Raw genomic sequence first — 72,089 nt, 5'->3', positions numbered from 1 at the left:
AATGTAGACATCGTGTCAAAACTATAACAGCCATTGTAAGTTTCAATATATTCATTTTGCATTATCTATTTTTAAAATATTATTGCGAGAACGGCCAGCTCTTTATCTTAATCTTACTTAAAATACAGATGTGACGTCATCCTTTGATTTTGGCGTACCAGGGCGTACCAGGGCGTACCATTATTTCCAATAATGTACCGGCAACTTTCCAATCGTACATTATCTATACTAGATGTAATATTGGACTCGCGTGACGTATTTCATTGAAAATCACGTGCGGGATGGTGTCTGTATTTTAAGTTGTTTAATGGTGTGAGCTAAAGACATTGCGTAATATATTGAAACAACACTCGGCTAACGCCTCGTGCATATCAATATAATTATTACTTAATGTCTCGCTCTCGACCATTAAACCATACATAATGCCCCTTTAATAGATCGACAATATCAAGGTTGAACAAATATTACGTTAATACGTTAAAATAAAACATTAGATACTCTCCTGGGATCGATGATTGTGGATAATTGGATAAAATACAAACATATCGATATCAAATTCGTAAGACCATAACATGCGTTAGGATTCTCGATGAAAAAGTACTTTTGGTCTGACATTCATAATAAATATGCGTTTCGAAGTGAATTCTTGTCTTATGGTTTTGGCAATTTAAGCATGTTTCTTGGCAAAGGCCCCGACTGACACAAGCTCTGTGTCATACCCCCGTCAGACCGGGCTGGCGCCGTTACTGCGCGGGTACTGCGACGGAAAATGGCCCCCAGAGCGCGTCAAGATCGCTATAAGCGTGGTAAAAGCGTGGTGGAAACGCCAGATATCGTCGCAAATGTTCGCCGATTCAGGGCGTTTGTTTTGAGCATGTTCAAAACAAACGCCAAGGTTCTGCGATCTGCCCTGGAAAGGTGTGAAAACGCGATTTTTTTTTTTCAAGTTTGTAATATTTTGAGACATTTTCGCACATTGCGTTCACGTTTGCCGGCGATCTTGTGCATTTTCTGGTCGAAGGACGCGACCCCGGTCTGACGGGTACATAACTGCATGTGTACAGGTGGTCACAGAGACCGTGAGGACAGATCTCGGTTTAGACTGTCAGCACATTAGGAAGACCTTTAGATAAATTGACGATGATGCAATCCAAATTTATTTCTACGTGAGAATTACCAGGTGGTGGTTGGTGCCCCCTAAATCACTTTAAACACGATTCTCATAATCTTAATATCAAGGTTGCAGTGATCTAGTGTAGAGTACAATCACGCCATTCTAGATCAGGTGAGTTTATTCCTGGTAACACGTGTCTATGTTGTCTGATCGATGTAATGTTAGAAATATAGTAGGCATTAATAGACGCAGAGTAGGCGTCATGTGACGTGGATTGCAACATATGATGCAGCGCGGTCGTTAAAGAGAGAGAGAGAAGAGAGAGGAGAGAGAGAGAGAGAGATGGGGTTTAACGTCCACTCGACACAAACTAGGCCATTTTGGTACTAACACATGGTTCAATTTTCTTTCAATAATTCGCTTGATAGTAGGGGTTCTTAGCAATGGGAGGAAAACGGAGGACCCGGAGAAAACCCACGAGGTTGGACAGGCGACCCTACTCCTTGTCACATACAACCGGGGAATCAAAACCAAGCCAGTTGACTCAATGACAGACCTTATGATACAGCACCAACCCGCCAACATATGATGCAGTGTGGTCGTTAAAGGAATAATGAAGACGGACAGACGGAAATTTTGCCCGCCAGGTCGTGGGATTGTGGGAGCTGAATCTTTTACCGAACCGATTACCATCGACTGCCGGATTTCTCGACATTCAACAATTCGTTGGACAGTGGCAATTGATTCAATCAGTTACGTTGTTGGAAGGCCCTATTCTGAGTACGAAACGTACCGACTACGAAACTGTTTCGATACGAAATTACATGTGTTAGAGTTGTCCTATTAGTCCTACGCTTTATCCAGGAGGTGCTTTTGATAGTTATGATTCATGATAAATATTGAATAGGGGTCTTCAGTAGTGGGGGTGGGGGAATCAGGGGACACGCAGAAAACCCACCAGGTTGGACAGACGACCCCACTCTTTGTCACGTACAGTCTTTGGATCGAAACCGTGTCATTTAACTCAATAACAAGGTTATGATCTACAGGGCACACGTTACCCCCCCCCCCTCTCCATCCCCCCGCCTCTCCCCACCCCACTCTTAACCCAGCCCATTTCATCCCATAGACACACACGATTTCATGAGGACACAACAGGATACATTTTAACCAAACATAGACAGACCAAAATTAAAACCAAAACAGCAGAACTAATAAAATAAAAATAAAAAATACCCATTGACCCCACCGACTGTACTGTTATTTTTCCCATTTCAGTAGCTGATATATTAAAACCAATTATTGAAACTAGGGATGACCTTTATCGTTTATTCTCATATAACCATCGTACAATATCCACATTCCTGTTATATATTAATTCACATATAACCATCGTACTATATACACATTCCTGTTATATATTACATGTAATTCACAACAAGAAAAAACAAAACATAATATTAGAGCCTATGCCATACATTATGAGTTATTTGATATCATGGCCTAATTATGTGACCTGTTATTCATACAAATTATCTCTTCGGATGGTGCAGTAAAAAAACAAAGTCGATCAGTGTACAAGCATAATTATGTGACCTGCTATTCATAAAAAAAATTATCTCTTCGGATGGTGCAATAAAAAAACAAAGTCGATCCGTGTACAAGCATATAGACACATACCTATTATGTTAATTTATAATCTAAAAAAACATCAATTTAGAGCTTATGCCATACGATGTCTACACGTAAATGAGTTATTTGATTGCCCGTTTGGAATGTGACCTGCGTGGCGACATAAAAGATTAGTCGTTCGGATGGGACGAAAACTAAAGTTCAGGATTGTATACACATTGATAGGAAGAAACTCGACGTAAGTAACTAACGTACGAAAATTAAATGGTAGCGTGTCTCTGATGTTCAGAATGGAAAGTTGGTTGCCCTGACAACGTTCTTCCACATAGAATTCCACACGTGAGGTGGCTTGGGATGGTATCGTGGTTTAGAGTGTCACGCTTTGAGTTCTAGCTGGCCGGTCATCTTTGGCTTGCGATCGTGGATTCGACGATACCTTGGTTGAAGATAAGAGCGCCTTCCCAACCTCGTGGGTTTACTACGGGTACTCCGATTTCCTTCCACGGGAAAGACCTCTGCCCGTTCGCTAAGATAATAAGAATCAGACAACTTGTCTGCGATATGACCCTCGGTGGAAGCGGTCGTTAAACACTAATAAAAGAAGAAGAATAATATTTGTTTCGGGAATACCGAAGTAATGAATGTGTTAGCGAGCCATTTACCCCCATTTCATTTCATTACGTAAAACGTGGAATTAAGTCAAATTCTCTAAACCAATAACCGTAATAATTGACATACCTTGTTGGCAGATGTAAATACGAGCGTTAGATGGCCGAATGGTTGTATCGTATGGTCTGTCATTGAGTCAGCTGGCGTGGTTTCGATTTCCCGGTTGTACGTGACAAGAAGTAGGGTTGCCTGTCCAACCTCGTGGGTTTTCTCAGGATCCCCCGGTTTCCCCCCACTGCTAAAGACCCCTACGCGCAAGCGAATTATTGAAATAAAATCGAACCATATGTTAGTTCCGAAATGAACCAGTTTGTGTCGAGTGGACGTTACCCCCCCCCCCTCTCTCTCTCTCTCTCAGATGTAAATAATATGTAATATGTTCTTGGCCTGGATTAGAGACCAATCCTAGAATTAATTCATGATTGTTTGGTTCGACCCAATTATTGTCATAATATGTATTTATCGTAGCCTAGTTGAAACATAATCTATGACCTTTACCACGGCCTTTATTTATTTACCTATGTACTGTATACCTATATTGTATTTGGAATGTAACCTATATATTTATATGTAGTCCACCGATGTTCGGTCTGATTCCATCCAGATGTCAAATAAGCACATGTTCCATCAAATAAACCGAAATGAGAGAGGGAGAGAAATGGGGTTTAACGTCCAAGCGACACAAACTAGGTTATTTCTGGACTAACATATGGTTTTTAATTTCAATAATTCGCGTGCACGTAGGGGTCTTTAGCAGTGGGAGGAAACCGGAGGACATGGAGAAAACCCACGAGGTTGGACAGACGTCCCTACTCCTTGTCACGTATAACCTGGGATTCGAAACCACAAAAACCGAAATGAAATAGGGTTTAATGCACGCTTGTCGTGACAAAATTTATAATGGGGGATAGGGTGGAGGCAAATATCTTTGAATTAATGAACACCGGATTCGACGGCTCTGTAGCGTCCTAATGAAGACGAGTAATCGCCAGGCTACGTGCTTTGAGGGGGATTTTGCCCGGACAGTGGCGTTTCCACCTATACTCCATGCCGAATTTCAACTGCCAAGGGTTCATGGTAACCTAACCCTAAATAACGCCAGGTTTAACGACAGGACATAAAATGAAATGAAATGGGGTTTAACGTCCTACTGTTCTTGTCCAACTGGGCTAATGAAGACGGACATACGCCCTACAGTGTGTTATGAGAGAAATTTTGTCCGGGAAGCGGCACTATATGGCCTACTCTTATATCGAATTCCAACTGTCAATGGATCTTTTAAGTGAACGCCAATGTGTATACGGGACCACGGGCTTTTTGTCTCATCCGAACGACTAGACAGCTGTGCTTTTCAGGCCCTCCATTCTACACCACTGACAAGGGGAAAACACACCGGGAAATCTAGCAGAAAGCAAGACGGGTGTAATATATTGTGTGCATCACTTCCCATTGTTTATTGCACAAAATTGGTACACTCGTGACAGACATAGATTGGTAACTAAATAAAGGGGTGTGTCAGAAAATACACTTTAACATACATTGGTATCGATAAAGTAAATGCCATCGTAACTAAGACATGTGATATATAGATAATAAGCTATGTCATTGAATCAAGTGGTGTTGTACCCATCCCATACTTGAAGGCCTACGCGACCAGGAGTAAGTTCGCCTGTCGAACCTCGTGGGTTTTCTAGAGTCCTCCGGTTTCCCACCCACTGCTAGAAACACCTATGCGCAAGCGAATTATTGAAATGAAATTGAACCATATATTAGTCGCGAAATGACTTGGTTTGTGTCGAGTGGACATTAAACCAAATTTTTGTCTCACCATCGTCACTACCTTGACTATAATCGTGACCCTTTACGACCTTACTATCAAAACGATAAACATAATATTATGACGCACACAAGGTCATTTACGGTCGGGGGTCAACATAACCCCTAGAAAGGTTACCAATGTTTTGAACGACAATAATTAGGTTATTTGGCGGGAATCCAAACACTTTGTTCGGCTTTAGTCGTGTATGAAAGGTACGAACTTCCCGCCATTTCATAAACACGACAGACTACAATACGTAGCTCATTCGATTTATAAAGGATTTACCGATCAGCTTATTGCAGCTAATCCGTTAATATGTATTAAAGATATTGATCAACTCAGTAAGGAGTAAGGCCATAACAGGTTCGGCTGTTGTTAATAAACGTAACACAAAAGTCTGAGATTCAATACGTTATTTATTACGGGTCATTAATTGGATAAATGAAATACAAATACCTAGTGCCAAAACACACCCAAAGGTACTAAAATCTACGGCTGCGCGAAAGTATCACTAAAATTTACGGCTGACCGAAAGTATCCAAAAATTTCCTAAATGCTTTTTTCAATAACCAAACTTTTTATTCATATTATAATTTGCTTTTGTATTTCTTGTTTATTTACATATTTCTGTTAAAGTAGCTAAGTCTCTAACTCAATATCATCCAAAGTCTTCGACATTGAAAACACAAATTATTTGTCAATTTAAATCAACATTGATGTTGTGATCTTACCGGGAAAAGATGGGCTTCTGATATCCAATATTTAAGACAAAATAAACATTTTACCACTTTAAGAATCGTGTACCATAATGCGCTTCATATCTGTAGAGCATGCGCAATAAGTACTATCGGTGAAGACTGGAAAAACCAGACGCTAGAGATTGCCATTCGATTGAGACTTCTGGCGTATTTCGTCGAACATAACTGCTTTGAAATTAGAGTAAAAACGGAAACGATTGAAGGTAAATCAGTTTATATACATTCATATTACTTTATTATATACGTTGGGACCCATTTGTGTCAATTTCTAGGTCCCAAATATTAGCGATTTAGCTCCGTTAATGTATACTATATTAAATAATAGGTATTATACTATTACCATTAAAGGAGCTATACCTCTAACTTAAAGGAGCTAAATCTCTAATATTTGGGATCTACAAATTGACACCAATGTTGATTAAAATTGACAACTAATTCGTGTTTTCAATGTCGAAGATTTTGGACGATATTGAGTTAGAGACTTAGCTACTTTAATATTATACATAATATTGGAAATTAAAAGCACAATATTGATGTTATTATCTTGTCGTGAAAATAATTTATCCTAATATCCATTAGTCAAGACACAATGAACCTTATTAAAAAAATCACTATATACACTACTCGTGTGGTCTATGGTCATAATGGCTCCGAGCGCCATTTGTGATGACCCCCAAAAACATGCCAGAGGACAATGCGGAAGTAATTAAAAGTGGCGGATTCACAAACAACATATCCCCCAACCCCCTCCACCCCCCCCCCCACCCCGCAAAATGCCCCGTGTAGAATGGACTAAGCAGGCAGAAAAGACCGCTTGTTCAATTTGGACTGTTCGCGTAATTCAACGAAAATTTACTTGATTAGAAATTACAATACAAAATTGGAAATGAATTACACGCATATTATGTTAATGTGTGCATTTAGAACCATTTTCGTCTATTTACGGTTCCAAAGAATAGAGCTATCCGCCCTTTAAATATTATACTCCTTCATTAAATAAAGTGCCCAGAAAACAGCAATACTACGTCTTTACTTTCGATTTTTTGTCAGAAAGTTCGAAACTTAAAGATACATTATGTCTGAGCTAAATCTGTCTATTGCAGATCTTTCTTTGGTCTCAAATGTTTTATAAACTATTATCTTGACATTTATGCACATGACAAGCTCCCTATCAACTCTCTAGATCATCGGGTTATTGTGATTTTGAACGGATTGAAATATAATAATTTTATTTAAATCTGGATAAACGAGACTTTGTTTATTATCGTAATAACGGTAGCAAAGAAAATCGAGACTAAATACACTTTCTTCAAACAGTCACATTTTCGCTCAGAATAAAGTGATTTGAATGAACTATTTTTCCTCCTTTTTCCTTCCACTACTACAGACCCCTATGCGAATTATTAGAGTAAAATGTACCATGTTAATCCCGAAATGACCTAGTTTATGTCGAGTGGACGTTACCCCCTCTCTCTCTCTCTCTTTCTCTCTCTCTGTTTCCTCCCATTGCTAAAGACCCCTACGTGCAAGCGAATTATTGAAATAAAATTAAACCATATGTTAGTCCCGAAATGACCTAGTTTGTGTCCAGTGGACGTTAAACACACACACTCTCTCTCTCTCTCTCTCTCTTTCTCTCTTTTCTGTTGATTTTTTTGTTTCTGGAGAAATATGTAAACAAGTTATTTTAAATGTATATCTAAATCACACGGAGTTGTATTGATTAATGTCATGGATAATTTCAGTATATTACCATACTATATTTCTTTGACAGAGCTTTGTCTAATAAAAGAACATTTCTTGGTTATTCCTAAAAACGACAGCTGGGGAATGTGGGCTACTTCCAATATAAATTTTCTGAACACTGCAGATCGATACACGACACCTGTGACTAAGTTGGATGTATATCACTTTTTACCGGTATACCCCTACACACATACACCACGACTCACTACGCCAGATCGTGGCAGCTTAAAGGACAATATTGGTACAAGTTATTATCACATATGTGATAGAGCTGGTTAAACACATTCCAAATATAATTTTAACACAAGGATCATTGCTACGATAGCTGAGTAATACAGGTTTCCTGAATCGGAAGTGACGAACGCCAGAGGAAAACACGAGTCATGCCTCTATATAACTGACTGATGTGACTAGTGATAACAGATACACGGCCGAATTTCTGCTCACTAATAATTTCTTCGAAGACCAAAAGTTGTTATACGGGACTGTAAGAGGATACCTGACAATTCAATAAAGTAATTGAATGTCATTAGATAAGAGAACACGAGAAAAATAGAACTAGTCCGTACATTCCCTTGTTTATATTCATTCTATACCTTATAAAAACATGGTAATGCACGGACTTTTTCTGTTTTTCTTTCGTGTTCTCTTATCTAGTGGCAGTCAATTCTTTTTATGAATTGTCAGATATCCTCTCACAGTCTCACAAAACAACTTTTGGTCTTGGAAGGAATTATTAGTGAGCAGAAATTCGCCCATGTATCTGTTATCACTCGTCACTTCAGTCGTGTATTACTCAGCTATCGTAGCAATGATCTCTGTGTTAAAATTATATTTGGAACGTGTTTAATTATTTCTATCACATATGTGATAATGACTGGCACCAATATTGTCCTTTAAAGTGGGAGCACGGTATGAATATGGGGAGCGAAATGAAATGAAATGGGGTTTAACGTCCTACTGTTCTGCTCCTAACCTGGGCTAATGAAGACGGGCATGTGCCATACAGTGTGCTATGAGGGAAATTTTACCCGGGCAGCGGCGCTACGGCCTACTCTTATATCGAATTCCAACTGCCAAGGGATCTTTTACGTGCACGCCAATGTGTACACGGGACCTCGGTTTTTCGTCTTATCCGAATGACTACACAGCTGTCCTTGTCAGGCCCTCCATCCTGCATCACTGACAAGGGGAAACCACGCCGGAAAATCTGAATGAACTTTCTCGGCCAATGCAGGGATCGAACACCCGACCTCCAGGCCTGCGAGCCAGCGTCTTACCCACTTAGCCACGTGATCCCCGAACATGGGGAGCGGGATAGGCCCCGATCTCAATACGCCGCGGTATGCAACATGCACCCTAGTTCAGCTCCCCCTGTACGTTCAGGGCCCTGTTTCTCGAAATCTTAACTAAAGATAAAATCCAAATTTTAGTAGATACTTCAATTTTGATTGGCTAAGCACTAAAATCAATCGAATATTATCCAATCAAATTACTAAAATTTGGATTTTATCTTAGTTAAAATTTCGTGAAACAGGCCCCAGGAACCGCACTATTGAAATCTTGTCGAAAACGTATCGGACCTCAGTCAATTTTACTGGACAACATTTTACTATTGGAATTTTCGAAACATTTCGATTTAAATTGGGCAAGGCAAAGCAATAAATGACTGAAGATTCTCAACTTTTCAAAGATTCCAATTTTTTTCCCCCAGCTTACCTACATTTCGAAGACTGTGGATGATATTGAGTTACAGACTTAGACACTTTAAGAGTGGGTCCTGCTGATTTTCGGGCAAAAACCCAATTTATTCCAGTGGACTGTATCCACATTTCGGCTATCCGTGTGACATCAGACCAGGGCGTAAGGATTTTTAAAAGCTGGTTTGAAAAACCAAATAGACAAAAAATTGTGCAGCTTTGGGGTATATAAGTGCTTTTTATTAACTTTGTCCGATCATGGTGGGGCACATGTTTTCTGTTATGTGTGTGTGTTTGTTTGTTTGTTTTTTTGACGGGGGTGGGGTGTGGGGGTGTGGGGGAAATCTATATATGCTATATCCTAACTTTGTCCGATCATGGTGGAGCGTACGGATTTTGTAATGTATGACAAAAGACTAAACAGTTTCGTAGCAATCAAGGGGTATTTTACAATCTAAACAATTCATAACCCAACCCATTGATACAAGCAATAGTTTGTTAACAATATATGTGTGTATACTAACAATGACATACAAAAGGAAAAGTACAAGATTGTTGTATATAGGTGAAATATGATATATTGTCATAATATACTAGTATATTTACTTATCTTACTCTAGTTATTTACTGTGGTATATCAACAGTTATCTATTATATATTTAATATAGATAAATGGACCACTATTGATGTCCCTTATCTGTTTTATAAAGTATGCATTGCAATTTGATTTAAGGTCTGACATTACGAAATATCAGGCTCGTAGTTAGCGGGTGGGGAGGGGGTGCAAGGGGGAAGCTATACCCTCTGGGCGCCGAACCAGCGTCTTACCCACTCAGCGACCGTGGCCCCCTTAACTGATTGTACATTGCTAAATATTCGTTGTATTTAAACTGATAGTATATATTCATTATATTTCAACTGAAAGTACATTGCTAAATATTCATTATATTTAAACTAATACTACATTGCTATATATATTTTTATTAAATTTTAAGGAATGTCAACTTATGTATTACATTACTAGCATTTAATGCAAACAATAATATCATGTAATTTTGTGGTGCAAAATATGAATTGTAAGTGTTTTGTAATGTCCATTATATGAAAGAAATGAATGGCGTGGAAATTATACGTATAAGCTTCGGCTTGTTTTCAAATCAGTTATATCAGTGTTGTAAATACTCTTCTTGTACTTGAAATAAAATATTGTTTAAACTAAAAATTCCGAGACTATAAATAATTTTAAGTGTTCATTTACGAGAGAGAGAGAGAGAGAGAGAGAGAGAGAGAGATGGGGCTAAACGTCCACTTGACAAAACTAGGTCAGTTCGGGATTAACATATGGTTCAATTTCATTGCAATACTTCGCTTGCCCGTAGGGGTCTTTAGCTGTGGGAGGAAACTTGAGGACCCGGAGCAAACCCACGAGGTTGGACAGGTGACCCTACTCCTTGTCACTTACAACCGGGGAATCGAAACCACGCCAGTTGACTCAATGACAGACCTTGTGATACAACGAGCACGCGATAACCATTCGGTCATTCACCCCCTTCATTTATTCGAAATAACTGAGCTAGAAGTAATTAGAAGGGGGTGGATACATGTTTCACTCTTTAACCCGAATTCCCGTGTACACGTGTAAGTGTAAGTAAAGTAACCCTTGACAGTTAGGGGAGGGGGGGGGACTGGATGGATTATTACCCACTCGGCAAACCTCAACAGATTCCAGTACCCTACATCTAATCTCGGCTGTATGACAAAGTCCGCCATTAGAACTACTTTCAATTTCCCGGATTACAATGGCGTTGTCCATGACGATCATTGATGACGACGTATTTGAAGAATGTTTTATCTTACAAAATTTTCAAAGTTTGAAGCTTTTTTTCTTTCAAGTTTATCCGATTTTCTTTGCACTGAAAATTCTACACACTCGTCGAACGACGCAATTTTGAGAACTTCTTTCTAAACGCGGGCAAGTTTCCCTTATAAGTAAACCGGTGCCGCATCGCAAATGTATAGGCGTAGGTACATATCACTTACTGTCATACAGCCGAGGCTAGATGTAGGCTACCGGAATCTGCCGAGGTTTGCCGAGTGGATTATTACCTACATTCAACACACAATACTAATGACGTCACTGAACATAAAAGTTGGTGAGAACCTTTAGAAATGATTCACAAATGGCACATTTTGTAATAGGCTATTAATATTTATTGATTTTCCTTGTCATATTGCGTATTTCATATCAGTAGTCTTTTTATTACAGCTATAAATATGTTATATACTGCCTAAGGTCATCTCACACCACCCAAAGTACAGCATTTGTAAATGACAGTCTTTCGGATGGGACGTTAAACCCCATTTCATTTCATTTCATTTACTATACGAAATTATTGTCAAATTACGAAATATGTATGACTATTACATTATGACCACATTGTGGAATATTCATTAAATTCATATTTTGGTCGCATTGTGGAGAGAGAGAGAGAGAGAGAGAGAGAGAGTAACGTCCACTGAACACAAACCAGGTCATTTCGGGACTAACATGTTCAATTTTATTTCAATAATTGGCTTGCGCGTAGGGGTCTTTAGCAGAGGGAGGAAACCGGAGGACCCGGAGAATTGAGTTGACCAATCGGCCATCTAACGAAAAGTAGGCGGAAACGAATAGAACATTGCTTATCCCGGGCGTAATTCATCTTGTCAGTGGTGTACGGCGGTGGGCCTGACAAGAACAGTTGTCTAGTCTTTCGGATGGAACGGAAAACCGAGGTCCCGTGTACACATTGATGTGCAGGTAAAATATCCCTTGGCAGTTGGAATTCGATATAAGAGGAAGCCTTAGCACCGCTGCCGGGGCAAAATTTCCCTCATAGCACCTGCATGGTGTATGCCAGTCTTCATAAGCTCAGTTGGAGTAGAACAGTAGGACGCTAAACCCCATTGTATTTCATTTCATTTTCGGTTAGTGGCTTTAGTGTTCGATTCGTTTAAATTTCATTCGAGCATTTTATCGAAAGTTTTGGTTAATTGTTTATGCAATGCACATGGTTGCTAATTTCAAGTGGTAACTGAAGAAAATGTGGGCTCTTGCAAAACAGCTTGCATGACCGTCAACCATTAAAAATACCTCTGTTGAAAATTTAATTCCAGTCGACAGACAAAAGGTTAATTAAAATAAAAAAAGAAATATATTGATTTGGTTTGTCGTGAGAAATTAAAATAGTCGATTGACTGGAAGCTAATCACGGTGATGGTAGATCGAAAGGTATGGGCTTGCCTTTAGATGTGATTCTAACATCTGTTACAGCGGCCCATTCGTGACTGCCATATATCTTGTTGTACGATTTCAAGTGCCGCTGTTATTTATAGTCCAGATTACAATGGCAGTCCGGTTTCCTCCCATTGCTAAAGACCCCTACGCGCAAGCGAATTATTGAAATAAAATTGAACCATGTGTTAGTCCCGAAATGACTTAGTTTGTGTCGAGTGGACGTTAAACCCCATCTCTCTCTCTCTCTCTCTCTCTCTCTCTCTCTCTCTCTCTCTCTCTCTCTCTCTCACTCTCTCCAGATTACAATGGAGAGCTCCTTTACAAGACTAAATCTATTTGTTAAGGCCAGCTCAAATTTTGTCACGGTCGCTGAGATGTAAATAAGGTTAGGGCACGTGATTGTTGGCGAGATAGAAGGTTAGGGTTAGGGTAAGCATTGGAGTTAGGTCCAGGGTAAGGGTTAGGATTAGCGCTGGCCCCGTTTACATCTCGTGACCTATGACAAAAAATTAAGCTAGCCTTAACATTTAGGACTAACCCGTTTACAAGACCTCTAGAGATTAATCTTGTCAGAGCTTCCTGCTGTGTGTGTGTGTGCGTGTCGTTTAGATCAGGTCTGTCATTGAGTCATGTGGCGTGGTTTTAATTACAAACTTGTACCTAACAACGAGTTTGATCGCCGGTTTTCTCCGGGTCCGCCTGTTTCCCCCCATCCTGAATCACAGCCCCACCCCTCTCCCGTCATCCAGATATTCAAGAAAGATTAAAAGGAAAACTTTATTTACCTTGTTGCAATCTGTTTACACTAATTGTATTGTCACTTTAATAAAATAATCATATTATAAATACAGTTGATAGTAAGACGTTAAACCCCATTTTATTTCATTTTATTTTATACAGTTGGAAACCGTGGTAGTACGACGTCGCCTTAAAATTTCTTATTTATATTACTTTCCTTTAAATTATTAAATCCTAATTTATTTTCCTTTCAGCTAACCAGGATGTAAGGAGATGCTAATTGTAGCCCGGTTTTGTGTCCGGAGTCCACAATAGCCGCTTTATATAAATGGGTATTTTGGGGAAATTCCCGAACAATAAGAATCTCCCAATCAGGATGTAGTTTTGGCCGAGAAAGTTCATCGTGATTTTCTGGCGTCGTTCCCCGTTGTCAGTGTTGCAGGGCGAGGGACCTGGCAAGGGGCAGCGTATAGTCGTTCGGATGGGACGAAAAAACGAGGTTACATCTACACATTGGCGTTGGAATTCGAAATAAAAGTATATATAGCGCCGCTGTCCGGGCAAAATGCCCCACTATAGGACAATACAAGGCATATGGACGTCTTTATTAGCCCAGTCAACACAGAAAACATAGGACGTTAAACCCCATTTCATTTTATTTTATAAATAGAGTTGATCATGTAATAAAGATATTGAAGACGGATATTGATAATACAGTTGATCATGTAATAAAGACATTGAGGACGGATATTGATAAAGTAAACACACGTGGGTTACTAATAATATCTTTCCCGCCTGTTAAATACAATCCCGGCCATGTTGGCGTTTCCACTGCTTGAAAAAACCCAACTAAGTATGGGGTTTAACGTCCTACTGTTCTTTTCCAACTGGGCTAATGAAGGCGGACATACGTCATACAGTGTGCTATCAGGGAAATTTTGACCGGGAAGCGGCATTATGGTCCACTCTTATATCGAATTCCAACTGCCAAGGGATCTGTTACGTGCACACCATTGTATACACGGGACCTCGGTTTTTCGTCCCATCCGAACGACTAGACAACTGTCCTTGTCAGGCCCCCTATCCTGCACCACTGACAAGATGACACCACATCGGAAAAAATCCCGATGAAATTTCTCGGCCAATGCAGGGAACGAACCGCGACCTCCAGGCTAGCGAGCCAGCGTCTTACCCACTTAGCCACCGTGGCCCCCAAACCCGATTAAGTAATCAGCATATATATCTGTCATATGAATCAGTTGCATTGGACACCTTTATATCGTAGAGGGGTGTGCGTGGCCGAATGGTCTAGTCCATTCTCTTTAATTTATAAGTTCTGTCATTGAGTCAGGTGGCGGGGTTTCGATGCCAAGCTTCTATATATTTGCCTACCTAACCTCGTGGGTTTTTGCCAGGTCCTCCGGTTTCTTTACCCTAGGTCCAAACGAATAGTTAGTCCCGAAATGACCTAGTTTGTGTCGATTCGACATTAAAACCCATTTCTCTCTCATACAGCTGTATAGGTTTTTAATATTCTTAGTGTATGGTCTTTACCAAATTGTGCTGTATTCGAACCTTGACAGAGACGAACGAAACTGGGTCTAAAAGCACATTACACTACTCTGTGAATACATTGTTACACTACTCTGTGAATACATTGTTACACTACTCTGTGAATACATTGTTACATTACTCTGTGAATACATTGTTACACTACTCTGTGAATACATTGTTACATTACTCTGTGAATACATTGTTACACTACTCTGTGAATACATTGTAATATCACTCTGTGAATACATTGTTACATTACTCTGTGAATACATTGTTACATTACTCTGTGAATACATTGTTACACTACTCTGTGAATACATTGTTACATTACTCTGTGAATACATTGTTACACTACTCTGTGAATACATTGAAATATCACTCTGTGAATACATTGTTACATTACTCTGTGAATACATTGTTACATTACTCTGTGAATACATTGTTACATTACTCTGTGAATACATTGTTACACTACTCTGTGAATACATTGTAATATCACTCTGTGAATACATTGTTACATCACTGTTACATTACAATATAATTACATTGTTATATTACATAACTCTGTATTCATGGTTACTTTACATAACTCTGTAAGATCGGACCCGACAACGTAGGCCGATATGCCTACAATTGTCATATTATTATTATTATGGCATACCGCTGATGAAAAAAAAAGTTATAATACCGTCATAGAATTTCTGTGTAATATTGGTTTCTCTATGACAGCCGTCATGGAGAAAAATGTAAACATATTCTTTCATTCATTGGATTTATTGGAGTTTTCATTTATAACATCAGCTATTTTGGTTTCCTTTCAAGTTTTAACGTGACCTATTCATCAGAATGTATTTCTTACGACCAGTATCATTATACAATCCCTTCGGGCCTATATATGTCAAACCTTCGAGCATGTAACGGCAATTCGCTCGCTCACAAGAGGCGTTCCTAAAATATACTATGTACTCATAGTACGTCACTACGTTAATATTTATATTGGGTTAATGTATTACTAAAATTCTCACTCTAAATTATCCAGTTCAAACTGACTACTGATCGGTGCAACTGGTTAACAACGACTATGACATGGTGACGTTTTTCATTCATGGTCGTCGCTATGGTAACATGGTGTGATCTATGTATATATTATAAAACACGAGTATACTTGTAGGTGTATCGTAGAAGCATTAAATACATAGACAAACTTATGTTTTTCCTGGGGCGTGAGACGAGATAATAGAACAGCCCCGTTGTCGGCTAGGTATGCCAAGTGGACCAATCAGAGCCCCTGTTATTGACAACACCCTCTATGCGACCTTCTAGGGTCAAATACATGTTTCCTCAGCCCGTCACCAAAACAAGTTTATCACAGAACCCAAGGACTGTTATTAATGGTTAGTGCTAAATCATAAGGCCAGCACAATTGTTCGTCATAGTGATTACGAGATGTGAACAGGGCTAGCGCTACTAGTACTAATCCCAACCCTAACCCTAACCCTAACCCTGGACCTAGAGCTAGCTTACCCTAACCTAAACCTACAATCTCGCCAACAATCATGTCCCCTAACCAAATTACATCTCAGCGACCTTGACAAAAATTGAGCTGCCCTTTAACAACTAGAATTAGGCGTCATGAATGCAACCATGATGCAACCGCCAAAATCAGTGACGTAGGCCTATACATAGCCTACATAACAAGGAAAACAAAGACGGTCTAGGTAACTGCCATTAACAAAACATATGTAGGCTACTGTCACAGTTCCGGCACACCGTTACTGAGCAATTTGTAGAATAGGTTATAGGCCTATAGGCATAATATCCCTGCCATCGTTTAGGTCAATAAAAAATATATGGCTTCAAATATAAGTTTTTAATAGAATGTCATTTACTGGTATGGTATTACTTATTAAAGTAGCTAAGTCTCTAATTCAATATCATCAAAAATCTTCGACTTTAAAAACACGAATTATTTGTCAATTCAAATTAACATTGGTCTTGTGATCTTACCGGGAAAAGATGGGTTTCTGATATCCAATATTCAAGACAAAATAAACATTTTACCGTTGGTACACGAATCATGTACCATAATGTGTTTCAGCGCCATTTGGGACAAGGGACTCAAAGAAAGAGGCTAAACATATTCAACAAGTCATGTCAAATGGTGACGCTATATTCTTATCTGGAAAACATGCGCAATAAATACCATCGGTGTAGACTGGAATAACCAGACACTAAAGGTTGTCATTCAATTGAGACTTCTTACGTATTTCGCCGAACATAACTGATTAGAAATTACAGTAGAAACAGAAACAATTAAATGTAAATCAGTTTATATACATTCATATTACATGCGTTGCGACCCATTTGTGTCCATTTCTAGGTCCAAATATTAGCGATTTAGCTCCTTTAAAGATATGAAATCGTAATAATGAGTTATTTTTAAGTGCGATATAGGTTATGCAGGACACGATACTGCTTCAGGCTAATAACTTAGCCATGAAAATAACCAACCAGTCAAATTACGTTAACATTTATTTCTGCATTAATCAATCATGAAATCGGTCATTTTTTTTTCTTTTTTAATGATATAATATTAGTAGCTAATCATCGCCACCGGAACGAAATTCATATTGTTGTGGGAGTGGCGAGTGGGTAGGGAGCCGAAATGCTTGTCTCCGGGACAAATTTTAAACTAATGTACACAAATTTCAAATTTGTAAATTATTGAGGATAAGCCGTGCCCAGTGCTTGCCCCATGGGTGTTTTTTTAAATTTTTTTTTAGGTAATCCAGTATTTTTCTAGTACGATTGGGTGTCTATACTTTCCATATATACCGAAATGAAATGGGGTTTAATTTCCGTTTGCTCCGACTGGGATAATGAAAACGGGCATACGCCATACAGCGTGCTATAAGGAAAATTTTGCCCGGCAGTGGCACTATGGCCTACTCTTTTGTCGAAATCGAACTGCCAATGGATCTTTTACGTGCACGCCAATGTATACACGGGACCTCGGGTTTTCCTCCCATCCGAATGACTAAACCGCTTTCCTTGTCAGACCCTCCGTCCTGCATCACTGACAAGGAGAAACCACGTCGGAAAATCTTGATGAACTTTCTCGGCCAATGCAGTGATCGAACACGTGACCTCCAGGCTAGCGAGCCAGCTTCTTACCCACTTAGCCACCGTGGCTCCTCCATATATCTAATTTGTCATACTGTTATTGGAAATAGCCACTCGATAAATACTTTCGTGAGAATGTATCTTTAAGGGGTTTTACATAGGCTAAGCCTGTTCCCTAAATCCCATTCAGACATTCTGAATAAAAATATTGTTTATATAAAAAAAAAAAAAAAATAATCACCGAATTCTTTACCCTTTAAGATACACTGTATTTCATAATAAGGGCAACCCATCCTTATTATTCACCTTCAAAAGTTTCCATAATGCAATTTCACCGAAGCGTCACATTTTTTGACATTTCAAGTGCATCAAATACATTCGCATAATAACCACGGCTGTCTACTTGCATCACATGTTCTGAAGATTTAAAAATCGTGTATTTTTTAAAATGTCACATCAGAATGTTTTCTCACTGAATTCATGTCATATCCAATAACACAACAAAGGCATTGTACATGTCATTCATAAAAAAAATAAATAAAAATGTCTTGTTATTGCCTTTTAAAAAGGATGGGCCGACCAAGGCATAGTTTCGCTCGGTAAATAAAAATGAATGCATGGATGAATGGGGTGTAACGTTCTACTGTTCTGCTTCGACTGGGATAACAAAGACGAGCATACGCCATATAGCGCGCTATGAGGGAAAATTTTGCCCGTATATCGGCTCTGCGGCCTACTCTTATATCGAATTCCAACTGCCAATGGATCTTTTACGTGCACGCAATGTGTACACGGGACACCGATTTATCGTCCCATCCGAAAGACTACGTTGTCCATTGCCTGGCCCTCCATCCCGCACCACTGACAAGGGGCGTTTTCTCGCCGGAAAAAGCCTGATGAACACAGGACCTCCAAGTTAGTGAGCCAACGTCGTATTCACTGAGCCGACACGGCTCCGTAAATGAAAATGTACGAAGGACAAAATGAAACAGGACAATTGTGTGTTTTATTGTACTTGGGTTTACACGCTGTTATACAATTAAAATATGGCAATGAAATGAAATGGGGTTTAACGTCCTATTTTTTTGTACCAACCAGGCTAAAGATATAAGACAGGCATACACCATGCAGTGTGCTTTGGGGGAAAATTTGCCTGTACACTGGCGCTTCCGCCTACTCTACCAGGGGTTCTTCGGCGTATGAAACCTAATCCCACATTACGTCACGGTGCGAAAACTATACATTACGTATTCCAAACACGTCACAAATCTGAGGGTTTTTTTTGCCAACATATAATTATAATATGTGAATATGAAATTAACGAGTCTATTGTCGACATTCCAGACTGGTTTTGTAGTTTGATTTCCGTGAGCATTCACATTTTGCTAAAATCAAAAGTAACAAGCTGCTCGCTTTCGGTTTTGTTCCAACGAGCTTTTAAAGGCCACGAAATCACCATTATTTATTCATTTAAAGTCCAGTCACCATAGATGTAATCAATAATTTACTAGATATAAGAATGTAGACCTATTGATCTCTAATTATGTTTATTGATTTGAGCATGCGTGATCCACCTACACTAGTAAATGAAAGAAAGAGAGAGAGAGAGAGAGAGAGAGAGAGAGAGAAAGGGGGGGTACTCGACACAAACAAGGACATTTCGGGACTAACATATGGTTTATTTTTATTTCAATCGTTCGCTTGCGTGTAGGAGTCTTTAGCAGTGGGAGGAAACCGGAGTAGCCGGAGAAAACCTACGAGGTTGGACAGGCGGCCCTACTCCTTGTCACGTACAACCGGGGAATTGAAACCACGACATTTGACTCAATGACAGACCTTATGATACAATGCGCCCGCGCTAACCATTCGGCCATTCAACCCCTCTTTGTAGCATGGATGTAAATATGTTGTGTGCTGTGTGATTGTACATCTGGGGATGCTAGATTGTTCTGTCCTCTCTATAATTCCTACTGATTTGGTCGGGGCCGTGTGTGTGTGTTGGGGGGGGGGGGGCTACTGACTTGTTCGGGGGGGGGGGGGGTTCGCTTTGGTTCACTTGGTATAGTATATATTTTTCCCGAGGTCATACATGTATACAGTCCTATTCAAGGGTGGTTGTAGTTGGGGCGCTCCCGGTGCACGCCCCTTACCCCTATCAGGATCCAGGGTGGGGCACTTTAAAACCGGAAAATTGTCTCAGATCACTGGAAATGGCCTTTCCGGGTTTCTAATTTTAGAAATTTTCAGGGGAAGGCCACCCAGACCACACCACCGTTATGCGGCTTTGTCTTTCGTGCCCCCCACCCCCCCATTCATTGTCTCTGGATCCACCCTTGCTATCATTGCTAAACAACAAAGATTTTCTAATTATGAAGAGGTGTTGCAAACACTAACGTAATATATGAAATGAAATTGGGTTTAACGTCCTACTTTTCGGCACCAACTGAAATAATTAAGATGGGCATACGCTATGTAATGTTATGTGAAGACATAGTTCCCGGGTAGAGGTGCCACGCCCTATATACTCTTATTTCTAATTCCAACTGTCAAGGATTCTGTTATATACACGGGACCTCAGTTCGTCGTCCCACCGAACGATTAGACGCTGTATCTTGCCAGACCCTCCGTCCTGCATCACTCACAAATGGCACCACCACGGAAAATACCGAAGAATGCTCGGATGACGGAACCAATAATATGCAATGAAACAATAATATGCAATGAAATATTGTTATTGAAGCAAGCAGCGCCTTAATCAAAAATATGAATAAATGGTCTGCCTTTGATCTATGTTTCATTATTCTGCGCTTTTATAGGATTGCGCTGTGTTGTTTGATCATATTTTAGGTTTCCTGTACTGTATTATTTATTTACAAGTTTTGTCCACGTAAAGGAGATCAATGAAATCGATAAAATAAACATAAATAAGTAAGTGAAATAGGTAAACAAATCAGTAACGGCTCTTGTCAAAAGCTCACAGAATAAGAGCAATCAGATCACCAAAGGAAATCAAACAGATAACCAAAGGAAAACAACCAGATAAACAAATGAAATAAACACAGGAAAATAAACAGATAAACAAACAGATAAACAAATGGAATAAACAGATAATCAAAGGAAAACAAACAGATAAACAAAGGAAAACAAACAAACAAACAAAGGAAAACAAACAGAAAAACAAAGGAAAACAAACAGATAAACAAAGGAAAACAAACAGATAAACACACAGATAAACAAAGGAAAACAAACAGATAAACAAAGGAAAACAAACAGACAAACACACAGATAAACAAAGGAAAACAAACAGATAAACAAAGGAAAACAAACAGATAAACAAAGGAAATAAACAGATAAACAAAGGAAATAAACAGATAAACAAAGAAAAACAAAGGAAAATAAACAGACAAACAAAGGGGAAAAAAACCCAAATGGATAAAAATAAAGGTTTAAGAAACAGCTGAATTAACAGAAAAATAAACAAACAGATAAACAAAAGGAAATAAACAGATAAACAAACAGATAAACAAAGGAAAACAAAGGAAAATGAACAGACAAACAAAGGAAAAAAAACAACAATTGGATAAAAAAAAAAATGTTTAAGAACCAGCTGAATTAACAGACAAATAAACAAACAAACATGGTGGACAAACAAACATGGTGGACAAACAAACATGGTGAATAAATAAATTAATAGTTAAACATACATGAAGCAAGAGCTAAATTTGCCAATTGAACGTTTTTCTTTAGGCGTTTATTAATTTATCCAGACCATAATCTACTCTCGATGCTATCGCTAGCCTGCGATATTTACCGGATTAGAATCCTATGTGTTGCATAACGTTGAATGGTAATTAAATCAAAAACTAGATAATCGAGACTTTAATAATGATGATCGAGGCTAGGCCAAAATTCATTCGCTAAATTCTGGGTTCAGAGTGAATCAATTTGACTGAAATTTTCACCAAATTGCCTTTACATTATCTAGTTTTTAACTATTATAGTGAGAACTGTCAGCTCTTAATCTAATAGCCCATAATGTATCTTTAATTAACAAATAGGTTGAAAAACAATCAAAAGAATATAAAAATGAATAAATTGATAGACAACATGGAAAACCAACAGGTACGCCTTTAAAGGGTCAATACCACTCTTGTTGAAACTGAATAATATGTCCCAATCTTTAGACTATTTTAGACTATTTCAATTAATTGATGATACAAATTTCATCTTAACACACCTTATTTTAAAAATTTGAAAAATTCAACATAATGGTTTGAAACGTCTAACGTAAACCTTTTCAAATGAAACTTCGATTTAAAAATATTTTCGAACCCTCTGGACAAGTAAAATAGGATGTAATGGATAATTTACACAACAGGTAGGACACTTAAACATCTAGTACTTAGATAGAGATATTATTTATTTTCTGGAGCTTTCAAGCAAGCAAGAGTGTTATTGTCCCTTTAAACAAAGCAACAGGTGAATACGCAAACATGTGAATAAACCAACAGGTGAAGAAACAAAACGCTGGAGGGGGTGGGGTGGGGGATAACATAAAAACTATGTGAAATTCTCACATAGATGAGAATTGATTGGTAAATTATATTCTTGAAAGAACAGGGAGAAGTTGAAACTAAATACAAAAATAATATATGTAAGTCTTAATGAAATACAGAAATAATATATGTAAGCATGAATGATATTTACATGTATGTAAATTAATAGTAGTTAACATGTATATACATGCCCACAGATGGTTTTAATAAAGTTAATTTGAGATTTCTGGCATGTGCGTGGTTATTATCATATTAATTAACCTCTTTAACTACAATAGTGACTTTCATTAATTACCAATATACGTCATATAATATGGATTTGAGAGATACAGAGAGATATGGGGTTTAACGTCCACTCGACACAAACCAGGCCATTACGGGACTAACACATGGTTCAATTTTATTTCAATGATTCGCTTGCGCGTAGGGGTCTTTAGCAGTGGGAGGAAACCGGACGACCCGGAGAAAGCATAGTTTTTTTCCTACAAAATCGGAGACAGACAGCTTAACCATCGTTGATTATTAGCTGGCAATCGATTTCCAATCATTGTTAATCTGTTTGCTTTTACTGTCCGATTGTTTCCCCCGTTTTGCTCGAATTTTGGCCACTATTTTGTCCCCACACCCCGCACCCCACAGGACCACGTGTATAATACTGTATATTCATATCATATGGAGAGAGAGAGAGAGAATTGGGGTTTAACATCCACTCGACACAAACTAGGTCATTTCGGGACTAACACATGGTTCAATTTTATTTCAACGATTCGCTTGCGCGTAGGGGTATTTAGCAACGGGAGGAAACCGGAGGACCCGGAGAAAACCCACGAGATTGGACAGGCGAGTCTACATATCAAATGGTCCTAAACTGTTGTTTATTGTATATTATACATGTACATCATGTTAGTACAAAACTATTAAAAATCTATAAATGTCACCACAACTTATACTAGACAAGTTTAATGTCAGGAGTTCGTCACGCCTCTTCTGTTTACAATAATAGTTATTGTTTGTTCATTTTCGATTGTTTTTATTGAATAGATCTTTTTAAGACTAGCCGAGTGCACAATTATAACGTCATAACTTCTTTACATAAAATATCCAATATGTCATTTCGACCATTTTGATGGCTCCACCATTCGTTGGTCCTATTAGGTACATTTTATTTATATTTATTTTCATTCATTTTATATTTTATTTTCATTCATTTTATATTTTATGTTCATTTCATTCATTTATATATTTATTTCCATTCATTTATATATTTATTTTCATTTTTATATTTATTTTTATTCATTTATATATTTATTTTTATTCATTTATATATTTATTTATATATTTATTTTCATTCATTTATTTTCATATATTTATTTTCATTAATCATATTTTTATTTTCATTCATTTATATATTTATTTTCATTCATTTATATATTTATTTTCATTCATTCATTAGAGTTTTCAAACATTGTTTTTGAAAATTGTGAAGGTTTGTAAGTGTCAGACAGTTTGTAGATGAAATGAGGTTTAACGTTCTACTTTCCTGCACCGACTGGATTGATGAAGACGGAGTTTGTGTAGATGACCAAAATATAATATGTTTTAACTCCATGCAAGTACGGCTTGGTCTATTTGACAAGGCCAAATGCATATTCTTCAAGGACACGAGATGTAAACAGGGTTAGGGCACTTGATTGTTTCTGGGGATTGTAAGTTAGCGCTAGTGTAAGGCGTAGGGCTAGGTCTTGGGTTAGGTTTAAGAATTTGGGGAGAGGTTAAGTCTCCACATAAGCACTGACCTAGGATGATGAAAATTTAGTTAGTTAGGGTTAGCGCTAGCTCTCTTTGTATCTCGTGACCTTGGGGAAATTATAATTATGCATTTCGCCTTGTCAAATAGATTTAACCATGCATGGATTGGGTGTAGATGGTTTTCATAAATCAATAATAATAATGCAACTTTATAACTGAAATCAACGTCAGTCTATACACATGGTGATACGTGTTTCGTTACCCGGCAACCAATTTTAAATATGCCACAGGGACTTAACGCTGGGATTTTCTTTTTTTTTATAATGGGTTTTAAAGAAGTGGTAATTAATTGAAAAAAGTAGATTAAAGTCTCCTCATCACGGCCAATCATGTGATTCATATCAGTCATGTCGACGTATGTTGTCGTCCCTGTTCGTCCGTCTGTCCGTTCACATTTTGTTTGTGGACACACTACAGGTCACACTTTTGATCCGTTCGACTATTTCACCGTTACACAATAATGAAGGTTGAGTTCGAATTTCATGAAAATCGGTCCGACACTACAGGACAAAATGTCCGATTCTATACGCAAATAAGGTTAGTTTGACCCTCAAGATGTCACAATTTTTATTCGATTTTGATGACACTTAAAACATTGTTTATATCAGAAATATCTCGGTTCCGTTCAATATTCCCGCATATCGGAACTTAACGTCCAGGATTATGGCCCCTGATTGAATGAAAAAATCGCGATTTTAGCTTGTGGACCCCTAGAGGTCACAATTTTTATCCGATTTTAAAAATCGTTTAAATGTATCATCGTTACACCCTGATGATGGTTGAGTTCGAATTCCATAAACATTGAACACAAATAGTGTAAAAGTATGCAATACCAAGGTTGTGGACACTCTATAGGTCACAATTTTTATCCGATTTTAAAAATTGGTTCAATATATCACCGTTACACCATAATGGAGGTTGAGTTCGAATTTCGGAAAAATCGAAACAAAACTGCCCGACAAAATGGCTACGCATTGTATTCAAATAGTGTAAAAGTATGTAATACGAAGGTTGTGAACCTTCTGGATGTCAAAATATTTGTCTGATTTTGCGAATCTTGAAATTTATGTTTATATCCAAAAGATCTCGGTTACTTTCGATATTAACTTACTGGATTATGACCCCTGATTGAACGAAAAATCTCGGTTTTTTTTAGCTTGTTCTCTATCCATCTCTTGAAAAATGTATGTGTGTCTTGCATGGCAACCGCTGGTTTTCATAATAAAGCAGACAGGGCGTATCAGAGGATTCTGACTAAAAATACCACATGGTGATGAACTACCACTCACGACCGCTCTTCTTCTCTTCTGGACAGTTGGATTTGAGTCTTATTTTTCGGCCGTTGTTTGAAACATTCCCAAAGCATTAACAGAAGTGAAATGTTGATTTTGGCCCATGCATTTTGGCTTTCAAGCGCTATTTCCCACCCGTTCATGACCCCAACTTGACGAAGCTCTATCGAAACTACGGGTCTGTTCTAAATGGAGTCGAACTAAACACGTGCGCGCTGCATCACAAGGTCTGTCATTAAGTCAACTGGCATGGTTTTGATTCCCTGGTTGTACTTGACAAGGATAGTAGGGTACAGTATTGTCCAACGGTTAGCGTATGCGCGTTGTATCATTAGGTCTGTCATTGAGTCAGGATTCCCCGGTTCTACGTGACAAGGGGTGGGGTACCGTATGAATTACCCAATTTGAATTTATTATTGCGATATACCGCTGTGTTTAGTTATGAAATCAGAATATAAATATATCTAAAATAGCAAACTCATGATCGTGATAGATGCGTGTACATTATCACGCTGGGTAGGGTAAATTTAATTTAAAAGGGGCCGGCGCTGAGTCATGATCATTATTTACTTATCTTAAGTGACAGTGAAATAACTGTTTTATATTTTCACCTTGAAATCCTTGAATGGGGATATAAATAGCAAGTGGATCATCTTCACGAGAGTAAAACTGACTGGTATTAAACAATTTGTGAAGCCATATATCATGTTTTATCTTATTTGTTAACGGTTAATATTTGTAATATAAAATTATAGGTCCATGTTATTTGTATTTTTTTTGTGTGTGTTCACATGTGGTGGTTACTGAGTTCAAATTGTGGCACTGAATTGTTTTGAATAGTGTTCGAAGGGAGGTAACTCATTAGAATATGTGAGATTAGCCCACAGGATTATGTAATGAAAATAAATGAAATGAAATGGGGTTTAACGTCCTACTATTCTGTTCCGAACTGGGCTAATGAAGACGGGCATACGCCACACAGTGTGCTATGAGGGACATTTTGCCCGGACAGCGGCACTACGGCCTACTCTTATATCGAATTCCAACTGCCAATGAAATGAAATCATAAGAATATAGGGCTTCCTTTTGAGTCACTGGCTCAATAAGGCGCTGACACACTAACCAGGATGTCTCAGGTTCACTCTGTTTATTAGACAAGATTATCAGGACTCTTCAGGACGAATCGACGTCTAGTCATGCGGATGGGACATAAATAAACGAGACTTCCAGGTTCATACTCCATAATACATAATAGTGTGCCAGTTAAAGGGAGATAACTATATTTATCGTCGATGGGCTAGGACTAGTATCGCTTTCTCCAATAGGCTACAATTGATTTCAATATTAAATCCTGGACATTTCTGTGTAGGACAAAAAACGAAACTGAGGTTATGCTGGGGAAACAAATACTTAAGAAAATAACCCGAGAAAAAGATAAAACCGAGGCCGGCTGGCCGAGGTTTTTCTGTTGAGGGTTTTTTTCTGAAGTCTTTCTTCCACAGCATAATAGAAGTCAAGGACTTTATCTTGCTTATAAACCGTCTACGTTTACATGTACGCAAAATGAGAATATCCCAGAATTCCCGTAAGAAAAATCTTTATCATTTCTTATGGAAACAAACCTACCCTGGAAGAATAAACCGGTACAGGTTTAACGAAAAACTTTCAGAAGAATAACCCCAAATTTCTCTGTATATATACAAAGCCTAATCCTTATAAGACATATATACAAAGTCGCCCCGACTTTCAAACCGCAAGTTATTCCGGGCATAGAATATACCCCAAAGATCAAAGAGATTTCCTCCCACTACTAAAAACCCCTACGCGCAAGCGCATTATTGAAATAAAATTGGACCATATGTTAGTCCCGAGGGGTGTCTAGCCATACTAATCAAGAAACGAATGGGCAAATAAAGGTTTATAGTGGTCTCGACAAAACACTCAAATGGTTGAATTTCTAAGACGCAAGAACCTTTGTTTATTATTGCATATATAATAAAAATTCTAGGGTTTGATGATCTGAGAAGCAGTTGTTATATTTAACCAGTGGCATAACCAGGGTATGTGTTGTCCATGACGGTCCTTGACTCCCCCAACATATCCCTCCTTCTCCGCCAACGAACAACATAGCAACAACACAGAAAGTACCACCCAAAAAAAGTTCCATCTCCATCCTCGTCCGCCCTAAGTTCAGGTGTTTGATCCCTGCATTGGCCGAAAAAGTTCATTCAGATTTTCCGGCGTGGTTTCCCCTTGTCAGTGATGCAGGATCGAGGGCCTGACAAGGACAGCTGTCTAGTCGTTCGTATGGGACGAAAAACCGAGGTCCCGTGTACATATTAGCGTGCACGTAAAAGATCCCTTGGCAGTTGGAATTCGATATAAGAGTAGGTCGTAGCGCCGCTGCCCGGGCAAAATTCCCCTCATAGCACACTGTCTTCATTAACCCAGGTTAGGAGCAGAACAGTAGGACGTTAAACCCACTAGAAACATCAACGCTGATTGGTTAATAAAATGTCTGACGTCATAGGGTCAAAAACCTCTCGTATAACCCGACGCGACCTTCCACTACAACTGGTCACAGAGAGAAATGGGGATGAACAATTGGTCAGATCTTCATGTAGTAGAGGCCATCGAAAGTATATAAAAAACGAAACGAAATATAGATCTGTATTTTAATCCGATTGCGGGTTTACGATGTCAACACAAATACAATATTTGAGGTTTATTCTTGAAAAATGAATACATGGAGATATATAAACAACAAAATAGTTTAAATAATTTTTGTACAATACTGTATTTCTTCTCACAACACGAATCAACGAGACATAAATTGGAAAGACATTTGAGATACTTTGAATAGAGGGGTTAACTATGTGGCATATACTGGTCACAATTCTATGGAATACCGTTCCTGCTTATTATTGAGCGATGTTTCGACTAGGCTTCTCAATGCTTGATAATGACATAGAGAAACCTAGTCAAAACGTCGCTCAGTAATAAGCAGTAATTGTATGCCATAGAATTGTGATCTGTATATTCCAGTTCAGTTACTAAATGCCATTGAAACAATTTAACTTTGAGGCGGTTTACAAGATCCCGTATGTTTGTATAGGTAATATTATATAGGTCACAATATTTGATATAAAACTTGCCATTCTATTGTCGTTATTTTAAAGGCACAGCAAGCCAGATCGTTCATATATAATATATACTGATACGCAATGAAAACGCAGCACTGATTTGACTTCTGTAGCAGCAGTACCAGATACTGCGATCTCGGTGTTCAGGTGTCCTTATCTTTTGAAATGCCACATTTTATACCCCCCACAAAATCGTTATTTTCGAATTCCCATTCTATCGAATTACATTTGAGACAATTGTTTGACCACTGATCCATGGTGAAACATCATACTCACGCTTTATCGTCGTGATTTGGTGTTGCATGCAGAATTCCAAGATTATGGTGTATCTCTCATTTCTCAAAAGAGAAAGAAAATGGCGCTGAACGTCCTACTTTTCTGCACCCACCGGGCCTCTCAAATTAAATGAAATGAAATGAAATGAAATGGGGTTTAACGTCCTACCCACTGGGCTAGTGGAGACGGGCATACGCCATACAGTCTGCTATAAGGGAAATTTTGCCCGGACAGCGGCACTAGGGCCTACTCTTATATCGAATTCCAATTGTCAAGGAATCTTTACGTGCACGCCAATGTGTACACTGGGCCACGGGTTTTTGTCCCATCCGAACTGACAAGGAGGAACCACGCGGGAAAATCTGGATGAACTTTCTCGGCCAATGCAGGGATCGAACACCCGACCTCCAGGCTAGCGAACCAGCGTCTTACCCACTTAGCCACCGTGATCACCAGTACTCTCAAACGAGATCTACAGTTAGTTATCAAAGTGGTGCGTTTTCATTGCGTCTCATTATATTTCAAACACTTGTAGCCTACTACATGTATATTATTGTAAAAATTCGTAATCCAACAGAATCACTAAGAAATATTCGATAATATGTAATTATGTATAGTAAAAGAATTTAAAACAAAGGGGAGATAATTCTTTGGTGTTTATATTTAATACATGTAAAATATAGTGAGACATTTGTTTCGTGGAATGATAAAATTATAAAGATGTAGAAGGCAGGCATAGTAAGTAGTTCTTTACTTATCACAGTTAGTTTATGCCAATAGTTGCATTTCGTCAATAAAAGAACACGAGCAAAACAAGAGTGATCCCCCTTATATTATGAGTTTCATTCTTGTCCAATGAACTTCCACAAAATGTTAAATAAATACACTTTAAATACACGTATTGGTTAAATTGGAAGTGTATGTCGATCACATACATCCTACAGTTTCACAATTTCACTTCAAACTTCAAGTCAACTATTGAACTACATTCTTGGTTTCACAAACACCAAGATACTATTTCGTTTCGTTTATTTGGTTGATCACTTCCCAAAATATAAACCCTGACTGTCCACATTTGGTCATCAAAGCAAAAACGATAACAACGCTCTTTTAGTTTACATTTTACTTTGTGTCACCGCCTTTAACATGGCGGCGTCTGAAGGTGACGGTTGTACCAATAGATTCACAGCCAGCGAGCCATTTCCATACATACTATCACTCATACGACGAATATAGGAAGGCGAACGATTAAATTGACTGGCTCTAGACTGAGAAAATGGCGCATTAACGCGTTGAGGCGGGGGTTCGGATAAACAATGCCAACAGAAATCCAAACACGTGTATTCTTCATCTTGTAGCTGTTTCAACATGGCGCCTTCCACAACCACTGGCTTGGGTTCAATTCTTAAAATACATTTAATAAGGTTAATCACTTTCCAGACCATTTCACGGCGAAACAATATATACACCCAAGGATCGAGAATAGGATTAAACGACGCGAATCGCACCATGAGTAACCCCGCTTGATCTACGTTGATCACATTAACAAGACTAGTCTGGCACACAAGAACATAAAACTGAAACGAGAAAAAAAAACATGTTATTACGTCAACATTAACTTAGTGGATTATCTAACATGGGAGCCATAAATATCTTCGCTGCTTCAGCTGGAATAAAAATAAATGGAGTTCCAGTCATTGGATTAACATGTTTTCGTAAAGTGCTTTTAAGGCTTATTCTCGCCATTAAATTATTGTTCTAAATGTCATTCTCTAATTCACAGATTTATTTAGAATTGTAGTCGATTATTTAATTACATTAAAGTATAAATAATATCTTTATAATTAAGACATCTAAATCTTTCTTTGAAGACGGGTTTAGCAAGTATGGGGGTGGTAGTAATCTTATGAAATGAAATGAAATGGGATTTAACGTCCTACTTCGACTGGGCTAATGAAGCCGGACATACGCCATACAGTGTGCTATGAGGAATATTGTGCCCGGACCACGACCTACTCTTATATCGAATTCCAACTGCCAAGGGATCTTTTAAGTGCGCGCTAATGTGTACACGGGACTTCGTTTTTTTGTACCATCCGAAAGACTAGACGTTGCCTAGCCCTCTGACCCGCATCATTGACAAGGGATGGATCGAACACAGAACCTCGAGGTTACCGAGCCCAAAGTCTTACTCACTGAGCCACCCTGGCTTCCCTATGAAGTAAAATGGGGTTTCTATACCAAAGGGGTTAATGAAGACGAACATACGCCATATAGGCCTAGCGTGCTAAATGGATGAAATTTTGCTCTAACAGCAGCGCAACGGTCTACTCTACACCCTGTACGAACAATCATTGATTCTTTTACGCTTAAAAGCTTTCCGTTTACAAACCATCCATGCTGCCCCGCTGACGAGGGAAGACTGGGCTTGAAATTACCGAGAAATTTATTCAAGAAACTCGGAATCTCCTGGTTTGTGACCTAGCGACCTACTCGCCGAGCCACCGCTGTAAACAATACTAGCAAAATATCAGTGTTTTATCCCCGGAACAGGACATAATACTCTGAAATGTTACAGGTGAAAGCATTCAGAATCAAACCCTCTCCCCTTATTACCGTCTAGACAACTCAATCAATTGTATGTTTCTAGTTTGATATCATCACCGGATGCCAACACCTGTCATTACGACGGAAATAAAATCAGCAAAACAAACAGACTATACAGAAATAGTCATGATGATCCCCTGTTTCCTGACTATAGACGTTTTAAACCGACTAAGACTCCCGATTCGGATTCTTTTTTAAAATAGATTACGAACACTAATGTGTACGGTTACTATTTCCGTATATTGAGATTAAGCCAGCTTGATTTATGTTCCCCAATATAAATACCATTTATTAATCCGCCAGAAGTCTTGGGTATCAATAATTATCAACGACGTCAATCAACCAGTATGACGTATCGCCACGCCAACCAATCAGATTTTGTCGTCGTTGGCACGTCGCCCAGGTAACGCCATTTTGTCAGACATCTAAAACGTCAATAAATTGTCAAATTTAAAGTTCGTGATTTCTAATCAAAATAGAATTTTGTAACTTTTCTTTGGAATAAATTTGTGAATTTCCAGGAACCTCCTTAAACTTTGAGTTGTCGAGAAAGATGCAGTCAGGTTGTTGTCAAGGGTGTGGCTATATTTACTCCGGAGATGCGTTCATTAGTATTCGACAAGAGGAAACGCTCGTATCGTTGGCATAACAAAATAAGTAACAGACACACGCGCTATAAAGAGTTACGACGTATTTATGTTATTTATGTGACTATACGTCATCAGATAGCTAAAAATATATACGATATTAACACGAAAGTAATTAACGGTAAAGTCATTAACACACTATCAATGATCAGTATGTAACAGCCAGGTTAACAATATCCGGGAATCAGCTAGGGACGAGTATTCCACGATAAAACTCCATCACGTTTGTATATTCAGCGATGCTACCGAGTCCCCGAAGATGCATAAAGGATCCGCATGATAGCACACTATACGGCGATTGACCTTCGATAATATGTATTTGTAACACCAGAAAAGCCCAATTTCAACCTTAAATACTAATAGTAATACATGTACTTAGTTAGCATTTATACTATTCGTAACAGATGTACCAGTGGTATTAACATAGATTTGGAATATCGATGGTCAATGCGAAGATAAGGGGAAGGGGTGGTGGGGGTTCTAAAACATGCGCTTGACTCCCAAGTGTAGGTAGTTGGAATCTCTGTGATCACAGGTTTACATCCAGCACCAAAGACATCTAAGACATCAAATTTTTTTTAGAAAAGTTGAAAGGTAAAGAACAAGTCGAGTTTAAAACAACGATTATGGACCCGCCATTATTACAATGTTGAAGTAGCTTGTCATGACCAAAGAGAGACGGAGAAATGGAGTTTAACGTGCACTCGGCCACCCATGGGATTTAAGCAAATTTAGTAGCGTACTTAATTTTGTGTGTGTGCGTGTGTGCGCGCGCGCGTGTGTGTGTGTGTTTGGGGGGGGGGGGCATCTCCAGTGTGAACATCGTGTGTAAGGTGCCGGGCAGTAGAAGTTTGACAATTTTATTTTCCACGTAAACAAAACACCGCTCCGGGGAAGGCTGAGTGAGTGTTGGGCGGGGCGGGGGAGGGGGGAATAGCTGGTCTACTGGTGGGCTAACTGTATAAACTCTTCTGAGTCCAATACATAGTGAATTTGTTTTCAGGCACGTGCTAGCCATAAGCACTAAACTGTCTTTTCAAATAAGCACTAAACTGTCTTTTCAAATAAGAATCGATATCATAATTCATAATACTGTTTCCGGGTTTACGAATACAAACAAACAAATTAGGTCGGAAACATTTGACACTGTATTAATTTTAGTGTGATTCCGGTTCCGGTTCCGTGGTCTTTAAGGCTAATAACTCACTAAACATCCATTAACACAAGCAACGTTAGTCAGGCAGTTTGGTTAATGTACTGTTTATTATAAAACATAGTCATTAATTATCACTGGGTAATACAAGTTCAACTCAAAAATAAAGTACATTACACGATAATGTAATTAATTCTACACAATATTATTTCTACGTTCTCTTCCCTCCCATTGATTATTGATGTAAGCGACATTATGAACCTGTGATATTTTGACATTGATTATTGATGTAAGCGACATTATGAACCTGTGATATTTTGATAAATTGTTTTTCTAACTAATATAAAATATATACAATGATCTAAAGAATACAAACAGAGACCGATGACATTTTGAATTTATCTTTGAACTTAACTAAAAATAGCGAAACGCCATCACAAGAATGTCCAATATTTAATTTACCGCCATCATACCTGGAGGCCGATAAATAATATATATCTAGTTTAATGACACTTTTTGAGCATCAAGTCGACAGAGATTGGATGCGCCCATTTTTTGTTTACTGAGTTGCGAATTTCAAGTAGTGATTTTCGAGCGTCAATTCGAAATGTGATAATCTCTAATCCCCCGCCTTAGGTAAATATTGCAAAACATTTGTCTTTTGAGTGAGACGGATATACTTGATATCCCAAACTATTCTCTATACGTACAGAAATACAAATGGTGCCAGTCATTTGTCGATATATTCATTATTAGCTATATATAATTATAATAACCATTTCTTTACACAAAGAACAACTTTTATCGTAACTCCATTTGAAATTCACAGCGAATATGGAGTTTCCCGATGACTATGCATAACAATAGATCGCCCTCATTTCTCAGTCAATCAACGCCGGGAATCTTATGTTCCATGCATACTACGGGCGTAGTAACTGAGGTTAAATGTTGGCGCGACAATTGCATGGGATTCATGGACATGAAAACAAATACACGTGATCATATATGAAGTTCCTGATGCCGTTTGGTGAGTGATTAAACTGTCAATGTAATTGTAAAATATCCTTTATTATAAAAAAGTTAAACGATGTTAAACATTAAAACCTAATTTTATCACAACCGTGGTTTCTGACACTATTCCACTTGTTCTTAGTAACTCGAGTAATTACCCCAACGTAATAGATGCACTTTGTTTTGCAAATCAGACTTCACCTTATGATGGATTTTTCATTAGTTATTTACAACATAAAACGGGTTGTAATTGATTCAGATAGACTACTGGGTTTAGAACTGGATGAACCAAACCTTGAATGACGCGGATATGGCTTATATCACACAATAAAGATATAGGATTTAATCAACAGCATGTTATGATTTGCCATTTGGTAATTTAATGAGATGTGAATCAGTTAAGACCGACGATTGAACAGAGTCATAGTTGTGTTGAACAAGGACATGATTGTTGACAAACGTAAACATTTTGTTTCTCTGTGTAATTATTAATTATGTGGCTAACTGGGCAAGACGCTGGCTCTCGCTCCCGGTGTCGGCAGAGAAGTTCATCGGGATTATCCGGTGTGGTTTCCCCTTGTCAGTGGTAAAGGACAGAGGGCCTGGTTAAAGCTGTCTAGTCTTGGGGCGAAAAAACGAAGTCCCGTGTACACATTGGCAGTTAGAATTTGACATAAGAGTAGGCCTTAGTGCCGCTGCCCTGGCAAAATTTCCCTTATAGCACACTGCATGGCGTATGCCCATCTTCATTAGCCCAATCGGAGCAGATAGTAGGACGTTAAACCACATTTCATTTCATTTCACTTTAACGGATAAGCATGGTCAGTTTTGTAAGTTTAATTTCTGGACTTTGAGATTGGATTCAGGAGAGAGAATGGGATGGTTGCTCGTGGAGTTGTCTTTCTGATCTAGCCTGGTAGCCACGCACCTGTTTGACAATGTATATTATATAATAATATATATATTATATCCGAAGTTTATCCTGTTTTCTTGTGAATAGAGAGCGAGAGAAAAATGGGGTTTTAATGTCCACTCGACACAAACTAGGTCATTTCGGGACTAACACATGGTTCAATTTTGTTTCAATAATTCTCTCTCTCTCTCGTGGGTTTTCTCTGGGTCCTCCGGTTTCCTCTCACTGCTAAAGACTCATAAGCGAAATAAACTAGCTTGTGTCGAGTGGACGTTAAACCCCATCTCTCTCTCTCTCTGTCTCTCTTCAGCATCGTTCTCTATTTCATAGATTACCGCCCATGTTCAGAACAGACTCCATGGACGTGGCTCATCAGTCTAGACTTAACAGTTGTTTCCTTCTTCATTTCTCGTTTGCACTCACCGAACCATATTCTTTCGATGTTTTCAATAAGTAATAGTGAGTGAAAGATGGGGGAAATCTGGCAGTGTTTTCAATCTTTGTGTCAACCTTTCACAATGTTAAATATTAACCCTTTTCACCATGTTAACTCTTTAACAATGATTGATGATTCATTTTGTTTGTGAAATTCTTATTCTTAGTTCCACTGTTATTTCGTTTAAAATTGCACTTAAAGATTACCAGAAATGTATTATAATGGTAACTGCGCGGTAGAGCTATCTTATCTCAAATACACACCTGACTGATTTACTGTTCAAATGTGAGTTTTTTCTTCTAAAAATACGAGAGCATAAAGTAAATCAAAGAAGTCAAAATTCTACCTTAACTTGGCACTACAATAACTTATAAAATTCAACTTAAAAAGTCTGTCACAAGAACAGCTAATTGCAGGAAGTTTCGTATCTGTCCTGAATGGCCGCCATATTGAAATAATAATAGTGTACTAATAAAGTATGTGGTTTTAATTCCGTTTCATACACACAAAGGCTAAACGTAAATTTTAATTTACATATCAAAATGGAAGAGGAATACATATAACTACAAATCTATGTATAGTTGGTGTTTTCGACTTGAAACGTCGAGTTGGGAATGAAATGAAATGGGGTTCAACGTCCGAATGGGGATTTACAATTCGGTTACTAGTAAGACTAATTGTAAAATAATTCGTATTTCTAGGTTCCTTCTATCACGATTTGTGCTACTATTGAAATCGTGGTGATCCTATCAAGTCTTATCACATCTTGAGGTCAGTCGTAGCAATCGTATCAACGAGTATCTGAACGTAACTGCACGTAGCAGATCGAGGACTCAATGGGAGGACAATCCTATCGTAACGCCTCGCACGACAGTGGGAACTGCATTACTGAGAGAGAGAGAGAGAGAGAGAGAGACTGACTCATCCTATCGTAACACCTCGCACGACTGTGGGAACCTAGCATATGAACAGTAAAGGTAACCCAGTAACGATAAATCTGATATATCATGAATGTTTAACCAATAACAAGACGATTTAGAAAACGTAAACAATTGTAATAAGGAAGATTAAACATACATTATACAAGAGCTAAATCTGCCAATTGCAGGTCTTTCTTTAAACCTGAAACCTTATCTAACTTATTAATTAGACATTAATCAACTTATCCAGACCATAATCAACTCTAGATGCCATGGAATACATTTTTGGAAAAATAAATAAACGTAAAACTTCGGTTTTTTTTTTTTATTGTATCTACTTTAGTAATGATAATATCTGGGTTCAGAGTGGAACAATTTGACTGAAATTTTCAGCATATTCTATTTACGTTATCTATTTTTAACTATTACAGTGAGAACTGTCAACTCTTTATATAATATCCCATAATACCCCTTTAACCGGAAATCACCTGTCACTAAAACAATAACATACCTGTAATACTCATTACAAACAATTAAAAATCGGTTATACCTTCAAACAAAATACATATTATAACAGTGCCAAGATACGTCATAGTAAAAAAAAACCCCAATCTCTCAGATATATGTCGATAAGATTCTAAGAGAGGTGGGCTGAACTCGTGGGCGTATTATAGCCAGATGAAAGGGAGGGCGTGGGGGTATCGTTATTTCATACTTTCGATGGCATCGTAGTTAAAGATACATTCCCAGAAAAGTGGGTGGTTATCTCCAATAAAGGTATGGCAATTTTGGTATATATGGAATGTAGAAACATTCAATCTTACTAGAAAAACACCCATGGAGTGCATATAAGAAAAAAAATGTAAGGGTTCCTTTAACCGGCAACCCGACGATTAGTGATGTCTGCTCGAAGATTATCTATTTACCAGTGTTAGTGAGCGCTTGATGTGTATGTTGATAAACCTGATGGTACAACAGTTTCTGAGATAAAAGACAACATCGTCTTGTATATGCATTGAATTCTCCCCCGGCTTCACACCCGTTGCTAGGTACCGAGACAGCCAAGTTTGGTGACACAAACATGACCTCTTTTGGTCGATTTTTTTATAGCAGGGATATTCCCTGACAATTACAATGTTTTGAGACGGATTTGAAGCAAAATTATGATAAATTTATTAGTTTGAATATGTTTTTAGTCCAAATACATCATCAAATCACTCAGTTTGTACGCGGGAATGTATCTTTATATACAAGTAAAAGGAGGGTTCCAACTATAAAAAAGAAATATGATCAGATTGCAAAAAGAACAAGTATTCTCCATGTCCGTTAACGGATTAATTAATCTCTACCATTATTTTAATTTATCTCTATCTTTATTAGGGGATCACAATGGCTAAGTGGGTAAGACGCTGGCTCGCTAGCCTGGAGGTCGGTTGTTCGATCCCTGCATTGGCCGAAAAAGTTTATCCAGATTTCCTGGCGTGGTTCCCCCTTGGCAGTGATGCAGAACGGAGGGCCTGGCAAGGACAGCTGTCTAGTAGTTCGGATGGGACGAAAAAACCGAGGTCCCGTGTACACATTGGCGTGCACGTTAAAGATCCCTTGACAGTTGGAATTCGATATAAGAGTAGGCCGTAGTGCCGCTGTCCGAGCAAAATTTCCCTCATAGCACACTGTATGGCGTATGCCCGTCTCCATTAGCCCAGTCTGGAACAGAACAGTATAGGACGTTAAACCCCATTTCATTTTTATCATTATTACATCCATGCAAAATTCATTACTATAAAACCTCTCAGCCGTTTTTATCACGTACTAGAAGAATGCCCGACTTCGCTCGGGGATCATAACCCCGAAACCGAAAGTGGTAGACTAACGCCACCTGGCCTATGTTACTCCCCGGTCCGAGCTACCCCTATACCCCAAATTTCAGACTCAGGGCAGACCTAGTGTAGCCGCCAACCCCGAACAGACAGACACACAGACACACTGACAGACAAACGACAGTCACAAATATTAGTATATATAGAAGATGTGCATCAAATATGTATAGGATATATTCACGTGCTTACTACTGATGATAGTTGATGTATTACGTCACTCACGTCAACGTCATTGAAGGAAATGAAATGGAGTTTAACATCCTATAAAACCTCTCGGCCGTTTTTATCACGTATGTGAATCAAATATGTATATTATATATTCACGCGCTTACTACTGAAGATAGCTAATGTATCACTTCACTCACGACCACGTCATTGAAGGAAATGAGAATGAAATGAAATGGAGTTTAACGTCCTACTGTTCTGCTCCGACTGGGCTAATGACGTCGGAAAATCAAGATGAACTTTCTAGGCCAATGTAGGGATTGAACACGCGACCTTCAGACAGTTGGTCCGAACTGTCTAGGGTTCTTTCACGCCAATGTCAACATGGGGGGCTTCAGTTTTCGCACCATTAACAAGCAATACTTTACTTGTTAGCCCCTAAGGAGCAATTTCTGAAAGTGCGGAACTGGGCATGAACAATCCCGAGAGTCCACTGTCCTTACCGCAAGACTACCGCGGCCATTACAATATCACTGAAGAAGATGTTTGCAATTTCTTATACTACTGTGAAACTTTTTTTTGGCTATATACCACAATATCTGTACTACACACTATAGCAACAAATGTTAGAATTTGATTTAGTCGTTAGGAAAATTTGGTGGTCAAATTTTGAAATCACCCCAAAATAGCTTTCCATCATGAATTTTGATAATAGGTGTAGCAATACGAAAAAGCACACCCGCCATATACACCTTACCTGTGACTGCGTATAGCTAAATGGAGAATTTTGCACACGGATTTCATATTCTACACAAACAGTTTTGGGGACACCGAATAACCATTCTGTGACCTTCACCTCATAATAATAGGAGTGGGACAACGAAGAAAGATTTTAAACGCAAAGTGGTTTCTGAAGCGAAATAAGCCGAAAAAAACAAAATTGACCAACAAAATGTTCAAAATGGATTTTTCGGATGAGACGAAAAACCGAGGTCCCGTGTATCCATTGGAATGCACGTAAAAGATCCCTTGGCAGTTGGAATTCGATATACGAGTAGGCGATAGTGCCGCTGCCCGGGCCAAATTTCCCTCATAGCACACTGTATGGCGTATGCCAGTCTTCATTAGTCCAGTATAGGAGCAGAACAGTAGGACGTTAAACCCCATTTCATTTCATTTCGGTTGAATACAGGTAAAGATATGGCTTTCAATATGTCAATTAAATAGTTCTGTTGTCGCTAAATTCAATTACAGCACAAAAAAAACCGGTGAATGGGTGTTTTCTGGCACGTTCATCTAAAAAAATGTTAAGTGATCGACATTTTATTCATAAGTTTCACTTTATTGTATGCACAGAACGATTTAGATTTTCCTTTTCAATAGAAATATTCTAATGGTTTTCTGCTCTATTGTCGAGTTGGCGAATTCAAACTTTTCGTGATATTTGCACAATCAAAAATATTACAAGAATCGGTGTCTTTTGTATGACCAATGGGAACACTGTTTAAATTTTTAAAATGACTGTTTACCAATTCACACACAATTGAGGAACGAGGTGATTTAAAATTCACATTAGGATATAAACGTCTATTAATAAATTCAATTTAAACATACATTATGCAAGAGCTAAACCTGTCTATTGCAGGTCTTTCATTAGGCCTGAAATGTTATCTAAATTATTAATTAGACATTATCCAGACCATAATCAACTCTCGATGGCATCGCTAGCCTGCGATGTTTATTGGATTACGTTCCGATTTGCTGTTCGACTTCCATTCATAATTCAATCATAAAATGGATAATCGAGACTATGTTTTTTTTTATCCTACCGAATTTAGTAATGATGATCGAGACTAGCCTCAATATTCAATCGCTTGTAATTCGGTTCATATTGAATCAATTTGACTGAAATTTTCAGCAAATTCTCTTTACATTATCTAGTTTTTAACTATTATATTGAGAACTGGCAGCTCTTTATCTAATCTCCTATAGTGTATCTTTAAGTTAGGAATAATGGTGGAGTAAGTGAGTTATGGCGCCCATGGATCGCTTTTAACTCCGATATGAACTCATTCATCTTAAAGGCTGTAAGTACATAGCAGTAGGTTTGATATCTTAATAAAGATTTTTTGACTGGAGGCTACACTCTAAAATCGAAATTTGCCTCGAGTATAATATTTAATTACAAATAAAACTTTAATTGGGTATTTCAAAGGTTTCTTTGTCGTCATCAATGCACAATTGATATATTTAGTATTTCTTAGTCTTTAATTTTAGATCTGTTTTTTTTTGTATTGCCCTGTTTTCCATTAGTCTAGAAAGATCCTAGTCTAGACTTTCTCGGAAAGTTTGTTACTACTTTCCAAAAAGTATACTATACACCTCTCCTGCACTGACCTAAATAGATATACATTTAAAGATATTTCGGCCTGTGCCTAGTGTGACTATGGCCATTTCGGCCTGTACCTAGTGTGACTATGGCCATTTCGGCCTGTACCTAGTGTGTGACTATGGCCATTTCGTTGAAAGAATATAAAGGATTTCGGCCCAGAGAGTTACAACCATAACCAGTAAGCTACTATTAGCACCTGGCGGCAGTGGGGGGGGGGGAGATGGCTGAATGGTTAGCGCTGTATCATAAAGTCTGTCATTGAGTCAACTGGTGTGGTTTCGATTCCTGTCCAACCCCGTAGGTTTTCTCCAGGTCCTCCGGTTTCCTCCCACTGCTAAAGACCCCTACACGCAACCATATGTTAGTCCCGAAATGACCTGTATTCAAATTGTGCAATGCAGAATGGCTAGACTTTGCCAAATACACAATACTAAAAAAATCTACCAGACAAAGCACGCTGGTACTACAAATATTTAATATATCTCCTGGTGCGAAGGCCGAGTTCCACACGACTGAAAACTGTCAACCTTAAAAAGCAATGTAATAATAAGAACGAGATACCCAGGGGCAGATCCAGGAATATTTGCAGGAGGGGTAAACCTTTAGTGTTGCAATTATACATGATAGTTTTATTATGTTTACTTCTGTCATAAATCTGATTGGGTGACACACATAACGTTTGGAAATAGACTGGTATAGTGATGTAAATGGAATTAAATGGATTTTCAATACCATTATGATGGACGTACGCCATGCATTGTTCTAAGGGAGGACATTTTGTCCGAATAATTGACTTTATGTCTATTCTTTATATAATTCCAATTGTCTAGTGTTTTCGTCCCGCCCGAGCGACAAGGGGAATCCAGGCTGAACGTTCTCGGCCAACCAAGGAAACAAACCCAGAACGTTCTTGGCCAACAAAGGGGACAAACCCATAACGTTCTCGGCCAACCAATGGAACAAACCCGGGACTTTCTGGTTATTGAGTCACTGTGAGTTCCCAGGGTCTTTAAGTACAGTGTATAAACTGTGCACCAACATACTGTCTGCCCCACACAAAGATATTCTTTTTTGCAAATCGATGATCAGAGAGAAATGGAATCCTAATTTGGATTGATAAAGACGGGATATCACATATATAACGCCATTAGTATTCACCAGCATGTCAACTTCTCCAGTAACATAATGTAACAATGGTTATACAATAACATCAAAGACTTGCTGATGAGGTACAATGGTTTGATAAAGATTTAAAACTTTCAATAACATTTACATGTATGCTGTGGTGAATATATGAATAATATGATGATGGGTGTGAATCTATTAAGCATAAATATGATTTGAATTATGAATAATATGCACAATGTTGACACAGCCAAAGTCCAATTGGTCGTATATTAACGAATATATTTATATACTAATGTCCAAAAGAAAGTATACACACTAAAAAATATGACTAAGTTGTATTTTGATTAAAAACATTTGAAAAAACTTTACTAGGTTTGTCTCTTGCGTCAAAACTCAATATTTCTAAGCAAAATAAAAAAAAGCGAAACAGATTGACATTGTACCCAAATGCCGCATACGATGGGAAACGACCTTATTTGATGCAGCACGAAATGCACAGTGCATACTTTCTTCCAACCTTGTCTTGGAATCATCGGGATTTTCCAGCATGGTACCCCCTTTTCAGTGGTGCAGGGCGGAGGGCCTGGCAAGAAACAGCGTCTAGTTTTTCGGATAGGACGAAGAACCGAGGTTCCGCATACACGTTGGCGTGCACATAAAAGAAATCCTGACAACTGGAATTCAATTGCTGCCCGGACAGAATTTTCCTCATAACACACTTCATAAATCCACAATAAATCCGAGTTCCTCAATCTATGCTATTTGTTCTATACATAATAACTCCCAGCCAAATAAACATACCGACCAAATAATAGCCCACAGCAAGAGATGAAAACTTTATAAAGCAATTGCACAAATTAGAAGCAGGTGTAATTTTAAACACAAGATCATATCAAAAAGTATGCAGGTGGATTAGGTGATGATTAATTTAATATAACGGTGTTGTTTACCCTATACCAGATATAATATAATACACAGGGTAGAACTAATAAAGACCAGATGAACTAGATTATAATAATTATTATGGAGCAGCTTTAATACCCATGGCTACGCCAGTAAATCAGTGATAAACAAACTATATGAAAACAATTTATCTTTTGATTATGATATGGTTTCAGCTCAGGGCCTTTTATTATGTACTGTTATTTTCAAGTAATAATATTGTTATTAATTAATGAAAAAAGAAAACACACATACAGTCAATATGGAGTTCAAGTAGCAAGCGTCCAGTCTTAAAATGAGTTAAAGTAACAAGTGTCCAGTCTTTACTGAGTTAAAGTAACAACTGTCCAGTCTTTACTTGAGTTAAAGTAGGAAGCGTCTAGTCTTTGTATGAGTTAAAGTAGCAGGCGTTCAGTCTTTACACGAGTTAAAGTAGCAGACGTCCAGTCTTTACACGAGTTAAAGTAGCAAGCATCCAGTCTTTACACGAGTTAAAGTAGCAGGTGTCCAGTCTTTACATGAATTAACGCAGCAGACGTCCAGTCTTTACATGAGTTAAAGTAGCAAACATCAAGTCTTTACATGAGTTACAATAGCAAGCGTCCAGTCTTTAAACGAGTTAAAGTAGCAAGCGTTCAGTTTTTACATGAGTTCAAGTAGGAATATTGCTAAAAGCCAACCACTTAGTCTTTACATGCAGTTAAAAGTAAGAATATTGCGTGATACGTTCTCAAACAACTTGAACCCGTCATTCTTCATCTGGAAATGGAGACCGATGTCTGGATAAAACCAGACTATTATATTATGAAAATAACGTGTAGGTGAAATTTACATCTCGTTATCATGTACAGTACGTGGGTCATGCACTGTATGGACCCCTAAAGGAACGACAATAGATTATCAGGTCACCCAACGAAAAAATTGACCCGAAATCTGAAAAGTGTTATGTGTCCGGATAAGCGGTTTTGACGTTCATGTCTAAACAACTCAATATTTTGAGCTGAAATTTTGAGACACGGTAAATACACCAGTCCCCTATATTTTGGCGCTTTTATTTCTGAGACTCGAATAAAATCGGGATGGTCCCTTTAACGTTTACCCGACACAAGTTAGGTCATTTCAGGATGAACAAATGGTGCAATTTTATTGCAAAACACACGCGTTAACTATTCGGGGACCCAACTCTCCTGTCGCTTTAAAGGTTATCTAGCACTTCTAAGACCTGATAAGTCATATTTTAATTTATATGTACTTTAAAAAAAAATTATAAAGATAACAGTTTTTGGTTATTTACACAAACTTGTGGGGTTTATTTACCCCGAGATTTCCCCATAAGTGCTAAAAAGGTTCGAACTTTTTAGGGGTGTGTATGTCTAGAGAGAGAGAGAGAGAGAGAGAGGTTCAACATCCACTCGACACAAACTAGGTCATTTCGGGACTAACATATGGTTCAATTTTATTTCAATAATTTGTTTGCGCGTAGGGGTCTTTAGCAGTGGCAGGAAACCGAAGGACCCGGAGAAAATCCATGAGGTTGGACAGGCGACCCTACTCCTTGTCACGTACAATCGGGGAATTGAAACCACGCCACTTGATTCAACGACAGATCTTATGATACAGCGCGCACATGCTAACCATTTGGCCATCCAACCCCCCGAAGCGGCGGATCCAGAGGGGGGGGGGGGGTGTACAGCAACATAAAATCTTTTGTAAATCAAAACTTTTTATGAGAAAAGTTTCTCGGCCGTGTGCTTTATCCTTTATCATCAGATGTGGTACAGGATGGGCATTCAAAGCACGAGATAATGATATAGACATTATGTGATATCACAATTAATGCGTTGCATCCATGAAATTGAATCACAAGGTCATTGTATTAATTCATAATAAAAATTGACGTCAAATGAGGTGTTGAATTTCTCTGTTTAAAAAACTCAATGTGTATGTATATACGCCAAAATGACGATAGAGACCATGCGGGGGGGGGGGGGGATACAATGTCTCAGGAACCTGGCAAACCCCCTCCTGCAAAAATTCCTGGATCCGCCCCTGGCTTCTAGATTGGACGAAAAGTAACAGTGATCTTATATCTAAATGTAAAAACAGAACAACAGTAAGAGATGCTAGCTTTCAGGTGATGAAATTATCATTAAAATCTATTATGGGTATCTCAGACTTAAGTTAAGACATTACGCAAAATTGTTCACCTTATTTGAACTAAAATATAGCCCTTTATAAAACTTTTGTTGTTTTACTGTATCAAATACACCAATAAGAAACTATGTGCACATTTTTTTTTTGTTTCTGGATCAAAGATATTTCTCATAAACAGTGATTGACGATTGAATAAATTCTTAACTTAAGTCTGAAAATGCTTTGTGGACTCGGGGTCTGATACGATAAATAGAAATACTTTGAATTGAATACGAAGATCTGTTTTAGTAAAAAATAACAACTAGCAATAATATGGCAGACCTTCATTTGAAATTCCTGCTATCATACTCAACTTAAGTGGCAATGAGAGAGAGAGAGAGAGAGAGAGAGAGAGAGAGATGGTGTTTAACGTCCACTCCACTCGACACAAACTAGGTCATTTCGGGACTAACATATGGTTCAATTTTATTTCAATTAATCGCTTGCGCGAAGGGGTCTTTAGCTATGGGAGGAAACCCAAGGATCCGGAGAAAACCCACGAGGTTGGATAGGCGACCCTACTCCTTTAGCTATTGGAGGAAACCCAAGGACCCGGAGAAAACCCAAGAGGTTTGACAGGCGACCGTACTCTTTGTCACGTACAGCCGGGCAATCGAAACCATGCCAGTTGACTCAAATGACAGACCTTATGATACAGCGAGCACGTGCTAACCATTCGGCCATTCAACCCTCTTTAAATGACAATGTTTTGCATAGAGTTAAAGATATATATACAATATTGCAGGATCTTTTAAATATATACGTTGAACAGTAGCGAATAGGTGCACGTAAAGGAACCCTTGGGAATTCGATGGAGTATAGACGGAAGCACCGTGGTCCGGACCCCCCACCCGCCCATTACACATTGTATGGCGTATGCCCGTCTTCAATACCTTGGTTGGTGCAGAAAAGTAGGACATTAAACCCCGTCTCCCTTCACATATGGGATGTTATTCGGGTACGGAACACTTAGTTCAACTCGAGTAAAAACAGAAAACCCCAGCAAACAAATGTAAATGGAAAGATGGAACATATGACTTATTCTGCCCTGGGTATATATTGACCACATAGTCGTACAGACAAGTGGTTTCTGGTTCCTTCAACATTTGCCTACTCACACTTGCCATAGAAGTGATTTCTGGTTCCTTCCATATTTGCCTTCTCACACTTGGTATAGCAAACCCTTCTTGTAATATATTGCTGGCTTAATTCATTTGGTTATATATCGTTAGTTTACCGTAAGAGATATTTACAGACATATGATGGTCTACAACATTAAAGGGTGGACTTCAAAGAAAAATGTTGATCTTGGAATTTTGTTAATTGGAACTCAGAACGAAAACACCCCGGGAGAAAGTTCCAGACACATTTTCAAAATTGCCCATACAGTGAGCGCCATTAACTAACTAACTTGGAATGTTTTATGACATTTTCAGGGCCGCTATCATCTGTGTTTTCATATTCGGAATCTCTAAAAGCTATAGAACGCAACAATAAATAGAACTATTTAATCTATGTTCTTCTGTAATGGTTGAGCGACCACGGGGCCAATATTGATCCGAATTTAATCTAAAAATCCGGTAAATTGATCTTTTTTTTTTACAAAATAACGGATAAAAAATCCAATTAAAAAGAATGTTAAGCGTCAGCATTCATAAGAGAAATTATCATTGTTCGTATAAATTCTTCCACTGATAATTCCATATATTGAACTTTTGACTGGATAAAAAGGTTTACGTGCTTGATGGGATCAAAATCATAGAAATTAATTATTTGTTGATTGAAGACCCGATAATCGAAGATAAATCGATAAAATCATCAGTTATTAATAGGAATCGTGAGCATAAATATCTATATATTCCATCAATTGTTTCGCCATAAAATCTCCGTGGAAATAAATAGAATAATATGTTCATCTATGGCCCCAAATCAAATAAATAATTTATTATTCAATGTTGGATACGGTAAGCTTTCAGCAATATATAAATTTCCTAATAAAAAACAAAATGTTGGATACGGTAATAATATAAATTGCCTAATGCGATGTTTCAGATTGCTTGGATTGAAATCAGATTTGTCGAATAACGGGGAGGGGGGGGGGAATCAGGTTTAATATCCACATAATTAATATAGAGAGAAGGGGTCTAACGTGTACGCTTTAGATGATAGGGTCTGAAATTGCGTCAGTTGGCGTTGTTTTAATCCCACATTTGTAAATGAAATGGGGTTTAACGTCCTACTGTTCTTCTCCGACTGGGTTAATGAAAAGGGGCATATGCCATACAGTGTGCCATAGAAGGTAGACGGATTCTCGGGCCATTGCTTCTGGAATATGAATATCATGTTATATAACTATCTATAATTATGTTCTCGCCGGTCTGTTTAAATGTATATCATGCCGTCATTAAATGTATCACCTGTTTTGTACAATATATAAATATTTCACTAATCCGTTAAATTCTACGCTGAAACCTTGTAAATATTTCACTATGTATATATAACATGTAATTGTCTGCGATATCACTTCGATGGATGCGGACGTTAAATAAAGCTATTTCACACACACCATTTTATTATTCCTGATCATCATGTCACGTCATAACATCTTTAAATGTCATATTTAGCGCATAGTCGCGTGACAATAGAATAAATCAATCTATGAATAATTCTAACATGGAATGCAGTTCCAGTTAGTAATTCCGACAACGTTTATTTCATTTTTTTTAACGACTGGGCACAAAAACCATTAAATATAAATGTATGTCATTTTTTTTTAAGACTGAGTTTAGAAAGTGCAGAAACCATTATCCAAATCTATCTGTAAATGTATGCCAAACTCCCTTATTTGAGATAAACTGGTGGGTTGAAAAGAGTTGTAGAACTGTATTACTATAATCCCTATCTGCATTGTAAAGGTTAACAAAGAGAGAGAGGGAGGGGGAGAGGTGGGGGGATAGGTGGGGGGGGGGGGGGTACCGTCCACTCGACATAAAATATTTGGGACTAACATATGGTTCAATTTTATTTCAATAATTCGCTTGCGCGTAGGGGTCTTTAGAAGTGGGAGGAAATCGGAGGCCCGGGAGAAAACCCACAAGATTGGACAGGCGACCCTACTCCTTGCCATATACAACCGGGGATTCGAAACCACGCCATTTGTCTCAATTACAGCGTATCGAATAAGGAGGAGGAAAAATTCAGACATATTATTTTTTTTAAATTGATAGATTTGTATGTAGACATAGTTCTCCATGATCCACAAAATGGCGTTATATTATTTATTTGAAATTGACGTGTTTGTTTGTAATCGTAGTATCCCCAGTGCCACAATATTGCGAGTGTCCTGAAACATGACGCAGTATACTTCTATCCAGAGACAATACTTTCTGGAGATAAACAAATCTAACGTATTAATACATTGTCTATCAAAAATTAACTATGTTCATTTTCAGGCTAACATGGATTTCTTCCCGGGTTAAACCACTGGACTCACAGCCAGAAGTTCCCGGGTTAAACCACTGGACTCACAGCCAGAAGTTCCCGGGTTAAACCACTGGACTCACAGCCAGAAGTTCCCGGGTTAAACCACTGGGCCCACAGCCAGAAGTTCCCGGGTTAAACAACTGGGCCCACAGCCAGAAGTTCCCGGGTTAAACCACTGGGCTCACAGCCAGAAGTTCCCGGGTTAAACCACTGCACTCACAGCCAGAAGTTCCCGGGTTAGACCCCTGCATAGACCGAAAAGAACCTCCGGATTCTATCAAGTCTGGTTCTGGCTTGTCAGGGTTAGTCGACAAGAAAAGTGTGACTAGTCGCCCGGATGGGACGAAAACTTGAGATCCCGTCTACAAATTATCCGATCTAATTTTATTATTGAACTGTCTTGTAAGCGGGATTTTTATGTACAGCCTAACAACATATTTAATATAAATTATGTTAAAAAATATAACGGAATGTTGCTAGTTTTCTGCACCGATCGGAATGAGGAAGATGGATTAATTACGGACATACTACATACGTTACGGTTTTATGAACATAAACAAAACAAGGTCCAAATATGTTTTACCTGTTATGATAAATATAGTGTCATGCAATTTAGATGATTATGTGAGCTTTTAACAAAATATCGTCGCCCATGGCTTAAATACTAAAATTATACTACTGGGCCATATTCATAATTTAATATGAAAATTTTTTTTTTACATATCACAATCACTCATCAGCAATATAATATCCACATTTCACTTATATTGATAGATATCAGAGAGGGAGAGAGCGAAATGGGGTTTAATGTCCACTCGACACAAACTAGGTCATTTCGGGACTAACATATGGTTTAATTTGTTTCAATAATTCGCTTGCGCGTAGGGATCTTTAGCAGTGGGAGGAAACCGGAGGACCCAGAGAAAACCCACGAGGATGGACAGGCGACCCTACTCCTTGTCACGTACAGCCGGGGATTCGAAACCACGCCAGTTGACTGAATGACAGGCTTTATGATACAGCGCGCACGTGCTATCCATTCGGCCATCCTAGCCCCCCTGATAGATATGGATAACAATTACTATTTTTATAATATTTCACTTTAAAGGAATTTATTATTCTTATTATTATTATTTCATATAACATGTTCAGGGGCACTTTACAAAGTGACAATGTAAATCACACATAAACAACAAGATTATGGACATGTTAACGATTGTATACAGAGTCAGTTAAAAGCCTGATTAAATAAATGTGTTTAAGTTGTTTTTTAAAAGAATATAGAGATGTACGACATCTTAAACTAAATGGTAGATTATTCCATAAAACAGGTGCTTGATAACTAAAAGAACGCTGGTTATAAGAGACTAGTTGAACAGTTTTGGGCTTTAAAAGTAGTTTATCTGATGTACGTAATGTTCGGCCAGGTGTATAAAGTTCTAAAAGATCTGAGAGGTAAACAGGAGCTAAATTATTTAAACATTTAAAAGTAAGTAATAAAATCTTAAAATCAATTCGATATTTAACAGGTAACCAGTGTAAATTATATAAAACAGGAGTTATGTGGTCACATTTCTTAGTTAAAGTAACAAGTCTAGCCGCAGTATTCTGTAATTTTTGTAATTTATCTATAAGCTTTAAAGGTAAACCAACTAAAAGTGAATTAAAGTTATCTAATCAAGAAGTGACCAGAGAATTAACAAGTGACCTTGTGGCCTCTACAGTTACACATTTACGTATTTTACCTATATTTCTAATATTAAAATAGCACAATTTACAAATATTATTTACTTGAGCTCCCATAAGCATAAAACTATCAAAGATAGAGCCAATATTACGAGCAGAATAAGATGAAAATATATCACAATTACCAATTACAACAGGGGGGTTATCTTGTGCAGATTTACTTAATTGATGCCTTGAGCCTAATAAAAAATATTCGGTTTTATTATCATTCAATTTTAGAAAGTTCTTTGACATCCATTTTCTAATTTCACTAATACAGTTCTCAAGTTGCAATTTTGATAAATTGAAAGAAGATGGACAATTAGGTGTAAATGAAATATATAATTGAGTATCATTGGCATACAAATGAAAGCTGAGACCATATTTTCTGACAATATCTCCTAATGGTGACGTATAGAGGGTAAATAAAATCGGACCAAGAACAGAACCTTGGGGAACCCCAGATGACAATACAGATTCAGATGACGATTTGCAATTAACTAAAATACACTGTTTTCTACCCACAAGATAGCTCTCTAAATGATTTAATGCAGAGCCACAAATACCGAATTTAAATTGAAGTCTACGTAGAAGAATGGAAGGGTCCACCGTGTCGAAAGCAGCAGATAAATCTAATAAAATTAAAAATGTACATTTTCTATTATCAATTTCCATTAAAATATCATTTGAAACCCGGGTTAAAGCTGTTTCGGTACTGTGAAATTGTTTATAAGCACTTTGAAATGGTTCATACAAACAGTTATCATCTAGATGGGCCTTTATCTGAGAAGCAATACATTTCTCCAATATTTTAGAAATAAAACTTAAGTTAGAGACTGGCCTGTAATTTTTAAAAACATTAGGATCCAGTGTAGACTTTTTAATTAAAGGGGTAACATAAGCTCGTTTGAAAATGTTGGGAATAGTAGCGGATGATATACAAGAATTAATAATATTGGTAAAAACTGGAATAACTTCGTCTAGACAGTCCTTAAGAACAGAAGTCGGAACAGGATCTAATGAACAAAATTTAGGAGCAGACGATTTAATTAGCTTTAAAACAAAAGATTCACTAACCAATTTAAAATTTTCTATATAAACAGAATTTTCTAACTTATCAAAATCATGAGCGTTAAAGTCAACAGTTTTATTTAAATCATCAAGTTCAGTTATGGATAACAATTACTATGTTTATCACATTTCACTTTAAGTAATGGAATTTATAGATAACAATTACTATGTTTATCATATTTCATTAAGTAGTGGAATTTATAGATAACAATTACTATGTTTATCATATTTCACTAAGTAATGGAATTTATGGATAACAATTACTATGTTTATCATATTTCATTAAGTAGTGGAATTTATAGATAACAATTACTATGTTTATCATATTTCACTAAGTAGTGGAATTTATGGATAACAATTACTATGTTTATCACATATCACTTTAAGTAATGGAATTTATGGATAACAATTACTATTTTTATCATAATTCACAAAGTAATTGAAAATATGAAATAAAACACCATTTATGGACATAACAATTACTATGTTAATTACTATGTTTATCGTATTTCATAAAGTAATGAAAGGAAATTTTTATCTTTCAAAAATGATGGTGGCTAAATTTAGAAATACTATTGTACATGACACAAAGTATAAGAAAACGCACAGATCAGACCCAAACTTAAATTTTAGAACTTAAAAAGATTTTCAGAAGTGCAAATTTATGTAAAATGTGTTCTGGAAATAGTAATTACGTGTATGATGCATCCATTAACAGCACATGAATAAAACGGGATATAATTTGGCCGTGAATTTCAAGAGCTAATTTGATATCTTCAGTTACTTAGTGACATGTGATAAATATAGTAATGGTTGAGTTACATAGTAGAACTAAATAAATCAAAACGATCTCAATCTGTAAACATTAAATTGCACATGCACTGACCATGCACTGCTATATTTTTTAAATTAATGTAGAATTCATTATATTATTTTCTGAAATACAAAAAAGACCAAACTATGTTAGGGATAAATCGTAATGGTATCGTTATTCCCTTGTTAATCCTGTTCATTTCCGAAATACAAAAATAACAAAATATGCTAAATTGTAAATTCTAACATAGTTTCTGAATTCCCTGGTTTTACTCCAATCTCGTCAAAATTTATTTTCCGATCTATTATTCTGAACAAGAAGTCAAAGGAGCATGTGCCAAGATCGTTTGAATAATGTGGTGGGAATCGTGATCGCTTTCAATTACTAACCTCTCCTAGAAGATAATTCATTTTATTATTCAATTTAATTTCAGTAGCGAGAAATATTGAGAATAAAAATAATAGTAGCAGAATTGATTCTAACTGGTAAAGCAGATTTATATGAGAATATTATAGGCATCAGGGGTAATATTCAATTACCTTACACTCGAACTCGCAACCCCTTTTTTTTAAGTTGTGATTTAGTCCGAAATAAAGCTTGCATAGGACTGATCTGGCGTTTTACTTCGATCAGTGATGAGGCAATATGAAATCGCCTTCTTACTAATTTTAGTTTACTGTGTCGACAGTTGAACACCAAATACGCCATCTGAGCATTGGCTGTATTTAAACTTTCCACGAAGACTAGCTGTCACCAAAACAAGTCAACACTCTACAATTCTAAAACCCTTATCACTAATTTGTTTTATCTCCTGTTTTGTCTAAAATCGATTTCACAATAAAGGATTACCATAAATAGAACAGTTCTTTTGTAGCAGCCACAATTTTCTTTCTTCAATCGTCTGAGCGAACATAAGCAACCCAGTGATCATGTCATAGATAAAAAAAAGGAACAATCTGGTTTTCAAAATTTCGACAAAACGAAAATATGGATTAAAATAATAAATTTCAGAGATCTATATCTCATGCCAGATTCTCATTGTAATACAAAGCCTGGAATCAGTCCAACAAATTTAACCATGGAATATAATGTAAACAACACCAGTTATACAATAGAACTTATTGAGAATGGTTGTCCGCCGAAAACTACTTGATAATCGACGAACTTTGTGTCCAGAATACATTTTCCTCTAATTCCCCGTTTCTGTTATCTGTGTAACAATAGTAAAAATCTCTGTTGGTCATTCAGACAATCAGTCATGCATTATTCATTAAAATATAGTCATAGTTAATTAATGACCAGATCAATTAAAGATAATGACCCATAGTCATCGAAATGAGAGAAACCAATCATTTGTATAGATTGGAAGAGTAGGTCACTGGATCAGATATTCATTTCATTATCATTTAAGATGTGTTTATGTCGCCACACAAGTATATTTCGGAAACAGTTGTGTGTGTGTGGGGGGGGGGGGGGCTGGAGGGATGGATCGGGGCATACATTACAGGAGAGTGGGCATCCAATTAAATAGTAAGAATAAATTTAATTTTGAAATTTAAAATTATTGCTGTGTTAACTTTGTTTTATAAGGACTGTACTACTTGATTTATGTATTTCATCTGTTTTGACATATTCAAAATGTCTTCCTTTCCATATTTCTGAGTACCAGGCCGTATATTTGGATCAAGGGCATCATCAAATCTCTGCACGCCAGGCCCTATAGATGCGTTTTGGGGACATGCAATCAAGGGGTTGGTCCAAACCTCTACACAACAGGCCCTATAGATGCGTGTTGGGGACATGCAATCAAGGGGTTGGTCAAAACCTCTACACAAACAGACCCTATTGATGCGTGTTGTGGACATACAATCAAGGGGTTGGTCCAAACCTCTACACCCCAATGTCCGGGAAGTCAGTTGGAAGTTGATTTTCATCAAATATTTTTGAGAATTGTTTGTATATTTAGCCACTTGAAATTAAATTAATTTTAAAATTGATTTGAAATAAACTAGCCACTTAATATTATTAAATTAATCTAAAATTTATTACGTTTCTTAATAGATCGTCATTTGGTTATACACCTTTAAGGGAGCTGAACTTATAACTCATATTATCCACAATGTTCAAATCAAAAACACGAATTAGAATTCAATATTAGTCCGATTCAATCAATATTGATGTTGTTATCTTGCCGTTAATATTCAACATTTACGACACAGTGAGCATTTTGAAATCAGTATAATTAACGTTTGAGACACGTGCCTATCTATGGAAACAACTATGATATTTTGTCGGGATTAACACATGCTCGTAAAATTGATTACAAATCCATACTTCAGCGGAAAAGTAGCTGGCATTAGACAGCAAGAGAATTGACTATCCGCATAACGTACCATCAGAGGCTCTAGATAACGTATCGAGTGAGGCGGTTGAAATCGAATAGGGAAATGTTGCTTCAGAAAGTCGACATGAATGTACTTGTAACACGCAACGCATGCAATAAACCATACTTATACCAAAACTTCCAATGGCCATTATGGAAATACGCATGACTATCTAAAGCGAAATATATCTAAAACTGTTTGACGAATAGTTATTTATATCAAGTTTTGGTATTTACGTTATACCCGTGGTGCTACTACAGAAGTACCAGACTGATCAGCAATGAATATTCGCTAGGCCGCAAAATAAATGAGAGAGAGAGATGACATCTGTGCGAGTTAATTCGCTCACAATGTTAACTTTTTTCCTTCTGCAAATGGTCGTTGAATTGTCAAAAGGGTGTATCTAAGAATTTCTAAAGATTAAGAAATATACCTTTTGCATTTCAAAATTTCCACAAATCAAATAAAGATACAACATTTGGACACATGAAATCCAGAACAGTTCTAATTGGCATAGAGACACACAGCTTAGACATAAATGTGCATATTAATTGGGAGATTTTAAAAATGCAAAAAAGTGTATTTGACTAATTTCCAAAGATACACCCTTTTGGCACTTCACCGACGAAATTTAACTCTAAACACATTTTTTTTATTGAAGTACTAGAAATAAATAACAGTGTTTGAGGTATATCTGGAGAGAAAAAAATATTTCCTATTTTGCCCGGACAGCGGCACAACGGCCTACTCTTATATCGAATTCCAACTGTCAAGGGATCTTACATGGACGCCAATGTGTACACGGGACCTCGGTTTTTCGTCCCATCCGAACGACTAGACAGCTGTCCTTGTCAGGCCCTCCGTCCAGCATCACTGACAAGAGAGAACCACGCCGGAAAATCTGGATGAAATTTCTTGGCCAATGCACGGATCGAACACCCGACCTCCAGGCTATAGCGAGCCCGCGTCTTACCCACTAAGCCACCGTGCCCCCCCCCTCCATTTAGGATGATGATGGGTTAGTTGTATTTTACGTCCGCTTCCACCGAGGTGATATCGCAGACATTTAGGATGGATCATATCACAGATATAGCATATACTCATCGCACATGATGAATAATCAACATTAATTAAGGATATCATAATGATAATTAATGTCGACAAGATTATTCCGTACAGGTTTCATTACTAATCTACTCACTGATTAATGCAATTAACAAGGGTTTATAGAAGTTAATTGACATTGGCGCCTTTATGCATAACTACAAATTATTAATCTACTGGATATCAATTACTATCTGTATTATATAAAATATATGCATATTAATTCTATAAAATGAGATAAATCACAAGATAAACGATAGGGGCACATGTGTTCATTTAATCATATTAATATATTCAGTCATTACGTGGAATAGCCAACCGGGGACATAGATCCGGGTTCAAATAAAAAGTACACACATTTACATATTACATACCACAGATGTCAAAAGCTGTCATACAAAATAAAAGTAGTGCGAAATTATGTTGTTATCAATTATCTCGTGTGGGCGGCAGTATATGCGTTCCCATTCAAGAGTGGCTTGGTGAGTAAGGCGCCACTCACGAGTGGCTTAGTGAGTAAGGTGCCACTCACGAGTGGCTTAGTGAGTAAGGTGCCACTCAGGAGTGGCTTAGTGAGTAAGGCGCCACTCAGGAGTGGCTTAGTGAGTAAGCTAGGCGCCATTCAGGAGTGGCTTAGTGAGGAAGGCGCCATTCAGGAGTGGCTTAGTGAGTGGGTTTAATCCAGTTGTTAGCCGAGAAGTTCTATGGGTTGTTTCAGTTTCTGACTTTCCATTGTCAGTGGTGTAAGACGAATAGTCATGCAATGAAAAGTGTCTAGTCATTCGCGTAGAAAGGAAAACCGAGGTGCACTCGTGCACGCGTTGGTGCGGGAGTAAAATAACCACCGACAATTAAAATTCGAAGACGAGTACACGGAAATTCCATTTCGTTTCATTTCCCATTGATGGAAGTTCATAAGAAAAATCGAGCCGCACTTATGTACGCGTTAGTGTGCAAGTAAAATAACTACTGCCAGAATTCGAAGACGAGTGATAGAAGTCCATAAGAAAAACCGAGGTGCACTTATGCACGCGTTGGTGATCGAGTAAAATAAGCACCGACAATTAAAATTCGAAGAAAAGAACACGGAAACTCCATTTCATTTCATTTCCCATTGATGGAAGTCCATAAATGACTGTCTCCATTTTACCTTTCGTTCAATAAATGTTGTATACCCGCGTATTAGGAGACGTTAAAGGGCTAATCCCGATAATATTTTCGAGAATAAAACTGCCTAATTTTGTGTTAAAATTCCTTAAAATCCTCTACCCTAGGCCCGAGCAACTAACTCAATATATGTGATACGTTTTAAAACAACTTAAACTCGCCAGTCTTCATCTGGAAATGGAGACCGGTGGCCCAAACTGTATTATGCTGTGTCTTGATAAAACTAGACTTTTATTTAATAAAAATAATGTGTAGGTGAAATTTACCTTTCGTTATCAAGTACAGCACATCGGTCGTTCATTGTATAGACCTCTAAAGGAATGGGAATCAATTATCAGGTCACCCAACGAAAAAACTGACCTGAAATCTTAAAAGGGTTACATGTCCGGATAAGCAGTTTTGACGTTCACGTCCAAACGACTCAATATTCTGAGCTGAAATTTTCATACAATGTAAATAAACCATCCCTCTATATTTTGGCGTTTAAATTTCATACGTGATCAGACTTTTATTTCTGAGGCTCTGTTCAAATCGGGATAGTCCCTTTAAGATCTAAGAGGTATTTGTGATTAAATTATACGTTCATGTCGTTTAGACTGCCCAAGTACTGACCATGTACAAATGGAAGACCTATTAATGCATCTGTCGAAGAGAAAGATCTGTTTTCAACTAATGTTACATGCTGACTAATGCAAAACTAATTGGCAAATAGTGAGTTTGGGGAAAATTGGATACAGAATAATTTAACATGCCCAGGCCATTACATTCAACGTTGAGCTGTAATTCCAGAATTTAAAGCGATCTTATTAAAGTTTTGTAGTTGGCGAGCACAAAACAACACCATCTGGGTTTCATAGTGATAATTATGTTACTGTTGCGTTAATGAGCTCCCCCACACCACATATTCCTCGTGATTATGCTTGTTCATCCAGTGACGAGTTAATGAGTTGCCCAAATGCTACCTATTCTTTTACAATACCACAACAACTCATATGATCCAGAAACCGGAAGTAACTTTAAAGGCATACTTTATTGGCCTAAAACTTAATTAGTAAGTACTAGTAATTACCACCCTCTACCTGTTTTAATTAGGTTATAAAAAATACTCTCATTATTTTTCAAGACTTTACAAAAAAATTATTTTAGATTACGCAAGTAATTACTGGTTGTTGAAATCCTCAGTATTAACAATAAACTATTCTCACATTATAACCACTCCCATCTGTCAACATCACCTTTTCAAGACATAACGTTATGTTATTTATGTGGGGTTTTATATACATATATAATTACGTCTACCTTAAAGAGACATTATATAAGATTTATATAAGAGCTGGCCATTCTTGCTATAATATAAGTTCGAAAATAGATAATGTAAAATGAATAATTTCAAAATTTCAATCAAATTACTATATTGTGAGCGAAGATATTAGCCTTTGAAGGTTTGACAAGACGTGTGTAATAATTGCAACCACCGTACTGGTTGTTCGAAGCTAAGTCTCGCTCCTCCATTTTTAGATTAAATCAAAATATGCCTGAACTGTTCTAATCTATTTAATATCGGAGAAATCCGATGCCATCGAGAGTTGATTATGGTCTGGATAATGTCTAATTAATAATTTAAAAAACATTTCAGGCCTAAAGAAAAACCTGCAATAGGCAGATTTAGCTCTTGCATAATATTCTTCTAATCAAACCACATACAGTATTTGCATAACTTAAAGTAGCAACATATTTATTAATTTAAAAAAAAGAACCAACAACTTCCCGTTTTACATAAAGTTAAAGTAGAAACATTGTAATTAATTTATAAAAACCAAGCACGAATGAAATAACGTAGCAATATTTTTATTTATTTATAAAAAGCGTCTTGAATCTTATAAAAGCGCAAAATTCTAAAATACAAAACTTAAAAACGCTATTTTTTAAATCCGTAGTCTATTAAAATAATGTTTGTTTACAGAAAGTGACGTTATGGAAGGGTAAAAACGGACGAAAGAACTATAAAGACATGACCAACAGAATACATCAACACAAAATTTCTATTATATGGATCTACGGGGATATTTCACTTGAACACAATAACTTTATATGTTCTGAGGTGTAAAACCTTTTAGAATTAAGTAACAGATTTTTAAGTAGGCCTACTGTAATCGTCTATTATCAATGCCATCACTAGCGTCTGTTTACATTTTGGTTCACTTACAAGCCTTAAACCAACATTAAACATTATGTATATCAAATAACCTTTTTATTTGTAAAAATATCATTGTATCCTTTCATAATTTTATCAATTAATAACACACTATGAATAGTTTGGACTATATACATGTATTTAAGTAAACTAATTGTAATTATATTGTTTTATTGAAAGGAGAGGGGTGATATAGGCCTAGCAGGTTCCCAAATCCTATTCTTATTGAATAAAATATCGTTTAAAAAAATAAATAAAAATGAACATTATTTAGTGCATGTACAGGAGCTTAAACTGTTAGAATTACCTCTCAACATTTATTACGATTCGAAGCAGAAATGAAATGAAATGGGGTTTAACGTCCTTCTGTTCTGCTCCGACTGGGTTAATGAAGACGGGCATATGCCATACAGTGCGCTTGCGAGACCCCTGTCCAGTATCTAATATAATTATAGTTGCTAGATGATGCAATCATAACGGTATAATGAATAATAATGAGTCACATGATGTTTGTTTTTTTGGCGCGAAGGAGAAGAGAGCGTTCCGGGTAGGAAACATGGCGTGTGTGCCAAGTAGTCTAGCCTTTGTGTTTTGTACCGGTATACAGTAGGTTTCGGCGGTTAGCCCTCCTGTCAGAATAGGAGAGATGACATTGTGTTAATGTAAAATATAGTGTTACGGTAACTTTTGTATTTAGACCCAATTGTTGAATGGTTATTAGCAAACCACGTTTTGACATGCTACTGTACGTAGACTAATAAACTGTACCTTTGTGAAGTCGTAAAATTGTAACTCTTATCGTTGAATTGTTATAATAAACTGTATTATAAGTAGTATTCCGGGCTCATGTGCATATAGCCCCTGGGAAGCAGTTTATTCAAGTGGCCATAAGTCTCGGTTCGTCTGCAAGTTGAGGACGGGATGCAAACAGACACTTTCTGTTGCGGTTTAGGCCAGGTCTGTGACAGTGCTATGAGGGACATTTTGCCCGGACAGCGGCACTGCGGCCTACTCTTATATCGAATTCCAACTGCCAAGGGATCTTTTACGTGCATGCCAATGTATACGGGGGAGAGAGAGAAATGGGGGTTAATGTCCACTCGACACAAACTAGGTCATTTCGGGACTAACACATGAATTAATTTTATTTACATATTTCGCTTACGCGTAGGGGTCTTTAGCAGTGGAAGGAAACAGGAGGAACCGGAGAAAACCCACGAGGTTGGACAGGCGACCCTACTCCTTGTCACGTACAACCGGGGATTCGAAACCACGCCAGTCGACTCAATGACAGACTTTATGATACAGCGCGCGCACGCTAATCATTCAGCCATCCAACACGGGACCTCAATTCGAAGCTGATTAATGACGAAACGTTATTGTGGCTTGCATAGACTTATTACTACTTGAACCATAGCGGAACTACAATGCCATCTTAAACATACATTACGCAAGAGCTAAATCTGCCTATTGCAGGTCTTTCTTTCTTTGACTGAAATTTTCAGCATATTCTATTTACATTTTCTAGATTTTAACTATTATAGTGAGAACCTTTAATGCCCCTTTAATTAACTGTATGTCATACTGTGGTTAGGTCAGTTTCATAAATCTCGTTATTTGTTTGAACTGAGTTAAATCGAAAACCGTCACAGGGAGGTAATATTAAATGTTCTGGAAAAGTAAATCATCTCCTGCCTCGCGCACAACACCCACAGCTTCAGTTCTATAACAACATAACAAGGGTTTGGTGTATTTGGAAATTAAATATATCATGGATCTTAGTAGGAATATAAATGCAATTTATCCGAAACTATTTTGGTATAATGGAATTAGTGTCGAGTGGACGTTAGACTCTCTCTCTCTCCCTCTCTCTCTCTCTCTCTCTCACCACATTGGGACTAACATAAAATGGCAAAATCTGATTGCAATAATTCGTTTGCGTGTAGAGGTTTTTTTATCAGTGGGAGGAAACTGGAGGACGGGGTAAAAGCCAATCAGATTTGGTCGGCGACCCTATTCCTTATCATGTACAAGTTTTGGGTCGAAACCACGGCACTGGACTGAATGCCATATTTTTGCCGGACATAACGGTAAACACCCGAGGAATTATGCCTGACAAATCCTGAAATATGCCTGACATTGTCTGTCTGTGACGTGACTATTATTTCCAGAATTGAATGACAAACATATATAGTACGCTTGGATGCACTGTATGCACCAAGTCTGACGATTTACTGATAAATAAAATTATTGATCGGAATTATTAATCAATAATCAATTAATCTACTTACCATCAAAGGACAGAACGAGGTTGTAAAAACTATGGTTATTCCAATGAGTAAAACGACCATCTGGATCTCAGCATAACGTTTGTTATTCCCCCGGAACTTTCTCGCATCCCCATTTTTGGTTTTTAACAAATTTTGTTTTCTGGTCATTTTAATTAGAGTGTATATCACGGCACCGTTACAAATAACAGTTACACTGACTGTTACTAATCCTAATATAACATAAATATAGTTAAACGCCATATTGGCAGGAGTTCTACTCGTGTAATTAAAAAAACACCAAGTCCTCGGATACTGGAAAGAATTTTCACCTAGTCCTACGATCGGTAAAAAAGCGATTAACATTGATAATATCCATGAACCGATTAATGTGGTTTTAGCGAATGTTGCCGTTAATCTTGTGTGGTATATATAGGGGTGACGAACACAGATGTATCTTTCTATTGACATGGCACAGACGATTAACATTGTGGTGAAGTTAGCAAAAATCATCATAAAAGAGAAATAATGACACATGGCCATCCCTCCCAGCCATTTAAAATTGTTCAGGTACACGGATATGACCACAGGTGAGGTGGTACACGTTCCAAACAGATCTGTAACCGCTAATCCGGCCACCAATTTATAGAATAAGGTTTTTCTCTGTTCCGGAGCCGATGTTGCTAAAACAAACAGGGCCAATAAGTTTCCGAGAACACCCGATCCGAAAAGAACACTGGCCACCATAACAGTGTGATTTCGTTTATTTGTGTCGATTACATATTCTCCTCCGGTTGAATTCACTTCCAGATCCGATGCTAGGTGAATTTCCGCTAAATGCGGAAACGTTGTGTTAACTGTTGAATACGTCATCGTAACTTGTTAATTACGTATTACTTAAAGCACATTTTTATGCAAAGACATTTTAACTGGATAAAATAAAAATCATTATTTGAATAGCTGTACCTTTTCAATTCATCTTGAGTACAAATTACATTTAATGGTCACGTTTTCCTCGCAATTAAAACATGTTTCTCGCAATTAAAACACTGAAATCCGACTCCACAAACCACAATAATACAATTAGAGAGACTTCACGCACTGTAATAATATTCACTGTCAACAAAAACTTTACACCTGGCTTGGCCTAGATTTACATTTGTACAAAGCGACACAAGTTTACGTCACCGTCGATTAGCAATTCGCGAAGAGATCTCTCTCGCTTTCTAAAGCTTTATGTGTACTGTGAAGCAACATTCGTGAATAAAAGCCACGAGATAACAGCGTATAGTATCCTATGTATCGCGATAAGCGTGTACCATTCGTAGATAGAAATGGTATTGGTTGCTAGTCAAGCGATCAATTGCTGCCTTTCTTCTTCCAGGTCGACGTTACAGCTGAAAAACAGAACATGATAGTAATTGAGTAAATACCCTTAACTATATAATTAATATACTATGTGACCCACATGAAAGAGTCGTGATTCTTTTGCTGTCTACGATATGATGTACATACTTAGGTACCAGTTTTATGTATGTTCTGAGAGTGGCTGACAGCCAACACGATATTTTTTACCTAGAAATAATGACTATATAATTCAGTTCTAACTTCGGGACTAATATATAACGTCTTTTTTTTATTAATTCGTTTCGACACAAGGGGTTGGGGACTAGAGAACACTGGGTTAAACCCACGAGGTTAGGCAGGCGACCTAATGACAGACCTAAAGCACATGTGTTAGACCATTTGCTAACATAAATAATTTCAATCAATATATATTTAACGTCCAGAAAAAAAAAACAGTTAAAAAATGGGAGACGAGGCAATAATAAAATACAATTTTCTCCCATCCAAGCATCGCACGAAATAAACACGGGCCGAAACAGACGATTATTGTAGGCCATTGGCGAACAATTAAATAGATATAAAATATAATGTATATATGTATACCAGGTACGGAACATGATCCTAATGGATTATGAAGTCAGGTAGGTTTGTATCCTATTCATAAAATAGGATATAAAATATGACCTTCACGTATCCGGTCTATTATTCCTATACTCTGTAAAAATAATATCTTTAAAAATAATTCGCAGAAGAGAAACCAATTTAAGTTAAATCACACGACCATTAAGTTTGACATGTGACGGATCTAAATATAAAAATATACAACTGTATATGGATTCAAATTGTACATCCTATTTCGTTTCGTGTTTATTCTTTATAGTTTAACATGTAATCGAGGTCACGTGGCTAAGTGTGTATTGCGCTGACTCAGTAATAACCAAGAGTTTATGTGTTCGATCCTGTTGTTGTCCAGGTAAACTGATCGAAATTGGCATCCAGGTTTCCACTTGTAAATGGTACATGGTGGGGGGGAAGGGGGGGGGGGGGCTGGCAAGGAAAAGGCATCTAGTCGTTCGAATGGGACCACAAATCAGAGATCCACTTGTGTACTTGTTGGTGTGCACGTTGAAGAAACATTGACAGTTAGATGAATAGTAGGAGGGTTGGATGGCTAAATGGTTGGCGTGTGCGCGCTGTATCATAAAGTCTGTCATTGAGACAACTGTCGTGGTTTCGAATCCCCAGTTGTACGTGACAAGGAGTAGGGTCGCCTGTCCAACCTCGTGGGTTTTCGCCGGGTTCTCCGGTTTCCTTCAACTGCTAAAGACCCCTACGCGCAAGCGAATTATTGAAATAAAATTAAACCATATGTTAGTCCCGAAATGACCTAGTTTGTGTCGAGTGGACGTTAAACCCCATTTCTATCTCTCTCTCTAGATGAATAGTAGGCTGCCCGGGAAAAAAGTCCATGTCTCGCTTTCACAAAGTATTCTCAGATTGGAGTTTACTCAAAATTGTGCGCCTTATTGCAACTAAAATATCGTAACGATAAGAGGATACTTGTCGAAACGTCGTGCTATTAGAATAAAACCAGTGATTGTTTCCCATAAAAATTCTGTTCTGTTATTGTGTACCCCAATCACTAAATGCCACTTAAAGATTAAAATATAGCCCTTTATAAAACTCTTGTAGTTTTAAACATACATTATGCAAGAGCTAAAGGCCTGAAATGTATAAACTATGAGACAATAATTAACTTATCCAGACCATAATCAACCCTCAGTGTCATCACTAACCTGCGATGTTTATTGGATTAGGTAACGATTTACTGTTCGACTTCCATTCATAATAGGGGGTTGGATACCTGAATGGTTAGCGTGCGCGCGCTGTATCATAAAGTCTGTCATTGAGTCGACTGGCGTGGTTTCGAATCCCCGGTTGTACGTGGCAAGGAGTAGGGTCGCCTGTCCAACCTCGTGGGTTTTCTCTGGGTTCTCCGGTTTCCTCCCACTGCTAAAGACCCCTACGCGCAAGCGAATTGTGTAAATAAAATTAAACCATGTTAGTCCCGAAATGACCTAGTTTGTGTCGAGTGGACGTTAAACCCCATTTCTATCTCTCTCTCTCCATTCATAATTTAATAATGAACTGGAAAATCGAGACTATGTTTTTTATCCTACCGACTTTAGTAATGATGATCGAGGCTAAGCCGTCAATTCAATCGCTAAAATCTCGGTTTAGAGTGGATCAATTTGACTGAAATTTTCAACAAATTCCCTTTACAGTATCTAGTTTTTAACTATTTTATTGAGAACTACCAGTTCTTTATCTAATCTCCCATAATGTATCTTTAAGTCTGAGAATTCTTCGTGAACTCAGGGCCCGGTATTTAACTTCAACTTTTCCACTTGAACAAGTAGAAGATGAACACCATTTGTTAGATGTCTAATTGACCTCTTCTAATGAATCATGAAACAAAATTATTTGCAAATCGATTTCATATCCTGTCTTTCAGTCACATGACTAATTTCGTTTCATATAGGATCCCGTTTAGTAAATATTGAACTCAAGATTTGAATATATTTTCCGGAATCTGAGACCACTTACAAAACTATGGACATACTGATATCGATTAGGTAAGCATCGATTAGGGTAATTGATATTTAGGCTAAGTCTGGTCTTAATATAATTAGAAGGCGGTATTATTTTACTACAATAACATATCACCTCAACTCAAGTTGTACTGATGTGATAGGATCCTCGTCTTCTGGTAGACAACGTGCCATTGATAGGAAACAAATCCATATTATCCGTATTATAGGTATATAGAGCAAGGTCCATTGATCGAGTGTGGTGATGATACAATATTGTAGAGGTAACAGTTTGATAGTAAGTGCAGGAGGACTGCTTTACAGACAAAAATGTAAAAATGAAATCCAAAGAAAGAGAACCGCAATGACTCAGTGCGAGAGAGAGAGAGAGAGAGAGAGATTTCAATCGTAGCGCGAATCATGATAGTGGGAAGCTCGCATATTAAAATAACAATTACTACTCTTCGTCGATTTGCGGGAAGTAAAGGCTAACAGAATTATGTGCTGTGCCCGATTATTTTCTTGGTTCGGTGAAGAGAAATGGGGTTCAACGTCCACTCGACACGAACTAGATCATTTTGGAACTAACATATATATGTTGCGCGAAGGGGTCTTTAGTAGTGGGAGAAAACACACGAGGTTCGACAGGCGACCCTACTCCTTGTCACGTACAACCGGGGAATTGAAACCACGCCAGTTGTCTCAATGACAGATCTTATGATATAGCGCGCACACGCGAACCATTCGGCCATCCACCCCCCTCCCCGCCCCAAGCTTGACGCACAACAATAATAGACGTTGTGTCAGACACCAAAAATACCACCAATTGAAGTAAATAATTCAGAGGGTAGGCGTTAAAAACAAAATATAAACAATTACAGAAACTTGACTTCTTCCCCTGAGTTCACAAAACATTTTCAGGCTTAAGTTAAGAATTTACTAAAAATTATTCGCCTTATTTTAACTAAAATATAGCCCTTTATAAAACTTCTGTTGTGTTAATGTATCAAATACATCAATAAGAAACTATGTGTAAAGTTTTGTGTTTCTGGATCAAAGATATTTCTCATAAACAGTGATTGAAAGTTGAGCAAATTCTTAACTAAAGTCTGAGAATGCTTGGTGAACTCGGGACACTTGAACATTATAAAAGGTCAATAAAACCTTTCCTGGTTCTGAAATGAAATAAAATGGGGTTTAACGTCCTACTGTTCTGCTCCTAACCTGGGCTCATGAAGACGGGCATACGCCATACAGTGTGCTATGAGGGAAATTTTGCCCGGACAGCGGCACTACGGCCTACTCTTATATCGAATTCCAACTGCCAAGGGATCTTTTACGTGCACGCCAATGTGTACACGGGACCTCGGTTTTTCGTCCCATCCGAACGACTAGACAGCTTTCCTTGTCAGCCCCTCCGTCCTGCATCACTGACAAGGGAGAACCACGCCGGAAAATCTGGATGAACTTTCTCGGCCAATGCAGGGATCGAACACCCGACCTCCAGGCTAGCGAGCTAGCGTCTTACCCACTTAGCCACGTGATCCCCTTCCTGGTTCTGAGTATCAGACCATAAACTATTACTTCATGCGTAAGACAAACTAGTGCAAACACCGCGTTAAGGTACTGAGTAGACCGGGAAAGTTGCTCGGGATATTCCGACATTCTTTCCCCCTTGTCAGTGGTGTAGCGGATAGACTAGCAAGGAACAGTGTCTAGTCGTTCGGCTGGGACGAAAAACCGAGGTCCAGTGTACATGGTGGCGTGCACATAAAAGAACCTTTGATAGTTGGAATTCGAAATAAGAGTAGCGATGGCATCCAGGCAAATACGTCAGTTAATGATTGATTTAAAAATGGATAATCGAGAATTTGTTTATTATCGCAACAATGGTAGCCATAACAATCGAGACTACGCTGTTCTGCAAACGACGATAACTCCACTCGACATGAAGTAATTTGATTGAAATTTTCAACATATCCCCCTTTTTATCATCTATTTTTGAACTAATATAACAGGAACTGTCAGCTCTTTATCTAGATTTTTTTTTTTTTTTTTTTGGGGGGTGGGGGGTGGATGGCATCGTGGTTAGCACGTGCGCGCTGTATCATTAAGTCTGTCATTGAGTCAACTGGCGTGGTTTCGATTCCCCGGTTGTACGTGACAAGGAGTAGGGTCGCCTGTCCAACCTCGTGGGTTTTCTCCGGGTCCTCCAGTTTCCTCCCACTGCTAAAGACCCCTACGCGCAAGCGAATTATGGAAATAAAATTGAACCATATGTTAGTCCCGAAATGACCTAGTTTGTGTCGAGTGGACGTTAAACCCCATTTCTCTCTCTCTTTATCTAGATTTTACATAATGCATCTTTAAAATTGCCTATCCTGAACGTTATCCATTTATTTACAAGAAGTTTTACAGCTGCTGAGAATACCAAAAATATTTATTAAATTACTCACAATAGTAGTTTGCCTATCGATTAAAAAAAGTGTTTATTGTCGAAAACTAAAAGTATAACTGTTTATTGTCAAAAACTAAAAGATAACTGAAGTAAATATTTACCTTTATCAATCTCTATGTTAATATTAAAATAATTGTTCGTTGTGGAATTTCTCACTTGTATAATATCAACTATATTGATTCTAGTGCACTAACACATTGGGTGGCCCAATGGTTTAAGGCGTGCTCATTGGATCACAAGGGCCGTCATTGAGTCAAGTGGCGTGGTTTCGATTCCCCGCTTGTTCGTGAGAAGGAATAAGGGCGCCTTGTCAACCTCGTTGGTTTACTCCAAATACTCCTGTTTAGATCCACAGGAAAGACCCTGCGCGTGTGCTAAGATAAAAAAACACGTGACAATTTGTCTGCGATATGAACCTCGTTGTAAGCGGACGTTAAACACTCATAGAAGAAAAAGAAAAGCTTCAACCTGTGGCCATACCCATTATCTTGTGCTTTAAAATATACACAGTTTTAATCTCTTAGATCCACAGGAAAGACCCCTGCGCGTGTGCTAAGATAAAAAAAACACGTGACAATTTGTCTGCGCTATGAACCTCGTTGGAAGCGGACGTTAAACACCTATAGAAGAAAAAGAAAAGCTTCAACCTGTGGCCATACCCATTATCTTGTGCTTTAAAATATACACAGTTTTAATCTCTTAGATCCACAGGAAAGACCCCTGCGCGTGTGCTAAGATAAAAAAACACGTGACAATTTGTCTGCGATATGAACCTCGTTGGAAGCGGACGTTAAACACTCATAGAAGAAAAAGAAAAGCTTCAACCTGTGGCCATACCCATTATCTTGTGTTTTAAAATATACACCGTTTTAATCTCTTCGATTCTAACATCCATCATGAATCATCCACAGATCAAGGTAAAGATATAAAACCTACAACCATACTTAAAAAATTGAGGCGTATCTAATTGAAAGCGTCGCCTTATTGTGAAGGGGGTTGGGGTGGCTGAATGGTTAGCGCATGCGCGTTGTATCTTAAGGTCTGTCATAGATTCAACTGGCGTGGTTTCGATTCCCCGGGTGTACGTGACAAGGAGTAGGGTCGCATGTTTAACCTCGCGGGTTTTCTCCGAATCCTCCGGTTTCCTCCCACTGCTAAAGACCGCTATGCACAGGCTAATTATTTTGGGGTACTTTCGATACTTTTTTTTAGAAATGGCGGAAAAAGTCCATGGCCGATAATCAAAATTCTTATATACTAAATAGTACATAATAATAAACCACAAAACCTTCTTACCGTTCTGAAGCAAGGACAATAACTTCATAAATATTACACAGAGCACATCCTTATCAAATAACAACGAGCCATATTGTGAGCTTCAAATCCTTCTAACCGTTTTGCCTTTACACGCAAGGACAATAACTCCATATAAATATTACACAGAGCTCATCCTTATCAAATAACAACGAGTCATTGTGAGTTTCAAAACCCACCAAACGTTCTGCATTTACACACAAATTATGAAGGATGTTTTGAAGCAAGGACAATAACTCCATATATATTACACATTTTTCTAAATGCTTTTGATCTTTTTGCGTGTGACAACAATACGCATCAACTTTTTATAATTATTGACCTATAAAAATCACCTTAGTTATGGTTGCTGTTTGTATTGTCAATAATCATCTTTCTGAACACAGAGACTCGATACCCACGGAGAAAGTATACAGCTAGCTAGAGATAGTTTCGTACGCATGAACATCTGAATGTCAACTCAACGTATACAGCTGGCTAGCGATAGTTTCGTACGCATGATGATCTGAATGTCAACTCAACATACACGGTTGATTTATGTAACTGATATCGGATGAATTACTGTGGGTGTTTTATTTAGTGCTAGAAACACTTATTACCATGGTGCATCACACTATACGGCCATTAGTAATTGACTATCAATTATATTTACGGTATACAATAATATCCATTTTACCCGATACCACTTAATTATACTAGACCTCAAAGAGAACCGGTACTGCATTTTAAAACCTTCATTATAAACTATCTGAATTGTCAACCACCTTATATGAATATAGTCATAAAAGGTTTCAGGACACCATGTATAGAGGGAATTGAGTAGGCGTTTAAAGTCTCGTCAACATCTTATATACTATTCAAAAAAAGTAGGGGATATTTGATTTTTAAGTGTTATTAAAGTCACCTAATGAAACTGACGAAGAAACAAATGACAAAATGAAATGAAGTTCACATTCATCGATTTATTCCAAATGATCGTTAGACTAAGTAAGGCACAGACTGACCATTATAAGGGTAAAATGATACCCGGGGTCAAACAGCAAAGTTACCACAGCATCACAACCAAGTCAGTAACGGGTAAATCCTCCTCTGTTTGCCAAACAAGCATTGATCCGACGTGGCATACTCCTAATGAGACGTCTAAGGTCATTTTGGTCCAAATTGTCCCATTCCTGTTGCAACGCAGCAGCAAGTTCTTGGACATTGGCAGGACGTTGTTGACGTTGACGTAACCTCTGTCCAAGCATGTCCCAGACATGCTCGATGGGGGAGAGGTCGGGACTCAGTGCTGGCCAAGGTAATGTGGTGATGTTCTGTTGTTGGAGGTAACCTGTAACGATCCTGGCCCTGTGACATCTTGCGTTGTCATCCTGGAAGATGAAACGGCGGCCATGACGTCGTGCGAACGGCACAACATGGACTGCCAAGATGTTGTCCCGGTAGTACTGGCCTGTAACACGCCCTGCAACAACATGTAAAGCCGTTCTTCCAGCAACAGTGATGCCTCCCCACACCATAACAGAACCACCCCCAAATCGATCATGTCTGATGACGTTAACGTCTTGGAAGCGCTCGTTTCGACGACGCCACACCCTCCTACGTCTGTCCAAAAAATCAACAGTGAACCTTGACTCATCTATAAAACATCACATTGCTCCAGCGTCGATTATCCCAGTGTTGACGATCCCTACACCAACGACGTCTTGCCTGAATGTGATGATCTCTCAAACAAGGGATCACCCGAGGACGTCGGGCGCGAAGGTGACCCCTATGCAGTCGATTCCGAATCGTCTGGCCACTCACTCTCACACCAGTGTCTGTTTGAAGACGAGCGCTGATCTGATTTGCTGTGATGACACGATTTCTCAAGGCCAAGGTACGGATAAATCGATCCTGGGCTTGGGTTGTCGCCCTTGGTCGACCTGAGCGTGGTCTGTCCTGTACAGATTGTGTATCACGGTATCTGGACCATAGCCTGCTTATGACAGACTGAGAAACATTCATCGTCCGCGCCACAACCGCCTGTGTTGTGCCGATCTGTAGCATGCCAAGGGCACGTAACCTTTCATTTTGGGTAAGCCGACGCATATCAAAATTTGTTTTCTGGTCACTAAAACAATTAAACTGATGTTTCCACCCTGGAATTCAATGCCACAATGACTGTAACATTCAAAGTCAGAGTCGTGCAAATCTTGGGTTGGACCCCCATGATGATCCCAAGCATCACATGCATTCCATGCGGTAGCTATTGGTGCGTTTGGGCGTCACATGTAACTGGAAATGTTTCTTCTGTTAGGTTCTATAGTGACTTTTTTCGTAGTCATTTGCATATTTTAGTATTATGCCCCCAAAATCAAATATCCCCTACTTTTTTTGAATAGTATATAAACAGTTTCAGGACACCATGTATAGAAGGAATGAAAAGAAATGAAATGAAATAGGGTTTAACTTCCTACTGTTCTGCTCCGACTGGGCTCATGAAGACAGGCATACGCCATACAATGTGGTATGAGTGAAATTTTGCCCGGACAGCGGCACTACGGCCTGCTCTTATATCGAATTCTAATCTTTTACGTG

General features: G+C 38.0%; 1 protein-coding gene across 1 annotated transcript; it reads right to left on the bottom strand.

Annotated features, from left to right (window-relative positions):
* Nucleotides 1–28,465: 28,465 nt before the first annotated feature.
* On the bottom strand, nucleotides 28,466–63,096 carry LOC126819436 (prostaglandin E2 receptor EP4 subtype). Its single transcript, XM_050547466.2, has 2 exons — nucleotides 61,827–63,096; nucleotides 28,466–30,783 (listed from the first exon to the last, which is right to left on the bottom strand). Exons 1-2 carry the CDS (start codon nucleotides 62,673–62,675, stop codon nucleotides 30,322–30,324), a joined length of 1,311 nt encoding a protein of 436 aa, XP_050403423.1. The 5' UTR covers nucleotides 62,676–63,096; the 3' UTR covers nucleotides 28,466–30,321.
* Nucleotides 63,097–72,089: the final 8,993 nt, after the last annotated feature.

Source organism: Patella vulgata, chromosome 4 (assembly GCF_932274485.2).
Source record: "Patella vulgata chromosome 4, xgPatVulg1.2, whole genome shotgun sequence".
NCBI classification, from domain to species: Eukaryota; Metazoa; Mollusca; class Gastropoda; family Patellidae; genus Patella; species Patella vulgata.
The sequence above is the reverse complement of the archived record's forward strand: the minus strand, read 5'-3'. Positions and strand labels throughout refer to the sequence as shown.

Bases quoted from the DNA above. Each gene is read 5' to 3' on its own strand.
- LOC126819436 (XM_050547466.2), bottom strand. From the start codon at position 62,675: ATGACGTATTCAACAGTTAACACAACGTTTCCGCATTTAGCGGAAATT. The intron at 30,784-61,826 runs GTAAGTAGATTA...TTCTCGTTTCAG, and splicing joins CCTCGTTCTGTCCTTTGATG to TTTTATGTTCTTGTGTGCCA.